The 72089-nt window shown below is 31.2% G+C and overlaps 1 non-coding gene across 1 annotated transcript; it reads left to right on the plus strand.

The window, feature by feature from the left end:
- The first annotated feature begins 10616 nt into the window (after positions 1-10616).
- LOC144257364 (U6 spliceosomal RNA) lies at positions 10617-10721 on the plus strand. The gene has a single exon (XR_013344447.1). It is a non-coding gene; the product is annotated as a U6 spliceosomal RNA (small nuclear RNA).
- Positions 10722-72089: the final 61368 nt, after the last annotated feature.

Here is a 72089-nt window from a genome sequence, read left to right on the forward strand (position 1 = left end):
CATTCAGAATTGAGTATTGCAGTGGAGCTCATTTGATCTACAATTTAAATGAATTACAGTCTGGCTCTTTAAGGAAAAGTTTGCTAACCATGTGTTGAGCAAGTTTATAGCTCTATGATTTTATTATATATTTAAATTATTCCTAAACTGCACACTTGTGCCTCGGTTGTTTTTAACTTTGCAAAATTAACACCTTGTATAAGCACATTTTTGTGTTTCTCACATATAATTATGTTACAAAGATCTATCTATATTAACATGATTTATTTTAATTCATTTCTTATTACTGATTTACAATAATATATCATATGAATATTCCACATTATTAATTCACTATTATTTTAGAGGTGCTCAGACTTATTCTGGCTTTTTGTGTTATGAATAACTTTGCAGTCTAAAATGCTAATGTGATTGAGACTTAAAAATATTGAAGTTTGTTTTCATTATCCAAATCATAATATTTTAAATATCAGGAAAATCTATCACAACTTCAGGAAATCTTTTAACTTTACTATTCAATTCAGTATAGTTTTAATGTATAATGAACTAAAAAAAAATAAAAAAAATTTAAGCAATTTATTTCTATTAAGGTCTTTAATAAGGTCTCTCTTTTCTTGAGAATATTATTATTTTTTTTCAGTTTTCCAACTTGATTATAGTAATTGTGTTAGTCAACTCTTCATTGGTATGACCAAAACACTTGACAAGAACACCTTAGAGAAGGAAAGAACTTGGGAACTCACAGTTTCAGATGTACTAGCTCATAGATGGTTGACTTCATTGCCCTGGGCTACAGGTGAGGAAGAACATCATGGTGCAAAGGAGTGGTGGAGAGTTGTCCATTCATGACAGTCAGAAAGCAGAGAGAGCAAGATAAAGTGGATGATACAACAGGGAAGATAAATATTTTAAGGACACATCCTCTGTGACCCACCTCCTCCATCCATACACCACCTGCCTATAGTTATCATCCAGTCAGTTCATTCAAACTAGGATAGGCTGATTAGATTAGAGCTCTCACAATCCAATCATTTCATCTCCAAACATACCCATATTAATTCTGGAGCTTTGTGGGGACACCTCATAGCCAAACCAGAACAGTAATTTTGAGTTTATTTAATTCCATTTTATTTTTGGTAAAAAAAATCAGCTTGCTGTGGATATTACTATAATAAAATTAGTAAAGTACTTATGAAGAATTTTCTCAATAATCAAACCCACCATACTCACAGTTTACTTTGCATTTATTTTATAAAATATGCAGAACCTTGAGATTGAAATATTTAATTAAAAATCATTTCTTAATGCTGGAGGAGCAGTAGAAATGAAAATATAGCAACTACTTAGGAAATGAAATAAATCCTTATAGAATTTAAATTAAGTTGACACAAGATATAGATTTAGAAGTCTGGTTATTTCAGTAGAAAAATTCCCATTTATTAAAATTATTTGTCATAGTAAAACAAATTCTGAATGCTGTTCTGCACTATAGGCAAGCATTTTCTTATATTTAGTAATTTACACAAACTATTGTAAAACATAAAACTATGTTGCTGTGCAAACAAGATATTGAGTTATAATATATTTAAACAAGTAATAAGCTTATGCAATTTCCATTGTATATTTTATAATAAAATAAAAATTAATTACTCATAAAATATAATAAAAACTCATAGTTTTCTTACTGAGCTTCAGCAGTCTTAATTTGTGTATTAACTTAATGACCAGAGATAATTAGATAAAGCTAGCTAAATCCTAGGCATGTTATGGATTGTGTTATCTTGTTGGATATTCAAAATAAAGATCCCAGAAAATACAAAAAGCATTTAAAGTTTTTTAGAAAATCAAATCTTTTTTGTCCTTATGATTGCATTTTTTCCAAATAAAGAAGAAACTTGTAAAGTCCTACATGACAAATTTTAATAGGTGTGCTTAAGTTAACTTGTGTTTATGAATGGTTATAATAAATTACGTCTTATTGTAGTTTCAATATATGCTTGAACTGGCTGAACTAGACAATTCAGTTCTTAGGTTCATTCATTTCAAGAACATGTGTTTAGGGAGCACACAAGTTATCTATATTATACCTACAGTGTTGTACATTATAGTCACATGTCACTTAGCAAAGATAATGCATTGTAAAACAGACACTAGTAGGCAATATTACTATGTGAATATCAGAGACTGCACTTATACAAACTAAGGTGACTATGAAATCACTAGTTGATACAATCTTAAAATACCAGTGTCATATCTAATTGTCCTTGTTACTTCAAATAATGTGTCATTTAATCAATAATAATTAAGTATACCTTGCTAATTGCTCAGTATGACCTTTTCACATGTATCCAAATTTTTAAAAACCTTAAATGGCAATTTCTTACTGATACTTATAAATTCCTCACTGGTTAACATTATCTGTTAAGTAAATCCCAATATATATTTTTTCCTTTGGAAATGAAGATAATCTCTTTAGTTTTTTCTTCTCCCCACCCCGCTCTGTTATACTTCCTTTGAGTTCCATTTTTCTCTGTTTTATTTATTCCAAACACTTTTCAAACTTGTATCTTTTACTTAGGTACTAACATAACAGTCACAATATGGTTTTTTTTTCTTTTTTTACGTGTGTGTGTTTGTGTGTTTATATTGTGTGTGTGTTCTAGAGATTGAACCTAGAACCTCATGCATCCTAAGCAGGCACTCTAACCCTAAGCTACATTCCAATTCCAAGAGCTAGTCTAATTTTTTACATTTGTCCAGCATTTCACCAGATATTGCTACATCTCTTCTAAGAATTTAAGAAGAATATGCCATTTTTTATATTTATTTTTTAGTTTGAGTTGTCAATACCTTTATTTTATTTATTTATTTTTATGTGGTGCTGAGGATTGAACCCAGGGCCTTGCATGTGCTAGGCAAGTGCTCTACCACTGAGCCACAATCCAGCCCCATGAATATGCTATTTAATAATATACAATTATTATGTATAATTATTACATAAAATCATATATAATGTGTTTTCTTAATATAGAGATTTCCCCCAAAATGAAAATAGTCCCACCAGCAATCTTACAAGGGGATATATATTCAAAGGAAATAAAATCAGGACATCTTTACTCCTATTTTAATCACAACACTAGTCATAAGAGTTAAGAAATGAAAATAACTGAAGTGTTCATCAACTGATTAATGAAGATAGAAAATGTGGTACATGAGTTTAAAAAATCAGGGACAAAAAAACAAGTACTAATTGATATTTCATATTAATCTAAAAGAGCTTATCTCAGAGAAGTTGAGAATAGAATAATGGTTACTAAGGACAGGAGGATAGAGAAATGTTGATCAATGGGTACTAAGTTATAGTTAAATAGAGCAAGAAAATTTCTGGTGCTTTATTGTACAGATTATGGCTAACAATGTTATACCATATATTTTTTAAAGCTAGAAGAAACAAAAGTTTTTTTTATCATAAAGAAATGATGAATATTTGAAGATATATATGATTATACTGACCTAAAATTTACACAATGTATTCATGTATCAAAGCATCAAATGTACCTTATAAATAAGTAAAATTTCTATGTTGTTTATGTTGGTATGTATCAATAAGACATTCTACTTAAATTTAAAATGTTTTCTTCTATTTTTACTTTTGCACTAATTAAGAATTAAAAATAAGTCTATTTTTTATTATTATTTAGACAAACCTAATTTTTAGAAAAATTTTATTCTTTCTAGAAGATTTTAGATTGATTTCTTAGTGTTTGAACTAAAAATACTTTACTCAATTCTTTTTTGACTTTAAAATCCCAAAGTGAAATATTGATTTCTTAATAAAAAATATTAATGCATGCATTCAATGCTTTAAATTATTCACTAAATAATGCTTTCACTGTATTCTACATTTTCTAATATATTCTTATTTATTTACAAATATTTTTAAGTTTTTCTTGAGACTTCTCCTCACACCCTGTCATTTAGTACAATGTTTAATCTCCAAATACTCAAGGATTTTCTAGTTGTCATTGTGCTATTATTTCTGGTTTAATCCTATTGTGATTTGAGGATACACTTAGCATGGTTTCTTTCAATTTTTTAACATGTGCCCTGGTTGTCATCTTTTCTTGGTGAATGCTTCATGCAATCTTAAGAAACATGAATTTTACTGCTGAAGAAATACCATTGAAGTGTTTTATAAATGTTAATTAGATCAAATTGATTGAAGGGTAATTCAGGTCAAGTATATATTCACTGATTTCCTGTCTGCTTGATCTATTCATTTTTAGAAGGGAGTTTTTGAAGACTGATGGATAATTATGGATTCCTTCCTGTAGTTCTGTTTTTGTCTTACTTATTTTGACACTCTTAGTAGGTACATACACATGGAAGATATGGTGTTTTTTTTAAGAATTGGCCAACTTTTATGTCATAGCTGTCTTATATTTCATAATTTTCATTTAGCCAAAGTCAAGTTTCTTTCAAATTAATATAGCTACTGTAGCTTCCTAACATAACTTATTTTTCCTCTTCCCTTTACTTTTTAAAAATACTTATTTTATAGCTACTGTAGCTTCCTAGCATAACTTTTTTTCCTCTTTCCTTTACTTTTTTAATATTTATTTTTTAGTTATAGATGGAAGCAATACCTTTATTTTATTTTTTATGTGGTGCTAAGGATAGAACCCAGTGCCTCATGCATGCTAGGCCAGCACTCTACCAATGAACCACAATCCCAGTCCCTCTTCCCTTTACTTTTAACCTAATTGTGGTTTTATTTTTAAAGTTTGTTCATTAAAAAAAAATATAGCCAAATATGTTTTATTTACTCCTCCAGTTTGTCTTTTAATTGATAGATTTATATTACTAATGTTTAAATTGATTATTTTTGTAGTTCATTTCATATTTACCATACTTAGAATGAGTTTTTAATTCCTAAATTTGCTCTTTTTTCTTCCAGCTTTCTCTATCTTTTCTATTTTTAATTTAATTTTCTAGTTTAATTTTATGATTTTTCTCCTAGTCAATTTTCATTTGTTGCCATAGAGTTTTTAATATACATGTGTCACTAACTGAAGGACAGTCATAAATACTACTTGAGTTTTAAAAATAATGCAGGTACTTTATAAAATAGTCTGTTTTCACTCCTTCTTCCATTCCTATGGCAAATCTGTCATTCATGTAACTTATTTATATTATATAATCACCCAATATATGTTACTGTTTTTTCAAATAGTTATCAGTTAAGAATTTGAAAATTTAATTTTTTAAATGGGCTTAAAAACACTTCTTTTTGTATGTGTATGTGTGGTCCTGGGATTTGAATTCAGGGCCTCATGCATGCTAGGCCAGTACTCTTACTACTGAATTACATCCCTAACCTTATAAAAATTAAACCTTAATTTATCTTCCTTTATTCCTTTTCTGATGCTCTTTCTCTAATAGATCTATATCATTTCTATTCTATCTGAAGACATTTTCCCAACTTTCTTCTGCACAAACATAAATTTGAGACACAATTCTGGCAGTTAATATTTTCAGTTTTTTGACAAAGTCTATTGCTCCTTCTATTTGAAAGATACTTCCAGTGGACATAGAATTATCGGCTAATGATTTTTTTTTCTTTAAATACTTTAAATAGTTACACAACTCTCTTCTTACCTTCAAGACTTGATAAGAGAAATCTGATATTATTATTGCTCTTGTTCCTCTATATTGAAAAGTGCGCTTGCGCTCTCTCTCTCTCTCTCTCTCTCTCTCTGGCTCTCTCTTTGATTTTTGATATTTTTATCTTTGTTTTGCTGAAATTTGAACATGGCATATATAGTTTTAATAATTTGTTTACTATGGGTTTCATCCATGACTTTGTGGATGGCTTTATTTTTTAAAAAATTCAAACCATTATAACATTAAAGTTTATTATTTTTTAGGTTATTTCTCTCTTCTTCTTTTCTGTTGTTTTCAATATGGATATATTATCTTTCATAATTCTTCCACAGTTTTTGGATATTCTGTTCTACTCCTCTATTATTTTTTTGGGGGGGTGCTAAGTAGTTTTTTTAATTAGTTCTTTTTAGTTATGTATAACATTAGGATATAAATTGACATAATCCCAAAAGCATGGAATGTAATTTGCTCTAATTCAGTCACCAGCACTTCCTCCCTCCTCTACTTTTCCCTTCCCTGCTCCTGTCCCTCTAGTGATTTTTCTGCAGTTTTTTTAGGGTTTTTGTTTTTTGTTTGAATTGCTGCTTTGTGAATATACTTGATATTTGGATTCACTGTGGTATAGTCACATACGTAGATACAAAAGTTTGGTCAGATGTATTTTACTGTTCTTCTCTTTTCCTGTCCTGTTTTCTTCCCCCTCCATCCCATCCTCTATTTTGCTGATCTTTTGTTTATCTTGATGAAATTTCTTCTCCCCTTTTTCACATTTCTCTCTTTCTTCTGTTCCTTCTTTATTTTACATTAGCATCCACATATTATAGAAAACATTTCATCTTTGACTTTTGGGGGACTGGCTTATTTCATTTAGCTGATAGTCTCCAGATCTGTCTACTAACTGGCAAATGTAGTAATTTTATTCTTCTTTGTGGTGGAGAAAGACTCCATTGTGTGTGTGTGTGTGTGTGTGTGTGTGTGTGTATGCGCGCGCACGCACACACACACACACACACATATATATGTAATTTATAATTTTCTTTATATATATAATTTTCTTTACCCATTTATTTGTTGAAGTGTACTTAGATTGGTTTCATAGCTTCACTATTGTGAATTGTGCTGCTATAAATATTTATGTGGCTGTATTCCTATACTATACTGATATTAAATCTTTTGGATACATACCAAGGATACATACACATACCATAACATAGATGAATCATATGTTAATTTTATTCGTAGTTATTGTGCAGAAACTCCATACTGCTTTTCAGAGTAGTTTCACTAATTTGCGCTCCCACCATCAATATAAGAGTGTGCCATTTTTTTCCCACATCTTTGCCAACACTTATTATTATTTGTATTCTTGATAATTGGCATTCTGACTGGAGTAAAATAAAATCTTAATATGGTTTCCTTTTTCTTTTTCTTTTTTTTTTTTTAGTGCCAGGTATTAAACACAGGGGTACTTAACCACTGAGCCATATTCCCAATCCCTTTTTGTATTTTATTAGTGACAGGGTGTTGCTGAGTTGCTGAGTTGCTTAAACCTTCACTAAGTTGATGAGACTGGCTTTGAACTCATGATTCTTCTGCCTCAGGCTTCTGAGCCACTGGAATTACAGATGTGCACCACCGTGCCTAGCTCAGTACAGTTTTGATTTGCATTTCCCTTATTGTTGGAGTTGTTGAACATTTTTTTCATGAATTTGTTGAACTTTTGTATTTCTTCTTTTGAGAAATGTCTGTTTCATCCTTTGCAAGAAGAATAAGATGGAAGCATCACAATACTGAATCTCAAATTATACTGCAGAGCTAGAGTAACAAAAAAACAGTATGGTACTGACACCAAAACAGCCATAAAGTCAGAATAGAATAGAATAGAATAGAATAGAATAGAATAGAATAGAATAGAATAGAATAGAATAGAATAGAATAGACAGAGACAAACCTATATAAATATTTGTTCATATTTTCATAGACAAAGTTGCCAAAACATACATTGGGGAAAAGATAACTTTTTAAACAAATGGTGCTGACAAAACTGAAAATTATATATAGAAGAATAACATTTGACCCCTATTTCTCATCCTGCATGAAAGTCAACTAAATGTGGATTAAAGCCTAGAAATTAGTACAAAAGCTCTGAATTTGCTAGAAGAAAATGTAGGTCCAACACTCTAGCATGTTGGCACAGAAACCAACTTCCTTGACAATACCCCTAAAGAGCAATATATAAAATAAAAAATCAAGAAGTGGGATGGCATGAAATTAAAAGGTTCTGTATAGCAAAGAAAACAAAAGTGTGAAGAGCGAGCCTATTTTTTTTTTTAACTCTCTTTGTTTTCTTTTGGGTAATCTCCAATAACAATTCAAGCTTACCAATTAAATGGTTAAAGTAGAAAAAGATTTTCAGGCAGAATAAAAATGATACAGATCCTTTAAAGAAAGAGCATGAGAGAAGAAATAAAGGCAAAATAAGATTTAATTTCCTAATTTTTAACTAATAACTATTTGCTATAAAAGTAGCAATATATTTCTCATATTAATAAGTGAAATTAATAACAGCAATATCACAAGGGATGCAAGGAGGAGTGGGAATAGAGTTTTGTAAGGTATCTGTATTACCATTGAAGCTCAGGTAGTATTTATAAGTGGCCTTCAATCCATGACATAGAGTTGCATTGGTGGAGTTTATGCCAATCTGGCTGGAAGTTGTACTGTTTTTAATTTTTAAAAAAATTATAGGGCCTTTTTAGTTATACATGACAATGATGACAATGGAGTCCATTTTCATATAATTATGCAAAGATGGAATATGTTTTATTCTAATTAGGACCTCAGTCTTGTGGATCTACATGATGGTGAGATTCACTGTGGTGTATTCATATATACGTATAGGAAAGTTTTGTCCGATTCATTCCACTGTCTTTCCATTTTGTATTTAATATTTATTGTAGTATTAGTTTTACAAGGCTTGAATTCCTCTGGAACACTCTTTTCCTCTCTTAGTGTAATGGAAATCTCCTAAAAACTCCTTATTTACACATAACATCTATTTTTTCTGCTCTTTCAGCTCTATCAGCTGTTGCAGCTACTGTACTGCAACTGTTGATGTGGTGGATGCATGTGAGGGAGCATTAGCTTGAATCTATGGGGAAGGTACTTGAAATTGAGTAAGAGTCCTACTATGTCTTTGTCCCTGTTGAATTGGCTTTGCTATGAAAACTGCTGTGAGTATATTAAAAATGGTTACCTTCCTCAGCAGTTTTCTTGGGTCTTCACTTTGAAAAAAACAGGTATAATACTTTATCCTGAAGATAAAGTAAATGACATGATTTTGGGTGGCTCATACTCTGAAAAATCTTGAAAACTTTTAAAATAAGTCCCTTTACTGCTCTGCCCTGAATCAGGGACAGATTTCCACAATTACCTCTTGGATTCAAGGCCTTTCACTTATTTTTTGTTGATCCAATCTCCTTCCTTTGTAATTACATTATGACTTACATTTATTTGCAATGTTTGTGCTGTCTTAGGACCATTTATGATGAATAGGAGCTGACTAATGTGTTTATTATTCTCAATCTAATGTATCTAATATATCAGAAGCATAAATATGCCAAATATTAATGTTCCTTAAAAGAATGCATTTATAGAGTTCACTAATTTTATGACTTAAAGTAAGTTTGATTCAGGAGGTTTAAAATGTTTTGTTTTCTTATGCAGTATATTTGAAATATCTCTGAATTAGAGAATATTTTATAATATTTTAGCTAAAGGAAATAAAATATCACCAAATAAACACAAATAAATAGGAATATATATATAGATATATAGAAATAATAAAATGTTTGCAAAAATTACAATTGTTTAGTTAAACATTTATGCCTTTATAATATCTAACAAATGTAGATTTTTAAAAAATATATCTTAATTCTAGACATAAATTTCCGTGTCCAAAACTAAGATATTTTTATGTGCCTTATTATTATTAAATTATTTCTATTATACTTGAGGTAGAGATTGAATGTAGGGGTACTCTCAACCTTGGAGCCATAACCCCAACCCTTTTTATATTTTTCAGCCAAGATCTCATTATGTTGCTGAGGCTGGCCTTGGACTTGTGATCTTCCTGCCATCAGCCTACTGAGATTAAAGGTATGTGCCACCATGACCTTCTGGTATCTCATTATTATAATATATTTTTGATATGAAATAATATTAGAGAACACTTCTATCAATATAGTTTCATAATTCAGATATCAATAAATTAACAAAAGTAAAATCATAAAATATTTTTGATGAAATCCCCCATGTTTAGATCTTTTAAAAAAGTTATATGATTCTTAGAACACAAATATTTGCTCTTCCTTTACATTTTTTTCTTTAAATGTATCAATATACCCATATACAGTAAGTTTTTATGTAAAATAAATATTTCATTAATTTCATCATTTTTAAATAAAAAGCATTGCATTTTTGTTTATTGCTTCATTAAATATATTTGTAAATTTAGGTTATTTTACTTGTACTAATAACCATAACAATGCTTGACATACTATGTGCTTTATACTATTAAAAAATTTGTCTCTACAACTTTAGGAAACAGTTTTAATTAACACTATTTTATAGATGAGAATGTTATAATTCAGATCAGCTGTATCACTGTCCAAAGTCTCATGTTCACTGAATTTCAGAATCAGGCATATATATATATATATATATATCTCAGTTCTCTGTGACTTCAACATGAAGTTAAGCTATAATGTAAAATTTTTGTTTATAGATATATTGAAATTGATGCTTCTTAATTATTTTTCCTGTCAATACCTTTCTTACATTAAAATAAAATGTGTCAGAATTGTTTTTATATTTTTTACTTGAACAAAAGGTAATAATGTACATATATTTACAGGAAGTCAAAATATTTTCAGCACCGGCAGAGCGTAAGTGCTAGCTTCAGCCATGCATATACTACAACTAGGAAGATACAGAGAAGACTAGCATGACCCCTAAGCAAGGAGGGCCTGAAAATTCATGAAGAATTCCATAAATTTTTGTGATTAGAGAAGTACTCCAAAGAAACTACTGGTTTGGGCCCAATGTTAGAACCACACTGTTCAATTAGTAGCCACATTAAAACTTTTATGATAAATGCATACCCTCAGTTGTATTAGCTACATTGGAAGTGTTCATGTGACTAATAGATTCTTTATTGAACACTGCAGAGATATGGAATATTTACATACCACACAAAGTTCTTCTAGATAGGACTGCATTAGAATATTTTCATACTGATTTTCTTCAGATTGGTTGATTTTTATCATTTGATAATGTCAATGCCTTAGCTTGATAGGTTGTAATGTTTCATTTAAACTCTTTTTTATTTTTTTTTAAAGAGAGAGGGAGAGAGAGGGAGAGAGAGAGAGAATTTTAATACTTATTTTTTAGTATTCGGCAGACACAACATCTTTGTTTGTATGTGGTGCTGAGGATCGAACCCTGGCCGCACGCATGCCAGGCGAGCACGCCACCGCTTGAGCCACATCCCCAGCCCTCATTACACTCTTGAAGATACAATTGTTCAGTTTTTATCTTCTTCATGTCAAATATATATCACTCTGCTCATTTTTTTTTCAGTTTCCAATAGTTTGTCTTCCATATCAGCTTCTTATAAAAAAAAATGAATGAACTGATCAATACTATGGTCTGAACATATCTGTCTCCTCCAAATTCATATACTGAAATCCTGATAATCAAGGTGATGGTAGTAAGAGATGGTGCCTTTCAGAGGTGACAAAGTCATGAGGGAAGAGTCCTAGGAATGAGATGGGATCCTTTATAAATGAGGTTGAGGGAGCTTGTTTGCCCCCTCTGCATTGGGTGCAGTAACAAGGCACTAATGACAATGTAGAGAGCACCTCAGTGGGCACTGAATCTGATGTTGCCTTGGTCTTGGACTTCCCAGACTCCTAAACTGTGAGCAATAAATTCCTAAACTAAAATTTAAATTTATAAACTACTCATCCTTGCTAGCACAGTGGCACACCTATAGTCCCAGCTACTCAGGAGACTGAGATAGGAGGACCTCTTGAGGCCAGGAGTTCCATGCCAACTTTAGGCAGCACAATGAGACCTTGTCAAAATAAAAAAAAAAAAAAAGTTAGTCTAAAGTTTCGGTTATAACAAACTATAATAGATACTACTTAGTATTTTTTTCTTAAAATATTAGATTACTACAATTCTCACATTACAGCAGTCTGGAATTAAGCTAGACAGATGATTCCAAATAACAGTGGTTCTACATAATAATATTTTGAATTGGTGATGATATAAAAGCAATAAGCATTCAATAAAATACCATACTTCAAACTTTGGATTGTTTTCTTTCCCTGGACCAGCCACATATACTTCCGTAGTGTTATGATATTGAACAGGGGTTAAGAAGCCCAGTTCCAGTTCAGCCATGAGGTTTTGAGGGTAAAGAGCACAGTATATTGTGGTGTTAAGTTTTGCTGTTTGCTCTTTCTTTAAAGGATCTGTATTGTTTTTATTCTGCCTGAAAATCTTTTCTACTTTAATCACTTAATTGGTAATTTATAAAAAAAAAGTTTTATCAAGATATAACCTCATTGTTAAGTCAAGATGCTTATTTATAATAAAAAGTCTGGGACTTTTTTGTAGGTAACGATATTCTTTTATATATATTCTGTTTATGTTTTATATATATATATATACACACACACACATATTTTCTGTTATGTTACTCTACAGTTAGATGATTTGGATTTTTTAAAACATTTTACATTTTATATGTGAAATATAATCTTTGTCTTCCATTTTTGTACTAGGAATATCATCTAATATACATGATTATCTTGAACATTAAATGAAGCAATACAATGTTTCATTTAACTAATTGAATGCTTACTTTCTGTTTTTGTTCTGTTTTAGCAATGCAAGGCAATTCAAAGCATTTACAGTTTATATTTATATTTATTTTCTTTTTCTTATTACTGAGAAAGTGAAAATATTTCACATTGGGGAACAAAGAACTATGTATTTTGTCATTTTTGTTCAAAACTTGAAACAACAATCATATTGAAATAAGTGTATGTGAATTGATTTTTAATGTAATAATTTAAGAATATTTATTTTTGTGGAAAAAATTCTCTCATGATTATGTTTTATAGTATCACACACAGAAAAAAAATGTCAATTTATGAAAAATATGTTAGATACTATTTAAATTTATTTCTATTTAAATAGTATACATACACATATATATTTAGTGTTTCTCTGCGTCTGACATATTTGCTAAAATTATGATTCAGTTTGTTCTGCCACATGGAAAACAGTGAGATATTTGAGGGAAGTTATGGTTCAAATAATGGAGCATAATTGAATACAACTGAGCTCTGTATACATGACCCTAGAGAATAGTATTCTTGTAACAACCACTCAAGCAAGATCTAATAAGCTCTGCTTCTACAGGCCAAGTGACTTTTTGAACACACAAAAAGTGAAATGACCATGAATTATATTGCCAGAAATGTTTCATTATCCTCCTGGAATGAAATTTATAATGAATACAAACCCCAGAGCTCCACATGTTCTTCTTCACCATTAATATGAATGAAACAAGATGAACAGCAAATTTATCTTAGAAATACTGGGGTCACTAAAATTATTCTTGAAATATCATGCAGGTAGATGTTTGATAGTTTTGATTTAATAAGTTATGAAATTTGATAGCTACTATATATATGATTTATTTTTTACTTAATAATACATTAATGATCATTCTATTTATCCTGCTTTTAGACACCTGAAAACTCTAACTACCCATTAAAATCCTGAAGTACATTGCAGTCAGCATTTGTTCCTTACTTATATTTTTATTTTCTAATAAAATTTTCCTTATTTTAGAAGAAATATATTTTAGCTAAGCAAATGCTATTGATAAAATCAATGTTATTTTTGGTTCAAATTCCCAATATATGATTTTTACCCTCCACATCTCCCCCCACTCCTCTAATTTTACTTCTTTTACTATATTTGCCAAACCTTGATCTGTTACTTAAAGATAAGTATCTACTTGTATAATAATAATATTTCTCCAATACCAAAAATGCAAAATCAACTTTAAGATTCTACACATTATCTTATGGAAATTGTTTTCAAACCAGTAATCAACATGACTTTATATTCTAATCAAGACCAGTTGTATGAGAGTGCAGATTGAACTTCAGTAACAATAAATCACAAATCTTATATTTTACTTCACATATTTTTTTTAAATTTTTATTGTTGGTTGTTCAAAACATTACATAGTTCTTGACATATCATATTTCACACTTTGATTCAAGTGGGATATGAACTCCCATTTTCACCCCGTATAAAGATTGCAGCATCACATCGGTTACACATCCACTGTTTTACATATTGCTATACTAGTGTCTGTTGTATTCTGCTGCCTTTCCTATCCTCTACTATCCCCCCTCCCCTCCCCTCCCATCTTCTCTCTCTACCCTATCTACTGTAATTCATTTCTCCCCCTTGTTTTTTTCCCCTTTCCCCTCACTTCCTCTTGTATGTAATTTTGTATAACCCTGAGGGTCTCCTTCCATTTCCATGCAATTTCCCTTTTCTTTCCTTTTCCCTCCCACCTCTCATCCCGTTTAATGTTAATCTTCTTCTCATGCTCTTCCTCCCAACTCTGTTCTTAGTTACTCTCCTTATATCAAAGAAGACATTTGGCATTTGTTTTTTAGGGATTGGATAGCTTCACTTAGCATAATCTGCTCTAATGCCATCCATTTCCCTGAAAATTCTATGATTTTGTCATTTTTTAAGGCAGAGTAATACTCCATTGTGTATAAATGCCACATTTTTTTTTTATCCATTCGTCTATTGAAGGGCATCTAGGTTGGTTCCACAGTCTTGCTATTGTAATTGTCCTGCTATGAACATCCATGTAGCAGTGTCCCTGTAGCATGCTCTTTTTAGGTCTTTAGGGAATAGACCAAGAAGGGGAATAGCTGGGTCAAATGGTGGTTCCATTCCCAGCTTTCCAAGAAATCTCCATACTGCTTTCCAAATTGGCTGCACCAATTTGCAGTCCCACCAGCAATGAACAAGAGTGCCCTTTTCCCCACATCCTCGCCAGCACTTATTGTTGTTTGACTTCCTAATGGCTGCCAATCTTACTGGAGTGAGATGGTATCTTAGGGTGGTTTTGATTTGCATTTCTCTGACTGCCTGAGATGTTGAGCATTTTTTCATGTACTTGTTGATTGATTGTATGTCCTCCTCTGAGAAGTGTCTGTTCAGGTCCTTGGCCCATTTGTTGATTGGATTATTCATTTTCTTATTGTCTAATTTTTTGAGTTCTTTGTATACTCTGGATATTAGGGCTCTATCTGAAGTGTGAAGAGTAAAAATTTGTTCCCATGATGTAGGCTCCCTGTTTACCTCTCTTATTGTTTCTTTTGCTGAGAAAAAACTTTTTAGTTTGAGTAAGTCCCATTTGTTGATTCTAGTTATTAACTCTTGTGCTATGGGTGTCCTATTGAGGAATCTGGAGCCCGACCCCACAATATGTAGATCGTAGCCAACTTTTTCTTCTATCAGACGCAGTGTCTCTGATTTGATATCAAGCTCCTGGATCCATTTTGAGTTAACTTTTGTGCATGGTAAGAGAAAGGGATTCAGTTTCATTTTGTTGCATATGGATTTCCAGTTTTCCCAGCACCATTTGTTGAAGATGCTATCCTTTCTCCATTTCATGTTTTTAGCCCCTTTATCAAATATAAGATAGTTGTAGTTTTGTGGATTGGTTTCTGTGTCCTCTATTCTGTACCATTGGTCCACCCACCTGTTTTGATACCAGTACCATGCATATTTTTAATTTAATATTCATTATATTTCTTAAATTCCTAAAATTTTCCACTGTTTGTATAGAAATTGGTGCTTACATTATAATTTTGTAGTCTGCAAAATAATAATGCACTATATTACATAAATCATTTTTCTGAGTAGTTATTTCATCAGTTTTAAACATTATCCTTGGGATTCTGATTTTGTGCCAATTTGATGCTAGTCACCTTAATATATGAATGCTATGGGTATATAATAGCACATATATGTGTAAATTGTTCATATTGCAGAAACTTACTGATTATTCCAACATAGTATTAGTTTAGTGCCTCTAAAATTGTTTTTGTGTATCTTAGCCAGCCTTTACACACACACACACACACACACACACACACACACACACATATTTATTTAAAGAGAGAGAGAGAGAGAGAGAGAGAGAGAGAGAGAGAGAGAGAGAGAGAGAGAGAGAGAGAAGAGAGAAGAGAGAGAATAAAACAAAAATACTGTTAACTCTCCTGGACAACATTCAATTAAAAATAAATAAAACATGCCACCTGGAAAATTGGGACTTTAAAATAGCTTAAAACATGATCACTTATGATTTCACAGGACTCTTGCAAGTTGAACAAGCTTTAGTTTATGAAAAATACTTCATCATAGAAATATGCAAAAAATGGGCTTAAAATATGAATGAAAGCTTAATTTTATCAATGAAATTTGGTCATTTCTTGCAAATACAGTTTAACAATGAATTGAGTTCTTCATATCCACTTGACAGTATATTTTCAAGTAACTTGGAAAAAATAAACAATGAACATGCTTAGGTGATAAATAATTTGTTAATTTAATTGAAAGTTCTCTCAAATTTTTAATTGGACTTTGTTTAATAAAAGGTGCTGATATTTTGCTGAAGTGCTACTTTAACTATAAACACACCTACTTGTAAGGTAGCAATTTTGGAATAAATAGATAGCAGATAGCTATGCTAAAAGTAACAGCTTATACCAGAAAAGGCACCCAGCAGCAGGAAACTGGGTTTTGATCTTGATTAACTTGCTTCTTCTTTTGTCTTAATTTCCTTCAGAGCAAAGTGATTTTACCAAGATTCTGTAATTGTCTTTCCATCAGTAAATTATATATTTCTCATAATTTTTTAATATTAATAAAAGTTACATTATAATAAATATATGTGTAAGAAGAGTTAATATGAATAAATATGAATTTAAAGTAATGTCAAATATTTATATTGAAATCTAATAGTTGTGAAGGAAAATATCCTTGGAGATTAATTTGATGCCTTTCTTCCAAAAACTGGTAATGAAATCAAGTCAATACAATGAATATCTAGTGAGCAGATACCATATGTTTTTAAGACATAGACAAGCCCTTTTATGGACCTACCGTTAGTGATTGAAAACACTACAATACATCCATCAACTATAAAAAAAAATGTTACTTAAATATGTGCAATAATTATAGACCCTATATCTCATTGTGTTCAAGTAATCCCCTCAGATTATTCTCCTCAGAAACAGACACTGGAGAGCTAAAGTAGATGTATATTTGGTCTATAATATTGCAAGAAATAGATAAAAAATTATCTAAGAAAATATTTGAAGAAAATTCCTCCATCAAGAGGGTAACAGACATTGTCTTACCTCCTTCTTCTCTCCATTAGGCACAAAAATTTAAGTCTTGGGAACAGAGAATTGTCTTTGGGTAGAAAGGTCCCAGAAAAACACAAAGGATTTGCATAATTTTTAGACCAGAAGAAGTATTTGCTAAAGGTAGCCTTTGGGAAATCTTTAACCTTCCCCTCTGTAGTTGAGATCAGCAACAAACTCATTCAATCCACTTTCCATAACCTCCTAGATGCTTCTGTATAATATGGAATCCTGAGCAATCATAGATAGAATAATAGATGTTACTGGTTTAGTTTCCCTTAGGAGGTTGTCAAAAGGACAGTTTTAGTATCCTTAAGTTGCAGCTGATCCTTTGTAAGCTTGCTTTACAAATGGATACACTGGATAGCACAGGGTTGTTAGGGGTACTGATCTTAGTAGCTGTAACTGTAAGATCTGGTATAGATTCATTATGTTTCAACCAACTAGTAACAGTAGGATTTCATCACATCAACTTATTCTGCTCATATAGTACAGAGGATTAACTTCTTTTCCTTACAGAATAGGCATAAAGAAGAAGTGTGTGTGTGTGTGTGTGTTTCTGTGTTTTAGAGTGTTATATAGAGTAAGGAAGCCCTAAAGGAAGTAAAGGAAAATCATCAGAACACTATTTAGATAAAAACAGCAATGTGTAACTATATATCATCAGTAAGATTGCAAAGTACATTAAAGTATCAGATTAATATAAGCAAAAATTTAGGTCTGTTTAATTTGACCTATAAAAATCATTTGTGGATGTTATAATTCTTAATTTGAATGTCTAAGTAATATTAATAATAAAAATCATTATCTCTAAATTCTTGAAATTTTTTATGACATTTAGAAAACTGATGCCAATAAAATTCCATGCTTCATAAAGATTTTTACTCAAATAAAATACAAACACTTGGATTAATATACAAATATTTAATTTTTTGCTGTTTTACTTGTATGATATATTGCAAGATACAAAGAAAATTAATAAAATATGACAAGTAGGAGATTTTAAGCTGGGATATAAAGAAAACATGGGTTTATATTGTGGAGACATGGAAAAGCAGTATTAGAAATGAATAGTAGTTTGGCAGATAGAGCTATAATGAATGGCTAGAGGATGGAACCATGAAAATGTAGCAGAAGTTATTGCTACAATTTTTTGGATTTCTCCAAGAGCCCTTACCCATTCAAAAGGAAGAAGGAAGAAGGAGAAGGAGGATGTGAGGTTTAACTTGGTTCTTAATCAAAAAAAAAAAAAAAATAGAAAAGATACAGAAACAAAAGGAAAAATAAGATAGATATTTGCTTTCCCAATAAAGCTGAAACCAAGATTTCTCAGCTATTCACCTTCTAAGAAGAAACATTTACTACATAAATTGACTTCTGTTCAGAAATCTCATCTAATTAAATATGAAAGTAGCTTGGGTCAACAAAATTTTCCTAATATAACTTTCTATAAAAGCTGTACATTTGTTTTTTATTTTACAAAATTTGTAGGAATAGGGGTTCTGAAAAATTGGGAAGATTTCTTTTTTTTTTACTTTTTTTTGAAAGGAATATAGAAGACTTACTATTAAAATAATTCATCTTTGTCTTGAAATAAAACCATAAATATTCTAAAAAGAGACAGCCTACATGGTAGGTCCATATGAGGGGCTGGAGGTAAGATTAAAGGAAATTAGATATGCAGATGATGGGGATTGATGTTGTACTTCAATTTGTTTGAGCTTTAGTTAAAAAAAAAAGGCAATTTTTGTTTTGCTTATCATTACTTTGGTTCCAAATAAAACATTAAAAAATGCTTCAACTTAATAAACTGAAATTTTATTTCATTGAATAATAAGCTATAAAAATTATATCCATGAGTTTTAGAAAAAGCTTCAGAGAGGTTCATATTCAATTTATTTAATCATGTGCACATGTGTATAAACACATATGAATATAAATTGACACTTCTTGGGCATGTTGATTTTTACTCATGTGTTTCATAATATTATAATAACATGAGCAATTTCATCCAACTTTGTTGTTGTTGTTGTTTCTTTGTTTTGTTTTTGTTTTTTGCATTGCTCAGGATCAAACCTAAGGCTTCACATGTGGTAGGCATGTTCTCTGCTTCTGAATTATATCCCTAGCCAACATGAGCACATTTAAATGAATTAATGTATGGATCATATACAATCCTGGTGAAGAACATTTCTCTGAAGAGTGGTTATGTATTCATTTTTCCAGGAATTCAGGCAGTATCAATAATCAGAGACTGACATTTATGAAAATTTTAAGTTAAACACTGTTATTTAGCTTTTCATGTCTATAACAAAATGTCTAAGGCAAGAAAATAGGTTTATGCAGGACATAGTTCTAGAGGTTCAAGAACATGGCACCTACGTAGGCTTATACCAATTCAGGGTCCTCTTGGCTGTGTTAAATCATGGTGGATGGTAATGACAGGAATGCATGCAACAGCAAGTGATCACATCCCAGAAAAGAAAGAAGAGAGAACTGATGGTGCCAGGATCAGCTTTTTACAATAACTTTCCTGCAAGACCTACTAAGGAGTTGTATGTGAAGTTCATTAATCTCTTTTGAGGGAAGAGTCCCAGTGATCTAAGGACCTTCCACTAGATCCCATTGTTTTTTAAATATTTTTTATTTGTTTATTTTTATGTGGTGCTGGGGATAGAACCCAGGGCTTCAGGCATGCTAGGCAAGTACTCAACCACTGAGCCAAAACCCCAGCCCTAAAGAGTCACATCACCTCCCTATACTGCCACCCTGGGGACCAAACTCCCAACACATGAATGTTTAGGGGGACACAGTTAGATCATATACAAATCACAGCATGCATTTTGTACCATATAATTCCAAATTCAAAGCCATGTGTTTTACAGGTTATGGTTCCAAATTATTTAGAGATTATTTCTTCCCAACCAATAATACAGGTAGTTAAAGAGGTGCTTCTTTATCTTCCTTCACTTGCAGTTAGTTTTTTTTCTTTGTTTCTTCTTTCTCTACCTTTTTACTAATTATGATGTCATTTGATGATTCCTGATTTATGTGAAATTTACTTTCAACTTCCATCTCCCATGGTGCAGAGATCTCATGTCCTTCTCCTGTGTCATAGGCATTTAAGACCCTTTTCCTGCTAGAAAATCATTTGTTTCATCTCAGAGCAGCCAATACATTCTTTCAGTCATGTGCTGAGTGACCTTGTTTGTGGTCTACTGTATTAGTGGCATTAAGAGTTTTAATCCAAAAACAATAAAAAAAGAGTTTTTAATTTAATTTATTTTAAACGATGCATTTATAGAAATGTTAAAATTTCAAGCCTTTGCAGCAGGAAGAGTTTCTGGGTGTCTATTTAACAGGCTGCTAGAACTAGTAACTTTTATTCTTGGTTTTGATTTTTGAGGTGCTGGGAATTGAATTCAAAGCCTTGCATATAACTAGGCATGTGCTGTATCACTGAGGTACATTTCTAGCCCTCCAAAGTTTTCTTTTGGATCATTAAATATTTAAACTTTTAAAATAATTTATTCTGTATGAACTATTCTCTTAAAATTAATTACTTCCTACAATATAATGTAATTGACATTTTATATGAAATATTTTAATTATTTTAGATTGACGAATTTCTCGTTTTAGAGTTATATTATTAAATACTAAGCAATCTAAATTTTATTGAGTATCTACCATATCCTGGGCACTCTTCTCTGTACCAAAGATATATCAATAAACCAAATACTCTTTTTCCTTATTTAGTTTGCATTCTAGTGGAGACTTCATATTACAAACAAAAAAACAAGTGTGTAATGTGTTTTCTAAAAAAAATATGCTTAATTAAGAATATATTTTCCTCCTCTCTTGAAGTTGGGAATAGCTTCTATAACTCTCAATGGCACAGAATTGGCAAGTGAGGCAGATGTCATCTTGTATTCTTACCTTGCATATTTGAAACAATGGTATCCTAATTCTACTAAATAATACCAAACTTTTTCCTCTTTTGTTCTTTATCCCTTGCTTTCTTTTACTTTGCACTTTCCTGGTCTATCTGTGCTCTCTTTATATCAATCATAGTTTAACACATAAAACTCCTATAGCTATTTCAAGGGAATCAGATGATCAATTGTGTTTGGAAAGGCTGGGTACAGGAAAGTCAGGGGATCACCACCCCACTAACTCCTAGGTAATATGACCCTCGTGGTAATCCAGAAATGAGAAAACTTCTCCTGTATTGACTTTCACCACTGCAACTGCACAATCATGGTCCAGGTGTATGGATACTGGAAGTGGAACTCAGTAATCACAAATACATCTAATAAAATTTGCCTGCCAGATCCCACAACTGCAGGAAGATAGCAACTGCTGTACCTCTAAATTTTCTACAATTGTACTTCATTCATAGAATCTAGTACTTCAGGAGCCTAATTGCAAGAGATGATATGAAGTGTGTTTTTACACTCCAGTCACTGCTATGCTGTGAAGGAATGGACTAGATGGAGTGAGGAATGAACAAAATAAACAAAACTTAATGTCTATGTTCCTCATATTCAAGCTTTCTTTACTATAAGATTTTGAGGTATTTCTTTGAAATGTCATAGATGATATTATTTCTTAGCCTCAATTTGATAGTTTTTATCTTTATTTGTAAAATTCACTCTTCTCATTTCTGCAACAATAGGATCAACATGTGTCTTTTGGATTACATTATGCATGAAACATGTGTGAATGCATATGTTCTTTTCATCTTCCCTTTACCTTATTGTTGGTGATGGAACTAATTTGTTATACTTTTCTGTCTGTAACTCTTATGCTTTAATATGAAGATGAAATACCAAATATTTTCTTCATTGATATTCTGCACACCTCTCCTCACAATGAGTTGTATCTTTGAACACTTGATTCTTGTCTCTTACTTTTCATCTCCACATGGACATTTAGAAAGGTTAAATTCTCTTCTTTCTTCTTTTCATCTTGTACCTTCTTCTCACCTTGCTTATCTTTCAGCATGGTGTACTTTTCTAAATAGTGAAGTACTTTTATCTTCAGAACCAGTGTTTATTACTTACGTTATGCATTCTTAAGTTTTGTGTGATATGAGGGTTTAATGCATGGCTCTGCCAGGGGCTGCTAAGGCAGATTGGTTATTACATAATTCTGTCTTAAGAATTTATTAAGAAAATTATTTTCCAAGTGTTTTCTAAATGTTAATTTAAAATTATATTGTAACTCACATCCTTCCTCATCTTTGTTTTTTAATCTTTTCCATTTTCTGACACTATTACTATCATTTAATTATACTTCCAGAGGAAAATAGCAATGGCAATATTTTATTATCAGTTTTAATTATACTTCCAGATTAAAACAACAATGGAAACATTAAATTATCAATTTTAATATCATGTGTAATTTGAATATGTCAACACTTACTAAATATAAAGTGTGTTTTTAAAATAACATATCACATTATATAACACATATGAAATATAAAGTCAAATTGCATACTAACTCTCATGTAAATTATTAGTAGCAAAATACAAAAAGTACAAATCCAATGGAAGTAACAAATATTTAGTCAATTATAAAATTTAAAGTGAAACAATAGGAAATTTTATTGTAATTTTTGGAAATATATTTGTCATTTATGTCCAGATCAGATCTGGATCATATTTTTACTAATTTTCCAACAGCTGAAAAATTATTTTTAATGGTAATGAAGAATTATTATAACCTAATTCTAAATACTCTCTCCTAAATTCTCATTTTCAAACAATCCTATCTTTTTCTTAACACTTTTGAGAGCTTTTGATTCATTATGTACAGATACATATTTCAAAATAGAATTAATTACTATATCTTAATATTACCATGTTTATTTTTCACTTAAAAAAGTTTTTACATTGGAAGAATGATTATTCTTGCAAAACACATTATTTATTATCTTTTCTTCTTTATACAGGAAAAAGAATTAATCTTGCAACACACATTGTATATTATCTGTTCTTTATAGATTCTGATATTATTAGGCACAGTTTCTTGACAAACAATTTTGATGTATACTTGTCAAAGGTGAAATTTTTAGATTTCATATATTTTGAATATATATAATCAATATGATCCTATACTGAAAATACAGGTACTTTATAAATTCAATACATGCTGGAACATAGAATTTTTAAAATTTGGCATTATAATAATTACAGTCACTATTATCATCATTGCTATTATTTTTATATTTATTTTATATATTTTTATATTGACAGATGTTACCCAAGAAAGGGTGAAGATTATGTGTGAGCTCTGTTGTCTTAAAAAAAGAAGAAAAGGTAGCCTAAATTTTATTTAGAAAGAGGATGGTAGAAGTGACAGAATTAATGCTTACAGAAATACACATTGACAATATGCCTGACCCTATCTATCTATCTATCTATCTATCACTTTCTTTCAACACTTTTTTTTCTCAGTCTTTGATGTGAAACATGGGAGCCCAGATTTTTTATTTCTATAATTTGGTTTGAATATATATGGCTAGATTGACACTTAATCATGAGAAGTAGACCTCCAAAATTTTATGCTCATTTATTCACCATCCTATGGTATGCAAAGCCACACACACACAAACACAAATTGACAGAGAAACTCTTATATCCTAATATATCCACATTACTTCCTCCTTGTCCTTAATTATCCTTCAGCTAAGGATGGGCATGTGACACATTTATGGAAGTGAAATGTAGGTGGATATCATATCATTATTTCTCCCTCGGATTATTTTAATAGAAACTTACATATAATAGTAGACTTCCACAGTGTGCTTTCCATGTAACAGCTATTTTTAGGTTTCTAATCAGATTGTGTTACCCTAAACTAGAAAAGTGGCATTGCAAATAAAATGAACACAAGGATAATGGTAGATATAGTGGAGGCATAGAGAAAAGCATGTGGTTAATAACAATGGATGGAAGATAATGGATATTATCCAGACAAAGAGTGAAAAGTCAAAATTATATGTTTTAGAAGCAATTGTTAAATTGTGATTAGAAAGCAAAATTAATAACAGAGAAAGATAAAAACTTTAGGGAAAAAGATAAAAAGTTATGAACAGATTGTTAAAACTTAATTGACTACAGAGAATTCGGAAAAAGAAAAGTAATAGTTTAGTTGATATATGGGCTGGATTTGCAGGATAAGATTTGGATTAGGAAAACAGATTTAGAATTTATGGTAAGTGAAGGCATACCACTGAATATAATCCTGATAAAGACTCTGAGATGACATGAGGAGAGAAGATAGTTTGAGAGAAAGGCTGAAGTGCAGAAATCTATTTGGGGATATAAGGAAGAACATGAGCCAGCAATGACAGGTGAGTAGCAATGGTCAAGTAAGTAATTCGTAGAATGAAGAGGAAGGGAACAAATGGTTTCAGGACAGAAAGAGACAATGAAAATAATGAATGGTCTTCATGGAGAATGAGGAAGGAACATAAGTAATCTGTGACCTGAGCAAGAACATTTTATAAGGAATAAGAGGGCAGAAAAGAGTTTGCCAAGCATTGTGTGGTAAATGAGAAATGAAAAATGTAGATGGAAATTATTTTTAAATGTACTTGTTAAGATTGTTGGATGTAGGAAAGAGTGCAAAACCAAAGCAAGAATTTGGTATTATTATTCATTTGTTTTTAACCTAACATGTTTAAAGATAGGTGGAGATAAGATAGAAAAGGTTAAAAAATGCATTGCTACAGAGAGGAGATTGAGTACAAATTACACAACTGTTAGAAGATAATTCTGGAATAGGTTAGAGGTTAAGCTTACTAGAACAGCAAAGTTGAGGAGTTGGGATTTCAGCGGAAAAGGGCATACACATATTTTCACCAATAAATGTGAAGAAAAATAAAATAGGTGTGTGGGTTTCAGGTGTGTTCGTACACTTGTGTGAAGTACCATGGCTTCTATTTTATCATGAAAGAGGAAGAGATGTTCTTTGAAAAGGGTGAATAGATGAGTTGGAGTTCAAGAATTTGAAGGTTTGAAAGAGTGTGGAGAGAGTGTTTTCTGATTGATTTTTTTATATCGTTGAGATTCTATTTGAAATTGTTGACTCTGACTTTAAATTGGTACTGTATTCTGTGTCACGTGACTTTCTTCAGGTAGCCTCTGTAAATCGGGGTTGGATGCGAACAGAGAGTTAGGTCAAAGCTATTCAAATTTTAAACCTTGGAAATCTTTTGAAATAAGAATTCTTCATAAGAAATTATCTGCTCCAAGTCTGCACCCCTAACTAAACTTGTACTTTTCCTCTTTTGGGCTTAGTTTATATTCCCTATCTAACAGTATTATACTTTTATTGTGTACTAGGTATATTACTGTGTGTCCTATCTCATCTGATACATAATAAGAACTTCTATTCGTACTTGTGGTCCCAATGCCTAAACGATTGTTTTGTATTACCTGTTTACTGCATGATAGAAATTTATAACCTGAAAGAAAATAGTTCTGAGATTTTTATCAAGAGCACTCATGTCAACGAATATTCTCCCAGATCTGTGCTTAGTTATAAAGGGAAAATGTGGAGTGAATTTGTATGTTCGACCACAACAGAAACATTTATATATTAAAGGATAGGAATTAAACTCATTGAAATATGGAAAATTTAAATCTCTGCTGTCAAATACAATCAATCACTAGCAAAAAGATGCTATTAAGTGTTTCATATACAGCTAGTTCAAACTGATATATGCTTTAAAAGCAAAATGCAAGCTAGATTTTAAAGAATTAGTATAGAAAAAGAATACCATATATCTATTTAATGTATTATATTGATTTCACATTAAAATATTTAGATATGTTGAATTAAATAAATAAAATATATTACTAAAATTAATCTCACCCATTTATTTCAACTCTGTTTATAAATATAGCTACCTTAAAATTTAAAATTACATATCTGGTTCTCATTTATGAATCATTATATTCCTATTAATTCAGACAGTATTGATATAGAAAAATGTATTGAACTAAACAAAGTTGTCTTTTATAAATATTATTTTCTCAGTAATGGTTTTAATGGTCTAAAATCTTGAATAATCCAATTTGAAGGGTTACTGAAACAATTTATATATTTTTTAATTTTTTTTTAGTTGTACATGGACACATACTTTTATTTTATTTGTTTATTTTATGTGGTGCCAGAAATCAAACCCAGTGTCTCATGCATGCTAGACAACTGCTCTACCACTGAGCCACAACCCTGGCCCCAACATTTCTATATTCTTCATATGACACATCAAATAACACTTTCAAACTTTAGTTAAAATTTATTAAAATAATTGCTAGAAATGTAAGGAGTATCAGAGGCCAATTATTTGAAAATATGGTAAATCAATGTTATTTTAAAATTAATTCTGTGTTAGCACTTTGTTCTTCAAAGCCATTGAGTTTCTAACTGCAATCTATAGGCATGTTGAAACCATTTAGCAAACTGTTTATTTCTAATCACAATGCTAAGTAAGTAAAATATTATTTGCCTTTGCCAAAGTTTTAAGATTAGCATATTAAAATCTGCAGTGATAGTTTCTGTAATAAAATAGATATTTGTAAATTTTGTGCATGAATAGCAACAAGGGTAACAAGTTTGAAAAGAAAAGTAGCTGAGTAACCAAAAGCAACAAAAATTTCAGGAGACTACTTTTCATAGTATGTGGTGATTCTCACAGATAATTGAAATGTTAAAAATGTATCCTATAGCTTGATGTCATGTTAATAGAAAACTGTCAGCTGTTTTATGAAAGAACAGACAGATTTTGGTTATATGTATGTTTACAAGATGTGAGCTATATGTTTTCCACTGCTACTACTTCTATGAAATCCTCAATACATATTGACAGCAATAATCTAAAATTCACTGTTAATTTGCATAGTATTTCTTAAACCTGACTTCCATTTTCTTTCTACTTAATGTTTTCCATAATTCTATTAAGGTTGTTAAAATTACTATACTGCCATATTAGAATAATAAATACACAAGAGAAACAGTTCACAAAATCCCTCTTAGATAAGTAATTCATACATACTTTCAAAAGATTTCTTACTTTATTTTGTACTTTCCCTATAGTTTTTATTTAAAATATTAAAAATACAATCTAACTTTCTATCCTAAAATTATTTTATGTGTTATGCGTAAGATATGCACTATATGCTTTTATTTTACTTATAACTCATTTTATTTTCATGTTAAGGAATAGAGTTTGAGCATAAAGACTAAGAGTCATACAGATACTGTTTTTCTACAAATCAATGAAACCAGAATGAAGAACCCGTTATAGCCAGAAATATAAACTTTATGCTGAGAGAAATATTAACTATGAAAAATATGGCAAAACAGACATTTACAAATACCCATCTTGGTGATCATTTTTCTCATTTGTGGTGGTAAAACATTTTGACTACTTATCATTGCTATCAGTATTTTCCACCTTAAGTACATCTTCCCAAGGTTAAAGCTGGAAAACTATTTTATCATGATTCCCTTGCAACTTAGGTAGGTTTCACCTAACACAGGAATTTCGGCAAAAAATGGAACTTACTGAATATCAGAAATAGTTTTATAAAAAGAGAATTCTTACAATATTTTGCCTGTTTGATTTAATATGTCCAAATATAACATTTGAACAGAGCGATTCAATATAAAATGAAAATACCCTTAGCAAAATATATTTCACTTTACATCACAAATTAACAGCAAATACTTAAAGAAAACTGATCTCTATTACCAATAGATTGTCATTAGGAATTCAATGACATGTTTGATGAGGAATAAATCACTGATATTTGACTACATTATATAAAAGGAGATTATTTAGCTGATAATTTTATTCTGAAAACTATTGAATACTTGGCTTAAGTATTCTCATGTTACAATAAATATTAAATGAAAAATTTGTTGGACTTAATTTATATGAAAAAAATATAAAATGTTTTCATCATGGTTTTACTCTGAAGCATTCTTAAATTAATTTTTTAACTGACACATTGAAAACAAAAATATGCATATTTAATAAGATAACATGAACACAATGCATATATTATACAAGGCATGTATCATTGTGTAATACTTAAATCAGGTTAAGCATATCTATCTGTTCAAATGTTTCTCATTTTTTAAAGATGAAAACATATACTCTCCTGTCTTCTAGTTTTTTTGAAATGTGCAGTATATTATCATTTTCTATAGTAACTGTACTGTACAATAGCACACCAGAACTACTTACTTACTCCTTATCTAACAGCAGCTTAGTACCTGCTCACCAAACTTCCCCTATTCTTCCCTTAGATAATTAATACTATCATTGAAAATAAACGTGACTATTAACAGAATGCAATATACCCATGAATTTTATTTCAGTATTATTTTCCAATTAGCTTTGTCCAAGAGAAATAAAATGTGAGTCACAGATTTCAGCCACATATGGATTTCTAAATTTCTATTAGTTAAACTTTGGGAAAGTAAAATGAATTAGACTATCGATATTAATATATTTTACTTAACAAAATAGATCTAAACTATATTTCTTTAAAGTATAATCGAGATAAAAATTAGAAGTTTCAAAAGTTTTATGTAAGACTTCTCAATCCATGGTCTACTTTACATAGCCTATCAGAATTCAGACTAGGCTTGTGCTCAATTCCATGGCATCCTGTTTTAGAAGTGTTTAGATAGTGTTTTAGATACTGCATCTTTTGCTAAAAATAGGCCACACCCTCATAATCACAACACATGTTCCAACTTATATGTATGGATTATTTAGTTATGAAATTCCTAGAAAAAATGAGAAAAGGATTTAGGTATAAACCAAACTAACTCAAACAAAACAATTTTAAAAAAAAGAAAAATTAGGAAGGATTCTATAGGAGAGAAAGAACGGAGTGGCCTGTTTCCCACAAGATCATTTGATTTTGATGAGAGTCAAAGTAATAAAGAGAAAGTAAAAAAGTAATGAAAAGTTTTGGTGAAAATCTGCATTTAATAATAAGATCTAACACAAAACTCTGAGGGATTTCTTCCTCCTTCTCCAAGTCTGCATAGACATGCTACTCTCTAGGACCCCAGGAAAATGAAGCTATGGGTGTATCACAAAATTGAACCATTATTATAGACAAAGAATTCTCTTCATGAAGGGAAGAGAGACTTAACCAATAGTTTTATAAAGTGGTATAAAAAAAAGCTAGAAGAGAATGAAAGAAGCAGGATAGACACATAGTCAAGATTATAACTGACATATTGGTTGAAGTGATACTGGACAGTAAAGCTTTGTGACTTCCAGTGGGAAAAAAAGAGAAACATTTTGTCATAGGAGTGTTAACAATAGAAATTCTGCTACTAAGATTGTGAACATTTGTTCCTATATATATATTTATGTCATATTTTTTAAAATCAAATAGCATTTTATATTATACATGAAATAATAATTATTGGGATATTTGATTGGATTCCATTTTAGATAACCAAACAAATATATCTATATTTCGTCAATGAATGTTATTTAAAATACACTAAATAGATCTCCTAGAAGATAGTTTCCATTTGATAAACAATAGTTATTAATGTATATATAGAAATATATTATAGACTCATATTATAAATGGCCAACTGATTATGAAAAAAGGTCCAATATCACTAATCATCAGAGAAAGGCAAATCAAAACCACAATGAGATATCACCTTACTCCAGTAAGAATAATTGTTATAAAAGAAAAAAAAAATCTAAGAAAAAAAGTGCTGGTCAGAGTGTGGAGAAAAGGGAACACATGCACACTGTTGGTAGGAGTGTAAATTAATACAGCCTTTAAGGAAAAACATAAGAAGTTAAAACTTCAAATACCATATTATCTGTCAATACTACTCTTGAGAATATACACAAAGGAAATGAAATCAGTATATCAAATAAACACCTGTACTCCCATGTTTAGCAACACTATTCACAATAGCCAAAAAATGTAAACAACCAAATTACTCATCAATTGATAAACAGATAAAGAAAATTCATACCATGGAAAGTTGTTTAACCATTAAAAAACAATTAAAAACAATGAAAACCTGTTATTTTCAGAATTTTAGATTATTTATGGTAAGTGAAATAAGGCAGGCACAGAAAGACAAGTACCATGTGATCTCAGTCATATGCAATATCTAACAAAAGTCATCATTTTCTATAGTAACAGTAGGGAATGGGGAGGGAGAATGTGGACAAGTAGATAAACGGGTACTAAATTAGATTTAGTAGGAGTAAGATGTTTTGGTTTATTATTCTACAGTAGAATGACTATGAATAATGGTAATATATATATTTCAAACAGCTGTAAGGAAGAATTTTGAATGAATTCATCATAAATAAATAATACGTTTGAAGATATAGATATATTTATTCTGTAGATTAATCAGATTTGCCTCATTGTGACAAAGTAGAAGATCAGCTTTATAAAGGAAAATGTTTATTTGCCTCACGGCATCAAAGGTTTCAGCTTATGATCCCTTGAGCCTGTGGCAGCATGGTAGGCCATGGCAGGAATGCATGGTGAAGGACGCTGCTCACCTTGTGGTGGTTAGGAAGCAAAGAGAAGAAGGGATTGAGGTACCAATATCCCCTTCAGGGCTACACACCCACTGACTAACTTTTTTTCCACAAGGTCCTACCTCCTAAAGGTTCCACTACCTTGAAATAGCACCACAGGATGGGAGAAAGCCTTAAACACATGAGGTCTTTGGGGGACACTAAAAATTGTAGAACCATGATTTAAACATTACATGATGTATTCATATGTCAGCACATCACATAGTACTAGGTAAATAAACAAAATTAATATCTATGCTTTCAAGTATTAGTTAAAAATAAACAAAAATAAAATGTTAAAAAGTACACATAAATAAAGAACCCTAATACTAAAAAAGCACAGTGATCACAAAAGTAGAGAAGTGATAACACTGGCATATTCAAGAACTATCTATTTAGAAAGATGCATTTGTATAAACAGAGAAAGAAGGAGACATTAAGTCAAATGAATGAAAGAACTTTGGTTGTTTTATGTCTTTTGCCATAACAAAACCGAACTTTGACTTATTTACAAAAATTGGTGGTAGAATTTGAATCCTGAGAGTTTATTCAATGATGAGAATTTTTTAAGCAAGATATTGAGAAGGCATGAGTCTTAGAAAACATGAGAGATACCACTGATTAATAGAATATAAAGTTTAAGATTTAGATTTGATATTAACAAGTGGACAACACTCTATAGAAGAAAACAGCCAGCACAAATCCTTTAGATATAAGATTTGGCACAAAAATATTCAAAACATGATTTATAATGTTAATTTCTTACAGTGATGAGGAACTGCCTATTAGAAGTGAATATAGATACTCCTTGAATTTGCAATGTATTTCCTTGTGATTAGTTATTTACAAGTTAAAATTATATAGTTTAATATTATTTCCCATGGAAAATGTGACAAATATTATTCCTTTCTCAATCCAAGATTTGTGATTACCTGAACACATAATATTTAATAAATAAGTGGTTTTGCAATGTATATTATGAATATTTGTAGTAGTAAGTAAATAATTAGATAGGAAGTTCAAGTATCAGTGTGGCTTCTTGAACCCAATGTCAATACAGTAAGCCCTTCCAGAATATATGGTTCTAAGTGTTGTGAAGTAAATAAGAAAGAATCCACACATGACTCTAGGTTTAAAGGCCAAACAGAAAAGAAATAAATATTGTTGGACCAATATTTTCATAAAATAAAATCTACAGAAACAAGATAATAGAAAATGAAACTTTACATAAATCATTATAGAGCAAGTTGAGCTTTATTGCTTTGATTTTTTACTATAAATGTACACAGTTAAAGTGATGGCTGAAGGAACCCCAAAAGGGTGTTGCTTTCCCCTTAATGGTTTGGAGCTGTGAGGAAAGAGAAAGGCAACCAATGTTGGGATGGAAAATACTGATTTTTTTTTTCTTTTTCCTCTTTTGCACTAACACCAGCCTGTTAGTCCTAGCTTTTTGCAATTTTTATTACAGAGTTCACAACAGGCATAGACCACACCAATAATCACTTGAGTCTGTCTTCAGATTAGGACCAGAAACAATGTGCTATTCTGAATCTGCTAAAGTCCAGGGTTACAACTTCGGCATGTTATAGAAGGAGGAGAATGTAAGTAGAAAACAAGTTGATAATTTCAGAAAAACAACCAAGACAGGACTGTGATACGGGAGCTGAGGTGTATTTTATTCACATTAATACAATTCTAGAATGCACTATAAATCTTCAAGCTTACATTTTGTGAAATTTGCCCTTATTTTTATCTGAATATTATAAAATAAAAGGCTACTTTCAACAAATTCATGGAATTTAGAATAGCTTCCTTAGGGTTATTTTTCCATGCATCTTTGGGAATGGATACTTTTTGGAAAAAGTAACTTTATTGTTGTTTTGAGAAAGTAAAACAGAGAACATATTTTGTTCTCCATCTTACCTCCCTTTAACTGAGAGTATTGTTGATTTAATAGCTAGTCTTTTTTCTAAATTCAGTGCTGTGTTATATTTTTCTATATATTTTGGGCAACCCATGTTAATTTAAATTCCTGCTTACATAAGTGGTTTCAACAAGTCCATAGGTATATTTGGATGAGCACTGTGTGGATCTTTTTAATTAGAATTTTCGCTAAGTTGAGCAGGAAGTGCATTTCCTCTGATATGCATGTGTAATTTCCACTAAAGTGAGCAAGCATAACTAAGGGCAATGATTTCCCCTCTGAACACTTTAAATTCTATGCACTCCAGATGCTATAGAGACTCCAATGACTATTCTCTTATTCAAACTGTTGACTTGTCATGGCAATATAATTCCTTATGAAATCACTTTTGTTTGTTTAAATGAAGTTTTAGACCCCTCCAAAGTCATATAAGTTCTGGTTATGGAGGTGTTAACTTTTCAGTGATGGAAGAAATATTTGCTAAGTGAAATGAAAATATTTGTCAAGGCCATCATGCTTCTAGTTTGATGATTCTGGACAGGATGCTGATACTAGCTGGCAGAAAGATATGAACATCCCTGCAGATTAAAATGCAAATTTTATTGCTGAAAACAGCAATACACAGAAAGGCCATAGAGCCTTTCAGCTTTCTGACAGCAGCTTGCAGAACCAGTACACTGAATCACTCAATATCTTTAAGTGTGTATCCGATTCGGGAGCTCTAATAAACATCTGCTCACACTGTACCTCTGCCAAGCTCTAGTTTTAAGAATATACAGGCTTCAACATTAAATAACTGTTGTGCTAAACACTTTCTCTGGAGTAGATTGTGATTGAATATGGTCTTAATTAAAATAAAATTAAAGAGTGTGGGTCAAAGTAAAGGTGATAAAAAGAATCGAACAGAGACGTTAGGCTTTTACACCTATATATCGGCTCTATAAAAAGTCACAATTTGAATTCCACTTTTGTGAAATGAGAATAATCCATGCAAAAATTGAATAATTAAATTCTGCAATGGAAACAAGAGATTAATGGGTTTATTCAACAATCACTTATTAAATGATACTTAGGCATCAGGCAACTGCTAGTTGAGGGGATATGAAGAAAAAGTTAAAAATATGGTCTTTCAAACATGGATAGGGATGGAGAAAACCCCTCAAATGATAATTCCAGTTAAACATTATTTTAAGAAATCCTTTGTTGTTTTAGCACATTCTATGCACATGATTGACTCCCCCAACCTCCTTCTTAGCAAAGAAAATCCACTTTTCCCACAAAGGAAGAAAATTAATTTTAGTTTGGCCTTCAATGACATGCTTACAAAGAAAGGGGACTGTAGTACATGACCACAAAATCTACCGCTGTCATCATTTTATAATGACCATCTGTGTTTTGGAAAACAAACATCAAGAATACGAAGCAATAAGATAACAAATAACCCAATCAACAAATGGGCCAAGGACCTGAACAGACACTTCTCAGAGGAGGATATACAATCAATCAACAAGTACATGAAAAAATGCTCACCATCTCTAGCAGTCAGAGAAATGCAAATCAAAACCACCCTAAGATACCATCTCACTCCAGAAAGATTGGCAGCCATTATGAAGTCAAACAACAACAAGTGCTGGCGAGGATGTGGAGAAAAGGGTACTCTTGTACATTGCTGCTGGGACTGCAAATTGGTGTGGCCAATTTGGAAAGCAGTTTGGAGATTCCTGGGAAAGCTGGGAAGGGAACCACCATTTGACCCTGCTATTGCCCTTCTCGTACTATTCCCTGAAGACCTTAAAAGAGCATGCTACAGCGATGCGGCTACATCGATGTTCATAGCAGCACAATTCACAATAGCTAGACTGTGGAACCAACCTAGATGCCCTTCAATAGATGAATGGATAAAAAAAAATGTGGCATCTATACACAATGGAGTACTATGCAGCAATAAAAAAATGACAAAATCATAGAATTTGCAGGGAAATGGATGGCACTAGAGCAGATTATGCTTAGTGAAGCTAGTCAATCCCTAAAAAACAAATACCAAATGTCTTCTTTGATATAATGAGAGCAACTATGAACAGAGAGGGAGGAAGAGCAGGAAGAAAAGATTAACATTAAACAGAGACATGAGATGGGAGGGAAAGGGAGAGAAAAGGGAAATTGCATGGAAATGAAGGGAGACCCTCATTGCTATACAAAATTACATATAAGAGGTTGAGAGGGGAATGGGAATATAAACAAGGAGAGAAATGAATTACAGTAGATGGGGTAGAGAGAGAAGATGGAGGGGAGGGGAGGGGGGATAGTAGGGGATAGGAAAGGTAGCAGAATACAACAATCACTAATATGGCATTATGTAAAAATGTGGATGTGTATCCGATGTGATTCTGCAATCTGCATTTGGGGTAAAATTGGGAGTTCATAACCCACTTCAATCTAATGTATGAAATATGATATGTCAAGAGCTTTGTAATGTTGTGAACAACCAATAAAAATTAAAAAAAGGAAAAAAAAAGAATACGAAGCCTGATCTTGGTCAAGATGAAAATTTGGTCAAGATGAAAATTTGGTCAAGTATGTCTTTCTACGTTTAGTGCTGACTCCCCGAAGAATAGACACTGGTCACTCAGAGGGGTATTTAAGTTTAGTTAGATAACCATTAAATAATTTAGTGAAAAATATTGCTAGAAGAGATACTAAGTCTCATTCTTCTCAATTCCTCCAATTAAATATTTACACAGTGACTTTAGTTTCAACTATATAAAATACCTTGTTGCTTGCCCCCATGTACTTCAAATGTGATATTTTATATTTTCCCATGTATTTTAATACATTTGCTTATTCTTGAATCTTGCACAGTACATTCAAAATTGAGGCATATGCTAATAGTTTAATACATAAAATATTTTACATTGACATTGCTCATATTAGCCAAAATAAATCTAGGATATGATAAAATTCATAATATAATTTAATATGGCTAGCAAACTACAATTATGAATCCATGCGTGAAGAAAATCTATTATATATTTTAAATTCAGTGAAATGTTTAGGAAGTTTTATTGTTATTTAATTTTAAGAGTTATTGGAGACTCTGTTTCACTTCATCATGAATAACCTAAAAGTAATCGCATTTGCCTTATCTTTAATTTAATCATGTATGCTTTCATCTTGTTCCTTTCTCTTCTATTATCTCTGATTTTCATAGCAGATATTAACAATATTTTACACAGAGTAAGTAAGTGTTCTTAGTGCACGTCTTACATTTCCTTACAATGTTCTTGTTACTAATATTTTCCTACTTAAATGAATACTGATTATAAATAAATGTGAAATGTGTTATATTTTATAAACCTGTTTACAGTTTACGTGTAACTTAAATTACTCTCTGTGGTGAATAATCTTAAAAAAGGCTGAAAAACAAACATTAATGCTATGATAGTTTTGTATCTAAGAACATATTCTTCCCCTTGGAGGTGGCTTGAAGTACTATAAATGATGCAAGAGTTAGTTATTTACCTTCAATCTGAATGGAGAAAACAAAATGATAGAATTATCACAAAATGATGTTGATTTAATATTTTCTCTGTGAGTGAGCTCAAATATGAAAAGTTTAAAAATGCCATCCTTATGCATTAAAATCAATAGTAAAACAAACTATGCATGGATATATTACTTGGTGGCAATGTAGCTCTACTCTCTTAATGACTTTTATAATTAAACCATGGAATAAAGGGAGTGACTTGCCAGCAAGTGGCCATGCATGTCAATGAGAGCTGGGCTCACTGCCCACTGGCCAAAATTTTGGGAGAAAAAGACCTCAGAAATAGGCACTCTTCTGCAGATCCCTCTGTGAAGAAAAACTTTCTAAACATCAAAGATTAAAAAAATAAGGTCGGAAAATTTTAACAACTTGATAATTCACATATGTTTGGTATTTTAAAATGGTTATGCGAGGACTAAGTGTCTTCTTCTTTCAGCTAATGACATGTTCTTATGAAGCCAAAACTTTTAGGTCTACTTAAATCCAGAAGTTGGAGAGCACACTAACACACGTGGCCTTGTACACATACACTTCAATTCAGGTTGCATGGCTTCGTTTAATATTTTTCTTCTTTTTATGTTTTATTGATGATTTTTAACAGCTTTGGTGTTCTCTTTCATCCAATTGATCTGATTGGAAAAAGAACTAAAGCCAAGTGTATGATTACTCAGTGATTTGTTGGTTCCAAGGCCATCAAAATAAGCCTGATCACATGCCAGCAACTGTAACTATAATCACACAGTTGTTATAAGTCATCGACAGGGAATAGTGAACACATGGCTGATATGCTGTGAATGCTAATTCTGCCACTTTGTCTTAGGGATCTAGAGCTGTTCATTTTGTCTGGCAAAGATTCTCTTTAGATCTAGTTATTAAATTATGGGCACATTATAGTATTTACCTAATGAAAATAGTCTACATCTGAATTGGGAAAACAAGATAAACATAAGTGTAAAAGACATATTCATGTCTTTTTAAAAACATAGTACAGACAAATAATCTGTTCAAAAGATACTAAATAGTTAACTAGGTGATGGTATATGTAATTAAAAGGATAATTACACATATATATGTAAAACAAGTATTATATATTTATATATATGATATTTGACATTTATCAAATCCTTGCTCTGTATAGGCACTGAAGAAACTACCTTGTATCATTTTTGTCATCAAAATGGTCTTATAACTTATGTAATAAACCCTAAGATTTCAGAGTTTGTAGAGATTTCCTTATAATGAAAAGCTTAAAAGTCTCTTCAAAAAGGTGAAATTATGAACTCTGTTGTTAAGTATAATCTGGTTATAGTACCCGAAATATTGGCCATCAAAAAGTATGAAAGACGACATCAGAAATGAAGAACATGATTTTAGGAAAAGATATGTCAACAGATTTGTGAAGCTGTCATTTAGAAAATACAGACAAGATAGATATGGCAGTTCGGTAAATGAATTCAATGTCTAGAAATTGGTGAAATTAAAGAAATAAAAATTTCAGAGGGTTTTGTGCCAATTTTTTGTATTATTTAACATATGCCAGACGATGTCTGAATAACGATGTAAGAAATAATAGCATATTTAGTACTTGCAAGAGACATGTGGGATGAGCACTTTTATTTTCCTTGTTCTATAATTGGTGAAATCAAAGCCCAGAGCTTGACTTACCCAAGGTCAGACAAAGAGTAAGTGTTTGAATTTTCTCAGGTAGGTTATGGGGAGTTATGCCATCTTTTAAATTTGTATAGGGAAGGAAGATTCTAAATACTATTAAGTTTCTGAGATAGTAAAATAGAGAATTATATTGCCACTGACAACATTCCCCCTGAAAAAAGTAGAAAATTAAAAAGGAAATCCAGTAGGGGGAGGTCACTGAAATAGCATGCTTTCTTTTGCATTTTTAAGAAATGAAGGATTTAGAATAATTTTCTCAAAGACATTACTAGGAAAATTGAATGGATACATAATATTCTTGTTAATTTTTAAATTTTTGACTGTAAGGATGGAGTCATTATAAGAATATTAAAAAGTCCTCAGAAGGATGGTTTTGTATTCAATATAATATTATAGTTTGGACATACAAATTCTCCCAAAATCTCATGTTCTCAGAGGTGGGGCTTATGATGGTGATTAGGTCATAAGAGCTCTCACCTCATCAGGAAATTAATCCATTTGTAGCTATATGAACTGGAAGGTGGGACTTTTGTTGGAGGAATTTGGTCTTTTGGGGGATGTCCAGGAAGGGTTTATCTTCTCTCCCACCCCTTTCTTCTCCTTTCTTTCTGCTTTTCTGCTGCAACAAGTTGAGTAACTTTTCTTCCAGAACACCTTTCTCCCTTGACATTTTATCTCATCTCGGGTCCAGAGCAATATAGTTGGACAGCCATGGACTGAGACCTCTGAAATTGTGAGTCCCACTGAACTTTTATCCTCTAGATTTTTCTTGTCAGGTATTTTGTCACAGCAACATAAAGTTAACTAACACATACTATTAGAAAATTGCCTCCAGTTTATATGGAATTGTTATACTTTGGTATATTACTGATGTATACATATGTCCTCTAGTTGTAAAGTGAAACTGTTATTCTGCGAGTGGTAGAAGATGAAGAAAACCCTGACAGTAAATTTTTATTAGGAAATTTTGTCATTTTATATTATTTTTCAATTGTTGAAAGTATCATGTACTAGAGTATTAACTAAACACCTGTGCTGCTCCCAGAGCAGGGCAAGGTTCTCATCTGTTGATAGATAAACCCCAAGTTCAAGTCTGTATCTAAGATGCACTAATATGACTCCAGGTACTTCTCTTTAGAGTCTCAAAGTCTTCATTTTGAACATATGAATAATTTTAGAGATACTCAGATTCTTAGGTAAATGAGATAGTATATGCAAATATACTTTATACATAACTGTGTAAACATAGTTTTTTCATAGGCCTGTATTTATTGAATGGCACATACCTTTAGTCAACAGAAAGACACTGTAACAACAAGAGAGTGCTGGTGGCAGACAGACACCTTTAACAACAGGAGAAGAGAGTGTAGCATTAACAACTCATTGTGGAATGAAAAAAAAAAAACTGATCTCACTATGGCAAAAGCTCAATTATACCTGAGCTTTGCATTATTTAATACAGTATAGAGGCAGCAAAAACTGAAACAATGGTCAAATTTAACTTTTATTTTTAAAAAGTGTCCGAATTATTTTCATATTTTATTGAGCAGAAAAGTATTTAGAAATAATTTATTTTGTATATTGCCCTAGCTAGCGGAAGGGTGAGGGGTTGAAAAGAAAAAGGTTTGTGTATATATATATATATATATATATATATATATATATATATATATATACATATATATATATGCCTACAGAGTTTGTAGGTTAATCAAAATACATAATTCTCTCAGTAATCTCATTCTTTCAATCTAGCCATTTATTTTATTAGTTTTTAATTTCATGCCACTTATTATTTTCTTGCAGCACATTTACAATCAATTGGTCTTCGAAATCAACATTTGTCTTTTTTACTAACTTTTATCTGATTGGAAATATTTTATTATCCATCTAATCTTATATCCTATTCTGATTCTTCAAACTGAGAATGTATATAATTTAAAATTCATTATAAAATATTTTAATGTCAGTATTTACAGACTTAAAACACAGTGCCTACCAGGAAAGAATGATGTTAGAGAAATATTCTTGACAACTACATTATCACACATCATCAAATGGCTTGGCAAAGGTTAAGACTAACAATTACCTCTGGTTGGTGCTAAAATGGCCACTGTGCATCCTGGCATTTTATTTGTCTTATTTCAACTGAATGAGAGTTTAAGTATACAAAGCAATTACCTGAACAGATTGGGTTGGACATTGCCTCCTCATCAGAATTCAGCAGCAGTGTGGAAGAATGAAAATAAGCATAAAATGGAGAGGAAATAAAAGATTGGCACAAAAAAAGAAAAGCCATGTTTATTCTTAATTGATATGAGAAAGTAAGGGGTTGGTTCAACCTTAAATGTTGTTTTCTCACCGCTTTTTAGGATGGCATATGATTACAACTTAATTTCTTTGAAGATTTCTAGTTATCATTTATGTAGTCTTAAAGAATCTAGTGTGGTCAAAACTGCAGCAAATGGAGGGGGCATTGCCGCACACATTTCTATGGACTTTGGTTTCTGAAAAGCATGGTTTCTGTGCTAAAATACAAAAATAGAAAGGATGCACTTCATTTCATGATAGAATTGAATTGTACCTACCACCAAACAGCTATATTTTTAATAAAGATCTTTGTCATACTCTGTCAGGTTATTTCCAGATCTCTAGAATAAATCCATCTGAAATTAAAACAAAACATATGTTTGTTTTCTTTTGCATTTTCTAAAACTTAGAATGATAATTATTTTACCTGTGAATTTTTGAAGAAATATGTACTGCAGTTAACTTTGCAGAATAAAAACAAACAAACAACATAGCAGACAAGTGGAGAAAGTCAGTACAGAATAAATAATCCCTAAGGGAAATTTTTTGTAGTTGTCATAAATTTCACTTATGAATGAAGAGGATATGTCACTAATTCAGAAACCTAGAAATAGTTTGTAGACAGAACATTAAATGTAGCAGAGTTAGGGGGATAACTTCAAAACTGAGTTGAATTGGGTACAGTTTTAGAATCTGAAAATGCCATTTGACTATATATACAAATCGGGGGGGGGGGAGAATCAACTTGAGATATGAGGTGAGGCAGGTTACTTTTTCAGGATACATATTAAAGGTATATAGCAAATAGTCATTAGATGTACACATACAAATTCTTTGTAATATTCTCAACAATTATGTTAGTCAAGCTTTCCATTATTAAAACAAATATCTGAGAAAATCAACTTAATAGGAGAAAAAGTTCATTCTGGCTCACAATTCGGGAGCTTTTAGTCCATAATTTGTGGGCTCCATTGCTTTTGGACCTGCGTCAAGGCAGCATATCATGACAAGAAGTGAATGGTAGAGGAATCTGCTTACTTCATGATATCCAGAAAGCAGAGAGAGGGAGAAAAAGAAGAAACAAGGGAAAGAGGAAGGGACTAGGAACCAAAATCCCCTTAAAGGACAACTCCCCAGTGATCTAACTTTCTCCCACTTGATAGATCCCACCTTTTAATGATTCTACCAATTACCATTAGTGTCACAGTCTAGAGGCTAAGCCTTTAACTATTGGGGGGACACTTACCCAAATTATAGCTTTAGTGGAATAAAATGCAACTGGAAATGAAGCAAACGACCATTCATATGATTGTTAAGTAAATCATGGCACCCTCTATGATGAAGCAATATGTAACTCAAAAAATAATAATACAATTCATGTGCATTTATCATAAGATGTTCTGTATAATTTATGTATATTATATAATAGGGTATCCAGTATGATCTGGAATATATTAAAGAATTAAAATAACTTAATTTAATAATTTAAAATTTAAATTTAATTTTAAAACCAAAAATTGGATTACTTATGGGAACTAATAAATGAAAATAGATATAGAAATAAGCCTTCTAATATTTTATTGTGCTCTTTTATAAAGTTTAAAAATTTTAACATGATAAAATATTGTGTTTCTAATAATAAAATATGTATGCTAATTATGTCTATATTTCATAAAATCTAGTTTCATATATGTTGCTCACTCAAAGAATTCAAAAGACCTTCAAGGATATATTACAGGGAATTTCTATTTTTTTTGTTGTTTATGATATTATTTTGACAACAAGCACATTATTTTTTTAAGAAAATTTGTTATGTATAATTTACTTATTTGAAAATTTGATTTCTGGAGAAAATATTCAACTTCTGTTTTAAATCAACTAGATTTAACAATGCACATGATGATGTACATTCAATTCACATCTGTCCTAGAAAACATTTATAATTTATAATGATTTTAATTACCACCCTAAAATCATTTTCAATAGTATAAATTATTTAGACTAATATTGTTTTAAATTTAATAGCTATTTATGAGACACATATTGGAGAATGCTACAGGTATAATGATATTAAGAAAACATTTTACATTAAATATTTAACCAAATGGAAATGTAATTAAAATGACCATTGTACAACATGACTAGATTTCCCCTTATGTATTGAACTTTGCTCTTATACAATGTTCCTATGATTATAGTGATGAAACAATATCATTTATCAAATAGGTTCTAAATCTAAATTTATATTACATAGAAAAAGGAATGTTTAGTTTTCAAGCATTGAAAATAGCTTTAGAAAAACATTAAATTTCTAAATGACATACTAATCTTGCTTATCTCAATTATTATTCTCATCATTACTGGAAAAATTAAGCAAACAGCTATTGACACTGCTTCAAATTTCAGTCCAAGTTTTAGAGATATTGAATATATATAATTAAAACATTTGTCAACTAATTTAGGAGACTTCTACCCAAAGTTTGCAGTGATTAGTAGTGCAAATTGGAGAATTTTGAGAGAAATTAATTTTGAAGTTTCATTTTGTTTACTTTTTACTTTTTAGCTTTTGATGACTATAGACAAGTGAACATATTTAATAAGCAAATAAAAATCTGTAATTGAACCTAAAAAAAGGAAACTAGAGGCTTTGTTGACTTCAGCATGTTTGGACCACTCAAGGCAAAGTATGTTAAAAGAAAAAAATGTAAAGGGATATGTAAACAAGATTTGAAATGGAGCTCAAGAAAAGGACTAAGAAAGATCAGAGAAGCTGAGTTGAGGGAATCTCAGAGGGTTTTATCATGTTAATCAAAAGAGAAGTCATAAGAAAAGTAGTATAAAACAATGCTAAATACAGTAGTGAAATATGGATACTAAGTAAAAAATGTTTATAACTGATTGCTTTTATTCATCTTGTCTGTATTATCTTTGTGAGTAATATTTGTGAAGCTCTTTCAACAGTAACTTTTACATGTTTAATACCATAGGAATGTTTAATGAACAAAGTTACAGTGATCTAACAATTGAGAATTCACATGTGATCTCCAGTCTGAGCAGACTCAATAGACATTAGATTCTAGTGGGTGTACAAAGGGAAAAAAAAAAAAAACAGTTAATTTCATGGGCTAAGAATTTTAGATACAGAAAGGAGAATTAATGTTTAACAAAGTTTTGTTTATGGAATGTTGAAAAGTCCTATGTGACAATTTTATTAGTTAAATAGGTAAAAATGTTATTTGTGATAAGGACCAAGGACATGAATTCAGTACTGAAATGAGAAAACATTATTGGGTGGAATTAGATTTTGACAAAGAATAGTAACATCTGTTCCTATTGTTCAAAGGGTCTTAAGATCATTGCTTTAATCATTTGATTCTATCTTGAAATCTCTGCTTCTTCTGTATGAGTTCCAGTTGTAGGTATCAATAATCATATTAGCTTATTTATAAAAAAGTTCACATTTACATTAATGTGAAGCTTTACACTATAAAAGACCCATAAACATTAATGAAATCAAAGAGTTTCTTAAAGTTTACATCTTTATATGTGCCTCAAACAATTACAAGAATCAATCTTATTTTCATGGTCAAAAAAGAGGTACACAAAGTTCATTTTCTGTTACTATAATAAAACATTCAATGAAGGCTAGTTTTTATTTTAAAAAAAGAAAATTAGTTCATAATTTTGGAGGTTGAAATTTTCAAACAGCATAGCATTAGCTCTGGTGAAGGTCCATTGGCTGATGGTGGAAATGTATGCAGGAGGAATAAATCACATTGCAAAACAGTAACCAGAGAGCAATTCAGGGATAATACTTGCTCTTATAACAACTCCCCCTTGAGAAATCTGAGAGTTTTCATAAAAGTTACTTTGATCCTTTCTGAGGTGAAACTTTTCAAATGATCCCCAGGGCTTTCTCCTAGCTGCCACTTCTTGAAGTTTCTATCATCTACCCCATCTACATTGGGAACCAATCTCCCAAAACATGAACCTGTGGGGTTCATACTGAGACCAAACCATAACACTAGATAAAAGAGGTTTAACCTAAGATCAAAATTCCTGACAATACTTATAAAAACAGAGCCCTCCAGAGTCTCCGAACAGAACATGTTACCTGAGACAGCTTGCATGAATAAGCTATTAGCTGTGAGAATGTATCACTTATACTTTGGTTAAATGTTTTGGTTTTGGTTTGGTTATTCAACTGCTGTATTAAAGAGGGAATACAAAAATATTTTCAACAAGTCTCAAGTGAAACTTAAGGACATTTTGGTAGCTGTGAATCTTACTAATCCATCATCTAGGTCTACACATCTTTTTTTTTTTTTTTTTTTTTTTTTGGTGCTATGGTTTGAACCCAGGGCCTCATGCATGCTAGGCAAATGTTCTACTTCTGAGATACACTCTAGCTTCTACACATCTTCATAATAAATTTTTAAAAAACAGATGGACAATATCTTCCAGCTCATGAATTGCTAAGGAGAAGAAACATCACAATTCAAATGAAAGTGCCAGAATGGAATATCATCTACATTTGAGATGACAACTTTTGCTTGAAATGAAACAGCATCACATAAATAAGACCTTGCAATTATGTTAGAATTAGTGAATAAAAGTTGCATATCACTTCACAGGAGGCTTGAATAAAATTCTTTGGGTGATTCCATGACAAAAACACAGCATGCAACATGGTATTAAATATAGAAAAAGCGGTTTAAAATCTTGGCCTTCCTTCTGTATATTAATTATGTCACAGAAAAAAAAAAGACATCAACCTCTTCATAACCCTGAACATGAAATGAGGAATCTTGCTAAAAAGGGCTGCAGCTGCTTTTGCAGTAGAAGAAGAGGTGATGATGTGGTAACAGATGCTCAGCTTCTCCCTCAGTGACAAAGCATATTGGTGATTTCAAGTAGGGCTGGCATCTCACAGAAAGCAATTAAGTTCTTCTTGAGTGATGGTGGTAAAGAAACCAAAGTAATTAGGTCAGATTAAAGCAAAGAAAGATAAATATCTTGCCCAAACAGAGGTCAAAGTTACATGACCACAATTACATGGGCAGTAAAAAAGTGAGCTGCATATGGTCATGGAAAGCAATGCTTTAATACCCCAACTGTTTATGTCATATAAAATAATTATGAAAAGTATTTAATTTAAGATGGCATGTGTAGTCATATCAAGAAAGTATATATATATTTTTTTTTCAAAATATTTACTGATGGCTTGTTTAGATAGTTAAATAGGCAGTGAGTCTGTTTTAAAGCTATTGTTTTGAGAGAATTTTAAAATATTTTATATTATGAAAACACAACAGACTCTGGGATAATTTCTGAAATTGAAATCTGTTCTCTGATTTTGCAGAGATGTTATCTAGTTGGAAACTAATTTTTTTAAGTACACTTGTCTCATTTTTCATTCCTGGTAGTTTGCCAGCATACATAGTGGGATAACTTCCTGAATATTATTTGATAGTGACATTTGTACATACAAACAATAACATGTAAAATTACGTAGTTTTAGGAGATGCCACCAAAAAAACAGACCTACAAAATGACCGACAGGTTCTCACTAAGTTTTTTAGGGTCTCACTAAGTTGCTGAGGCTGGCTTTGAACTTGTAATCTTCCTGCCTCAGCCTCCTGAGCCAGGCATGTACCACCATGCCTGCTCATTTTCAATCTTTGTAATAATCTAACACAGGAGTAAAAATGATTCTGTGAGTCTAAGAGGAAAATAATAGAGATGTTTAATAAATATGTGGGCTAGTCAAATGTATAGATTAAGTAGCTATCATATTTACTTCAACACAGATTAAAAAGTCACTGCACATGGCCAGGCTTAGACTGACATGAACAATTTGAACTGTCAGAGAAGAGAATGGCTCTCCCTCTTGGCCATTTGCATAGGTAACTCTTCTAGACGGGCTTGAAGATTCTCAAAGAAATTTATGAAATCTATGTATTTTGGAGTTAATCCTGAAACTGTTTAGGAGAAATAGAATAATCATACAGGGACATGAACTTCTCCCACACCCCTCCACTGCACACATTTTGTATATGTTTGGTCCCTCTGGATGCTAAGGAAATAAACTTGAAAGTTATATCTTTATTATAAGTGAAATTCAGATACTGCACATATCCAGAGCTGATTTCACACAATTACATTAAATTTATATACATTTCAAAATTTTAATAAATCCTCCTTCTCTTCCTGGTTTCATCTCTTGACAATATCATGGCAAACTCAACTGCAGAAGCTGAAGATGAGAATTACGATGCTATCATTTGAATGGCTTTTGAGTGTTTCCTTTGATGATTCACTACTCACAGCCCTTTAGAATAATTTTTCCATTGAATATTCTGGATGTATCTTTGTTCCTTTTATTTATTTTTTTTCCTCCAAGAGCACTGAACTGAAGCCAAGGCATTGAAATAAAATACAACAGAGAACAACTACAGGAAATGAAAATGTATGGCTATTAAAAGGCATCTTGAGAATGACTGCGTAACAGAGAAGGAGCATACATAAGAAAGTGTGCTTTCTTGGACTCCATTTAAATTTTTTTGTGTGTTCCTCAACAAATGTAATCCCTGATATACTGATTTTACATTAATATCATCAACATGATACAGAAAGTGGAAAAAATATATAGACAGATTACTAACTTTCAAAACTTTTAGATTTTAGATTATTATTCTTTTTTAAAATATCTGAAATTAGATGTGATTTAATCTGGAATGTCCCCAATGCAGCAGTGTACAGAGGTGAGGTCTATATCGTGAGCGCTCTGACCTCAACAGTGGACTAATGAATTGATAGCTGAATGGACTACTGAAAGGTGGTGGAAAGTTGGAAAGTGTAGGTGATGAGCCATTTCTTATCCCAGGCTCCTATCTCCCTACCCATCACCCCTCTTTCTCTCTCCCTCCTTCCTGGTCTCCATGAGATGACCAATTCTGGTCCACAATACCCTCTCATGATTCTCTATCTCATTACCTCCCATAGCAATGGTCCCAGTTTACTGAAACCTCTAAGTCGCAGCCAAAATAAATTTTTCCTCCTCTAAGTTATTTTATGCAGATTATTTATCACGACAATAAAAAGCTAATACAAAAAAAATAAAAATAAACATATCTAAAATATGTTTTTGAAACCTTTATTTTTTAAATCTAGAAACCAAATATAAATAAATATGAAGTTCAGTATGTAATAAAGATAAAAACATTTCAAATTTAGGAAAACAAATACCTTGAGTGCAGTAGTTTCTCTGGAATTTTAGGAAGCATATAGGCATGTATATTAGTTTATGAAAAAGATTACCTTAGGGGCCAAGAGATACAAAAATATTAATTTCAAATAACAAGAGTTAACTGAAATCTATATGATACCCTCAAGATTGTGCACATTAGAAATTTTGCTTATGGATTTATTCCTTTTTTTAGTTTGAATAAAATATTTCTTCAAAGTTTATATTTTTGGATTTCAGATATGATAACATAATACTAAGTAGTACGTACACCCTGAGACTAATGAACTAATTATATTACTCAAAGTCATTGAGAAATATTAAATACTCATTTTAATGTAAAGATATGACATTTATAACCTAAGAATTTCACATAAAGCTATTTAAATAAAATAATATTAAATGTACACTCTAAGTAAATATGTAGCTAGAATTTACTTGATAAAGGTTATAGTCAGCCATCTAAGTCATTAGAAAATTGGTTTAAAAAGAAAAAAACAAGAAAATTAGAATGAGCACTCAATATTCATGAACACAGGAAGATAATCAAGTTGTTCCCTCTTTTCATACTTTGAAATAAGTGGATTACACATGTTATGGGGATAGTTGATAATTTAGAAGATGATATTAAGATAAAGACAAAGCACTGGTTTTGATAAACCGTTTACTTTCTATTTATTGATATAGAGTGTGATGAGAGAAAATCGGTATTTAAATATATGCCTTCACTGTAGTGAATCAGTCCTCAGAGGATTGGAGTTCCACTGGATTGGTTAAAGTTAGTATACAGATGGGGTGGCATACACGAGAATTTCAATAAAACAAGAAGCAATTTATAAATGAACAAACTGCATCTGTGACTCTATGAAGTTTGGGAGACAAAAGTAATTTGGATCATCTTAATAGCAAAACTGATTTTTAAGTCAAACTGGCAAGTATTATCTGATATAGTTTATGAAAATACCATTATGGATAAACACATTGGAAAACACATGTGACCATCAGCTCTGCCTCAGTTGTAGTTTGGGATCTTGGCAGTCTGCACTGCATACAAGGTTACATCCCTTATCATGAATTGTGATTTTTATTCCTGACTGCAAGGGTGTCAATATTTTCCTCTTAGAGACTAAGGAAATTGAGATGCACTTCACACCTCCCTTTGATCCTCTGCTTCCACCTGGAGTGTGAATTGCTAATTATGATATCCTAATGAATGTAAAGGCAAGGAAGATGATGGCCTTGGCATTATGGATGGTATATAACTTTAGTTCAGGCAAGCTCAGCAAATAAGAATCAGGCACTGGCCTCTAGTTTGTTGAAATTATTGTCTGCTCTTTGTAACCACTGTGTCCTTGACCTTGAGTGAGAAAAATAAAATGAAGTTAGAAAAAGTCCTTATATTTGGGGAGAATATGAATCCACTTTTAGTTCAGGTTCTTTTTTCTTATGATTACCATAGACATTCATTAAAGTAATGCATCTGCAGAATAAATAATTCTTACATTCTCAGGTTTCAGGTTTAACCAACTCTTCATGAGCACACTTTGAAAACAAATGTATCACCCCGGCCCCGCCCTGCTCCCCCCCCCCCCCCCCCCCCCCCCCCCCCCCCGCCACCAACTCTCTCTCTCTCCCTTAATAACCTCTTTTTTTTTTTTTTCCTGAGGCTGGGGAGGTACTGGGGATTGAACTTGGACACTAGACCACTGAGCTACATCCCTAACCTTATTTTGTATTTTATTTAGAGACAGGGTCTCACTGAGTTACTTAGCACCTTGCTTTTGCCAAGGCTGGCTTTGACCTCTTACTGCCTAGAACTCTTACTTCCTTAGCCTTCCTAGTTGCTGATTATAGGCATGTGCCACTGTGCTCAGTTTGAATAACCTCTCTGAAATACGGTTCAAGGTAGAACTTATTCCCTCATTTTGTTCATCGCTCTTCCGACAAGATCTGATGTCTCATAGTCTGTGTTCTATCATTGAAAAAATGTCCTGTCATTATAAAAGTTATCTGGAAGTCTTTTTATGATTTCTTTTACATCTGAATAATCATATATTATATTATCTTGAATTACCCAAGTTTATTGAATCCTGCAGCATTTTAATGCCATTTTAAAATACCATACAGTCATCAGCCTGATTCATCAGCAGGCCTTGCTTCCCATTTTGACCTGGGAACAAATTTTTTTTTTTTTGTAATACATCTGAACATTTACAAATGTTTCAAGGGAAAACTCCTCTCAAATTTGGTTCAGTGTCTTCTATTAATTAAGATAAGAAAATTTACAACAAATTTTCTATATCATTCTAAGGTCAACCCAGAAATCACTAAATGCTAAGCAACACAAATTAAGGGAAATTGTTCTACATTAATCTAATCCAGTGATTTTCAACACTAACAGACATGGATTACGTATTTTATTATCATAAACTGCTATCCACAGAGAATATAAACGACACCAATTTTTTTTAAAAAGATACTGTAACCATAATATAAAGATGAAAAAGTAAATTGCATAAAATAAACTGTGCTAAATATGCAAGCTTAGATAAATTCTACCAGAACAATAGTTTTTAAACTGAGATAGACTCCTGAGATGCACAAAAAATTTCTAAAGATTACAGTGTTTATTTTAGGAAAAGTTAATCAATCATGAGGTAAGATAAAATTAATAAAGCTATGTCTCAATGTTTAATCAGGATCTCAAATGATGGTCTCAAAAGCTAAGCTCCTAATCAATTTGTATACATAAAATTACTGAAAAATAATAAACATTTCATTTCAATCATTATAGAAGCCCTGCTGCTTTAACTCCATTTCATTATTAAAAATTAATTAATAAAAATATCATGGTGATTTAATTGTTCCTATTACATAAAAAAATAAATTAGCAATTTATGGTATATCTATATCATTTTCATTTTTACTTGAATGTCCATCTTAATCCATTTCATGTATTTACTTATTCAATAAAGAAGTTCCCTTCAAGATTATTTTCACAAAAACATTGTATTAAATGACCAAATTTTTATTAAAAAAAGAAGTTCTCTCCTTTATTCTAGTGACTTTCATTGTATACTTAAAAATATATCAATATATTTATTTCTGCAGAATAAAATAGAGGGATTTGATCTAGTTTATATAAGCTTTCCCTGGAGTAAAGATGAAGCTGAAAGCTAAAAGCTTAATGAAGCAAAAATGGAAAAGGACACACAGCTAGAAGCAACAGCACATTCAAAAGCCCTGCTGCGGTAATTACATGGCATGTACCCATCAGAAGGTAATACAAACATATTAAAGTAAAGCAATGGAAAAATTAGAACTGTTAACAGGTGAACGTGGATTCATCTATTCTCTTATATAGATATGTGTATATATTTGTACAAATATATGAGTATATGCACATATATATGTAGAACTCACACATGGATATAATATTGAATATTATAATTCTAGAAATCCAGCCTAACTTTGAATTTTCAAATCTTTGCATTTTATGATCAGGTGGCATATTACATGCACACTTCATTGTTAGCCTGGAACATATAACCTTCTCCTTTCTTTTTAAATTAGAAAACTGTAGTCATAGTAATCATTTAAACATTCAATTCTAGGCACATTTTCTGATCCAGAAGTGTGTAATTATTATATTTTTTATATTTTACTTTCCATTTTATTATTACTTTTGTTGATGTTGTTTTTGAGTTACCTTCTTTCCTATTTTAATTTTGAATGATCTCAAGTCTATATAATTCACAAACCCAATTACTGCTTTTTTTCTTTTGTATGTCTACAATATAGGTTTTGATATTAGAAAAAATATTGACCAGAATATTAATAGATCCGAATTCTTCCAAATATATCATGAAATTGTTACTTTATATGACTCAAAGTCAGTACTATATAATGCTTATCATACTTTTAAAAAGTGCTAAATAAAATGCAGAATAACAAAGAAGTTTTGTGAAGAAAGCTGAGCTGTTTCCGAATCTTACTAAAAGTTGAGATAAATTTTTATGTTTGTGAATTATATTTAACACCATGCCAGTAATGAAAATTATTTTTAAAATGTTTTAATATGTTTAAAAGTGGTTTGAAAAACTTATTTTTTTTTACTCCTTTATGCTACTATGGAAAAGTAAACTTGAAAGTAAACATAACTAATAGCTAAATTAAAAGAACATGATTTCTAATATGCCTGACATCTAAGAGAAAATTTATTATTAAATAAATGTCTAACATATGAGGATATATCTCTACGTTGAATAAAATTCCATTAATTTTATTTTTGCTGAATTAATGAAGCCATAGAGTAGAAACTTAGGGAATCAAATATAAAGGATGTTAGAAGTGGAAGACATTCCTTAGTTCCTCCTTGTTTCCCCAGAGATGTCTCTGAAATACAATGGCCTCAGAAGCTGACATGGAGCCAGAGGCCTGGTTCAGACATCCCAGAACTATGTGCCACCTGCTGTCTGATACCCACTTTGGAGTGGGAGATGGGTCTTCCCAATAGACTAGGGACACATCTGAGGTTTGTAGATTTTGCTGTTCTTGTACCATAACCCATCTGGGATGTTTACAAAGTATTGTATAGAGGCCAGCCACTTTTGTGCTACATCTCTTCCTGCTTTATATACCTATTTCCTGACTCACTATAGCAGAATTTACTAACATTTACCATAGATTGGCATCAGTTTTATTTTCTTCAACAGAGACTACTAAGATTAAGAAATAGTACAGAATTGATCTAGGGTCAACAAGACTTTTAGGTAACATCTATCCTAGACCAAACACACCATACCATAGATCTTTTTTATAATTCCTATTCTCACGTGTTTTTAATATTTGTGTAATACCAATTATTTCAATGGAATTTAATATTTAAAACTTTTAAGACAACATTTTAAGAGGAGTGAATCATATTCTAATAGTACTAATGATTACTTCATAACTTTATGACTGTTATGAGATTTTTGTATGCTGTGTCAGATTTAGCAAAATGTAAGAATTATTTATAAAATCTCAAAGGAAATCCTTATATAGTTAAAGGATACAGGCTCTTATCATATTATTATTATTTTATTATTATTAACATTATTTATTATTATTAACTGAAAGTATAAACATGTACTAACACATTAGGGGAAACTGATAAGTTAAAATAATTTCACTTATTTGAATAATCTAGCTTTACATGGAACATCTGATGTGTCCTGAATTTATTAAATCTATCATCTCTTCTTAAAATAATTTGAAGAAAAATTTTTTTGTTTCAAATCAGCTAGAGTTTGTAATTCCATAAAAAATTCACATCTAGAATTATATTGAGAAAATAATGTTTTTCAGTTCTTTTTAGTTTAGATCTCCATGTGTTACACCGACAATTTTTGTGGGAGTATCAGTTTATAGAACAGCTTTACCAATTTCAAAAGATCTCTATTGCTGGAATCAGCATGCATGAAATGAAACATAGTTGACAGAAAGAATAGCATATTTGAAGCATAGATCACCAACTCAGAAAAAACAGCATGTGGGAGAGATTTAGCAAGGGAAATAAAAATGAATATCTATATGAAGTGCCCAGTGCTGCATAATGAATTCCTACAAGCTGTTGTTGAGCATGTTAAAGGTATCACAAATTTTCAACTTGCTGGAAGAGAAAATTCCAATGCAGCTGTCCAGGAAGGTAGGAGTAGGCTTAACTCCCCTTTGGCTTTCTTTAGACACTGTTGAAGAGAACTTGTCATAGCTTTCATTTTATAATTCCTTAAGTGATAAATTTCCTATTTTTAAAAAAAGAACAAACAAAGAAACATTGAAACACTTTTCCAAGTGAAATGACACTATGGAGCTGAAGAACAGTTGAAGCCTTTTCATAGCCATTGACTTTGTGGTTTGAATACTTTCTGCTTCTTCCCATCTCCATTTCTCTGTGCTTGACCTTCATTATTATGTAGTAGAACCCTCAATATAACAAGAGAAAAATCACATAGGAAATGTGATTTTTTTTCTTAGCACTGAATATTCTTCTTTCTGAATTACATGACTTTACATGATTTTGTATTAATCCAGAAAGAGTTCCAGGTAGTTGTTTAATAATTTCTATATTATAGTCAAAATTGATCCATCTATTAAAGTGCTTTCTTATATCTTATATACACTGGTACTGTGTCTTTTTCCCAATTTCATATGTCTAGAATTCCATTCATCTAGATTCCTCAGTACACATACCTCAATATATTCTCTTTTCTTTGGGTTTTAATTTTTTTCCATGGATAAATCTATTAGAAATTTACAGGAGAACTCAAAGCTTTTCTAATCTATCTAATAAAACCCCCTTATTCACTCCTTCTGTCATCCCTCTTCTTTAAGGTGTTTGCATAAATCTTTATTTCATATATTATTTTGTGCCTATATTTTATTTGCATAATATTCTATTCTCTATGAATAGAAAGTAACCTAAAGAGTAATAGTGTCTGCTATTTTAATCACTTAAATTAAAACTATTTCAATGTTCAATTCCACAAGTACACATATGAATATATATATATGAGCTGACTTATATCAAAATATTCACCATGATATCCTTATACAATAAATGATTATTTAAATAATTGCCTGAAGTACTGACAGGATGTTAGTAGTTTCTTAAAGTTAAACTCAATTTTTTCTATATTTATTTAATTTTTTCTGCTTCCACTATTTTACTTTGCCATAAATAAGAGGTATGATCTATGGAAAACAAATACAAAGATTAAAATAGGGTGTAGGAAAGCAGTACATATTTTTACCTGCTTTCATTTATTTATTTTTTTCTTTTCAACAAAATGGTTTTTAAGGAATGTAGTGCCACTAATTTTCAAAAAAAAAAAAAGAAAGAAAGAAAGAAAAAGAAAGATAGATAGAAAGAAAGAAAGAAACTGCAGCAAGTTGAATTTGCAAAAACTTATTTTTCCTTTAGATACATGCATATAATATCTTTTCTTTGTAGATATTATATGCATGTATCTAATTTTCTTTGTAGTATAGCATAATTTCAGAAATTACTGAGTATTATTAAGACATCCTTTTATTTCTTAGTAGCTTATCCACTAATGGTGGATAACTGAGTATCTAAATTGTCCTCTTCTTTCTGGGGTCATAAAGTGCTTTTAAAATCTTATAGGTATTAATTATGAAATTCCATAGGAAAATTTATACTCAAGTTCCTCTATCATAAAAAAAGAACAAAGTGAACCTTGGTGACTCTAAGAATTATTTATTTCATCTTAACAATAATGAAATCAATTAGTATCTGAAAATTATTATTCCCAAAAATGTTTACTAAGATTCTTCAATGTACCAAGTCTTATTCTGGAAAGTGGGAATTCAGCAAACAGAAGCTATGTACTATTGTGGAAGTACAGACCATAATTGAATAGGCACATAAGTACCTAATAAGAAATTACAATACTTGTTCAAGTGCCACATAATATATATATTGGAATGACATAGTACAATGCTGCTGTGACATTGTTAGGCTGGTTGTTTAAAGATACACTCTTGGATATTGCAAATTAGAAGTCTTCATGGGAAGATCAAGTGGAATGATATTAGAAGCAAGGACTCTGAAATAGGAATGTCCCCAATGTCTTTTAGAAACCAAAGAACATTATGACCAGACTATATAACTAAAAGAAAAAAAAGGTGAGGGTAAAATCATGCTTTAGATCTTATGGAGGATGATGTAGATGCTGCTTTATTGATAAAAGTTTAGAGTTTAATTCAAATGCCAAGGGAATCCACTTTGAAGAGTTTTATGAAACTCTGAGGAAAACAATTTTTAGAAGTTTAATGTGAGGGAATAGTGATATATAAGAGGCTATTTAAATAAATCAAAAAGAAGTTATAATTATTAGTATGGTGATAGTAGAGCTACTACAAATTAGAGACATTAAACATTATATTATATCAGAAGTGATCAAGAGTTACTGATGCATTTGGATATTGGGAGTTTCAAAGGAAACCAGGATTCAAAGTCAATTTCTCAGTTTTTATCTTGAGCAACTGACTGGAAGTGGCAATATTTACTGAGCTAAGAAAGATTAAAGAGAAATAGATGAAAGTGTCAGGAATGGGCATTGACTTTTTGGCATGTTAAATTTGAGATCACTATCAGAAATCTACATGAGCATGCTGAGAAAGAAGTCTGAAGTTCACAGAAGTCAGACATAAATTTAGCATAGTCAACTCATAACATTGGCTATGTCTATGTCCATGAGACAGTTGAAAAGTAGACACCTATCAAGCTAAATGAAATAAGCCAATCCCCCAAAACCAAAGGCTGAATGTTCTCTCTGATGTGTAGATGCAAACTCAAAATTAGCCGGGGGACTGGAGGGAGTGGAGAATAGAAGTTCACTGGATTAGACAAAAGGGAATGAAGGGAAGGGAGTGGGGATGGGAATGAGAAAGGCAGTAGAATAAATTGGATATAATTTTCCTATGTTCATATATGAATGCATGACCACTGTAACTTCATGTCATGTGCAACCTCAAAACTTTGCAGTTATATTCCATGTATTATGATATTTCAAAATATATTCTACTGTCATATATAACTAAAAAGAAAAAAATTAAAATAAAAGTAGACATCCCATTTCACTTTAGAAAAGGGCAAAGTTAACTTCTTGAGAAAAGGAGAAGGGAGTCATCCAGAGCACAAGCAGAGAGACAACTCCCTTTGTTTATTCATGCTAGGAAAAGAGAACCTCATAGTAGTAAAATGAAAGCTAGAATACAGAAGCAAATGCACCTGCATTTATTCCTGTTAGGATGAAATGAGTCCTCTCAGATTGTTTCTTTTTTCTCAATGAAGCATGAGCTAAAGCCATTAGCTAGGACTGAGGAAAGAAGATCGAAAAAATAAAATTGAGAAGAGTATTGAAAAAGCAATAAAGATTTTAGGTAGAAGGAAATTAAAGAAAACAAATAAAATGATATTTCTATGTGGAAAGAAGTGGACTTTTTATATTTGTTTTCTTGGATTTAAAGTAAGGCAAGTCAGATCTGATGTGAGCAGTGATGGTGAAGGTAGAAAATTAAGTTTAATTAGATACCACACTTTCTAGGTAAAACAGATGGAAAAGGAAAATAAGAGTTAAAAGTGTTTGCAAGAGTTTTGTCACAAGTATGGAACACTGACTATAAGTCCAGTAGGAATGAAATGAAGATGTGAGTTGGAAAAAGCAGTTTGTAGAAAAAAATAAATAAACAAATAAATAATGGGAGTTTTCAGTGAAGTCAAAATGTTGGTGAAAAAGACACTGAATTGGAATGACATGAAAGTATGTTCAGAGAGTAATTTTTACATTTGCTTGTTTTTACCGATCTTTGAACTGGAATTTATATAATGATTAGACAAAACCGAAAACATTTTCATTTGAAAAGGCTTCAGGGATAGTACTGTCAGGACACACAAAAAAAGTTTCCATTATAAAGAGATAGAATACACATGCAGAAATAGTTTGAAAGTTTGTATACGTGTTTCTATACTGTATGGGTTTCTCTGGTTATGAAGAGGCTTTGAGATGTAAGTACTAAGATGTAATGTGTATACATACCATACCTTTGCACATATAACTGAAAGCTCAGTCCTTGTTCCCAATGCCAATTAATGCCAATTTATAATGAGGACACAGTTTTGAGAAAAAGGAAAAAGAAGCTTTATTGCTTTGCTAGCAAAGGAGAAACACAGAGGACTTCTGTCCCAAGGGCTGTGACTTTCCCCATCAGGAGTGGTAGATAGTGTTTAAAGGAACCCTTCAAGGTTCAAAAAAAGATAACACTGTCTCCCTGATCTTATTTGGGAGTGGGAGTAGGGAGAAAAGAGAATGAAACACTAAAAAAAAAACCTAAGCCTTTGAGCAATGAAAGCTATATACAGAAGGTAGAGGGACTACTGTTACACATAGACATAAAAATAAGTATATTAATAAATAAATATATTTACATGTGGTATATATACATATGTGAGTGTGTGTGTATGTGTATAATGCACATTTGGTTTAGTATGTGCAATTTAAACTACAGAACATTGAATCTATGAATGAGAATTTAATACTGATTTTAATTGAATTTTAATGGTTTCTTTTTCATAAAGAGAATGACTATATGAAAGGAGAACATACTAACTTTGGAAGAAGGGCTGTCTTATTTTGGAGATTATACAGACTAAACACAATTTAAGAAGTCTAATATCAAAGTTTATATAAAATTCACTTAGAATTAGCTATAGCAGCATGTACAAAAAATACAAAGTAGATCTATTTAACTTTTAATGAAAAGTCAAAGTGAAAGACCTATCTATGAAATGATAAAAATGATATTTATTCTTTACCATAAAATTTTTCAAGAGAAGTTCATATTGAGCCATGAAAAACTTGATTTCTAGATTGAATATTTAGTACAATATGTTTCTGTTTCTTTGTATCTGTTTTTATGTAAATTATATTATTTTATTGCCATTTTATATGCTTATATTATTTTATATGCATTTCTATATAAATGTGTGTATACACACACATGCCCATCAGAGGAATACACACACATGCAGACACTTTGCTAAAAATTATATATAGTTTCAGTAATTTGGAAAATTCCACCACATCACTCTGGGTTTATTAAAACTTTTTTGAAATTTTTTATTTGTTTTTAAAAGTCAATATACATGCAGCTTAAATGTGTATTTTAGTATTTTTAATTTAATTCTTAAGCAGAAATGTAACGTATCTTTGTAGAGCAAGCAATTCCGTTATTCTAGGTATTTCAGATTGGCTACTCCTCTTTATTTCCTTTGCTTGTACTTGATTTAATCCAGTCACCCCAAATTTTATTTCTTCAACTGCCATTTCTATCTATATAGTCATATTCTCCTTCACGTTTAACCCATTCTGTCACCCATCACTATATTACTACTTTTTATATATTGTGCTTATGTTGTAACTGTCATGGTGTCTAAGAAATTTGTTGATATTTACTACATTAGATTCTGTTTCTTTAGCAAAACATTTCTAATACTCATATTTTAAAAAATGGCTATTATCAATTTATATTTATGATCCTCTAAAACTTACGTATAATGCCTTTATTTAAAAACTTCTTCTTACGTTGTGCTTGGCAACACATTTTTTAAATTTCTAAATATTTTGGAAAAAATGTATCTTTCCAAATTTATCTTTAAGAGAGCCATATGATTAATAAAAAATAGCTTGATAAGAGTGGAACCATGATGTGTTCAAAGACATGGATAGACTCAAAGACTGAAAGTGAAGGATGCATCTTATAAAATGGGGTTCTTTTGTTTGATGTTCCTTGTTGAAGCCACAAGGATGAAAATAACTGCATGGCTTCACAAACCAGAATATGAGAGTTTAACTGGAGTCCCAGTCACAAATGTCACAAATGTCCTCTGAAGTACACATTGGGTACTATCCATTTAATATATTCTTTCCTTCACATTTCTTCTATCTTACAATGCTTCCTTCTTGACTTAATTTATCTATATAAATGAGTTTTAGAAAATACTATAGCATGTGTGAACACTGTCATCTGGAATAAACTAGTACTTCTATTTTATGGATTTCATATTCTCCATTACACTAAGAGAAATTTGGAGGTAAGAATAATGAAATCTCATTTTTTTATTTATTTAGAGAGTAACATCTTGACATTATCAATTTTTATAATGGTAGCATTTTAATTATTGAATGTACATGCATGGTATTTTATCATGAATATTTGATTATTTACAATTTTAAATTTCTTTAAATATTTAATTATAATACTCACAAGATATTGATCACTTATTCTTTTATGCTTTATTATTTCTAAGTAAAAGTAGTAGAAAAGAGTGTTTACTATACATGCAAGAAATAGTGCCAGAAAATTAGAATCTTGTGTTATTTTCCTTCATGTGGTATTTTAAGCCATGAAAAGCAGTAAGATCCCCAAAAATCAGTGCTGAAAAGAATTTGATATGGACAGATGGATAAAAGCATACATTAATATAACTGTTTAAGACATCCAAAGGGGCTTTGGGTAGTTTTTTTTTTTTTTTTTCTCATCCACAAAGTTTCCTGTCAGAAAATGTCATTGCAGGAAAAAATAAATAGATCATTATCTAAATTCTAAAAAACAATAGTATCGGTGCCAGTACATCATTCTACTTAACTCTTGGGGTATTGTTTGAATTATTTAGCTTTATTTATTCTGCAGCTCGACCAGCATGCTAACTTCATACTAGAGGTTCCAAACATAGAAGAGATCAAATTAAAGACACATAAAACTAATTAACATAGTGAGATCAAATTAAAGACACATAAAACTCAATTTACCTTTTTTCTTGCCCAGCTAAGAGAGGGCTTCTTCTGGCTCCTGCCTCTAGCCACCTGGCGGTAGGGAGGTTTACACAAGAGAAAGAAGCACGCCAGAGAGTGGGCTTTTATTGGGGAACAAAAAATTCAGGGGAAAATTCCATCCAATGAAGGTAGAGGTGGACAGCATTCCAAGGTCAGGGTCAGTGATTGGTTTCCAGGTCAATGGTCAGTCACACCCCCACACAGATAAGCCCTCGCACCTGGAAAGGGTGGAGAAAGCTCTGACTCAGCTGGTCTGAGAGCCTCTCACCCAGTCAAGGAGGTAGCCCAATCATGTGCAAGAATGGCTTCCCACAATTTATTACTTGTTTTCTCTTCATTTCATTATTTTTTAAAGTGAAGGTTAAGCTCAACCAAATTATTAGTTAGCTAGTTAAAAAGGACGAAGGAGAAGATATACCAATCAGTGGCATAAATTATACTTGATTAAGCAAAAATTGCTTAAAATTTCTTCTTTTTTACATAATAATTTTTTGACTATCAACTTATCAAATTGTCAGAGTCAAATAACAAATGCTACTATTATGAGGAGGATTTAACCTTGAGGAGTGAAATGTTATGAAATCATTAATAATATCTCAGTATTTGGACTCATCTTGACAATGTAGTCTAATATTTTATTTGGATTCATTTCTATATTTTTATTTCACAAAGGGTCATACAGGGTCTTTTGTCTAAAAATCAGTGAATATTTTGCTGAGATTTAATTTTGTTGTACTGAGAAACCTAATTATATCTAAGTTTTGGCATTAGGAACAGGAAACCTAGATTTACCAAAAATATTAAGGATTTTATTTTTTCTATTGATTAATTTTTATAAAATGGCAAGGTAAAATTAAATAGGAGATTAAATAATTTATCAAATGTATACCATAAAAGGTCATGATACCACCAGTGAACAATTGACAAGAATGTGTGATACAGTGTGATAATTTCCTATTTGTTAATTATGAAAATCTGTGATCAATGTAAGCAAGGTCCAAAATCTTTGAAACTAAAATAAAATCGAAATTAAATCTTTTAAATTTTTTAAATTAAAATTGAAATCAAATCATTAAAATTAAATCTTTGAAAGTAGAATTAAATTTGTCAAGAAAAATATATTAATATTAATGAGTAATGCTGTTTCCAATCACCTTATCCCAACATTTGAACTCTTTTCTGCAGTTAAGTGGCTCTGGTATTGCACAGATCACTTTCAAATCCATTTTTCTACCAGAGGACCCCAACATTGTTTTTGTTTAATATTTGGGTCATATTCATTCCCTAAATGCATAACTTTGATAATTAGAATCATATAGACTCTTGCAGATATAGTACAATGCTTATTACAAACAGATATTTCCTCTAGTCACCACAAAAGTATAAATACATCAACAGTCATGGTCATTTTTTTTTCTTGTTTTTGAATTCATTAAACAATAATAAAGAATTCGAGTGGTAGCATCCAGGTTCTAAAAGTACTACAAGAAATACGTTTACTCCTGACTCTTTATATGCTAGAGAAATCAATACACTTATCATTTGACTTCACTGACTTCCTTTCTCTGGAGTGGCTTATCATGATAGTTCCTAGGTTTGGGTTTTGAATGATTTAACATTCTACTTAAATAATTTGACAGTATAAACTGGTATTTTGTATTTTATTACTTTTTCTTTTTTTAGCAGACTTCCTTTGAAAGGTGTTATTAATAATCTTATGCTTAAACTAACCTATATAATAGTATTTGTGAGTCACAATTTGGTTTGGAAGAGAAATAGATCACTTTCCTGAAGACTTATAGCCTATGCAACTAATAATTTAACAAGAAATTAATAATGTATAATATGATGATATAACCATCTGTGAGGCACATTCACCAATACATCTTAATATAATAATCATAAAGGGATATATATTGTTCTTGTTTTTCCCCATATTTAATTAGAAAACATTATCAATATAAAGCTCCTGAATTACTACTAATAATCTCTGTGTGTGTGGGTGTGTGCGTGTGTATGAGAGAGAGAGAGATCCTGGGATTTGAACCTAGAGGTGCTCTATCAGAGAGCTATATTTTATTTCTTTATATTCTGAGTTTGCTAATTTGCCAAGGCTGGACTTGAACTTGTGATCACCCTCCCTCAGCCTCCCAAGTTGCTGCGGTTAGAGATGTGTGCCACTTCACTGGGCCCAATAATTTTTTGATCACATTTTAAAACTTTTCGTTTAAAAAATTATCTCTTTTGTCAAACGTGTGCTATACATTGTATACACCTGTGTAAAACACATGAATATGTGTGTATATACAATAAGCAATGAATTTTATAAAAATGGAAGTTAAATAAGCAATGATTATTATAAATATGGAAGTAAACATTACTAGCTTAATTGTTTTACCAGTATAGAAAACAATGAGGATTTTGTGAGTCTTTCAGGGAAGAAAACCCAATATTTTTAAATGCTTATTATTTAATGATACTGAAACAAACTGAAAAAAATGTGAAATTGCTATATATATCAATATAGAATACATTTTCTCAGTGTGACTGATACAAACACTGCTGATTTGGATTGTACTATTTTTATTAGCAGAGTAGAAACAACCTCCTATACCCAGATTGATCTGGATGAATTAACCTTGACAGCAGATAGCAGCAATGCCACAGATCATACACAGCATACAACATTTTATAATGGAAACACTGCCTGAGGCAACATATTAAAAGTACTACAGGGCTACTTAATACTCTGAAATATGAGTGGTTCCACAGACTTGCCACAATTGTTTATTTCTTTCTAATCAATGCTTTTAATGTTGGATGATTAGGCTGTTTCAGCACCACACACTTTATGGCCGTGAGCTGCTGTATTGTGTACTAAAACCATTAACATTTGGAAATATTAATGCTAGCTGTAAGTTAAGTTTATGGTTAAGAAATTACCTCAGATCGGGTTTATTTTCATTATTTTGTGACCTAGTTAAATATACAGGAAAATATACTTTTTCCTCAATAAACAACCTGTTCCTTGTATCTTCATTAGTTCAATTCCATGCATTCAAAACTCCTTAAAGAAAGCTTCTGCCTATGATACAAATGCTCTGTGATTTAGATTTTAAAATATTGTCTTATATTCAAGAATGTGGAGGGTTTTTTTGTACAAAAAATAAAGTGATTCCCAATGAGCTGAATTTCCTGGAGATTTTCCTACAAACTCTGTTGGAGTGAGACTATAAGAACTTGCTTAGTTGTTATAGTTTACTGAACAAGTAGGGGTGCTAAAGGTTTCTTTTCTAAATGCCATTGAATAGAAGGACATTTCTCATGGTAGCTGGTTAGAACACTTACCTTACCCTGGCACACACATGTTCATGAGAATGCTCACCAACAGTGTTATCATCCCTGACAGGTGGCTTTTGCTGGGCCTTTGAGAGTGTGCACTGATTTGAATTCAACCAAAGCATAACCTTACCTCTTTGATTTTGCTTTTCATATCTAGCTACTTAGTCTTTGAAGTTCCAATTTCTCTTTTTGTTGAGACTATAAAGCATGTGTCTTTATCTCCTATTTCAAACCAAAAATTGCCTCCAGGGAAGAAAATGGGGGTGTTGTAATAGTCACCTTGCTTGTTTTCCTTCTCTCAGGAATTAGAGTTCTATAATGAATGATTGCCATTGTTGTGAAAATATTTATCTAGTTTCTATTGACTTACAGAGGAAGAACTTGAGCTAGAACTTTCACTATTTGTTTATACATTCTCCATACTGACTAGAAGAGAAAGCTGCTGCATCAAATTTAATTGCTCTAATTCATAAACTTTTTGTTGTTTTCTGAGATCTATACTTATTCAGTATTGGGATGAGTATCTAATTTTTTCAACTTACCTTTTGAAAAACCACCTTAGATTTCTTCCTCAGAATTCACAAAGGTAAAATCACATTCCACTATTTGTATTTACCTTTGGGTGATTCTCCAACTGGATTTCCTGTACTTGATGCTTGTACTTCCTATATAACACACTGAAGATATTTTAAAACATAATATTGAAACATTGGCTTTATTTGGGTAATTGCATTGGAAAGAAGAGAAAATACAGATAATAGGAAAATTATAGGGTAAGTGAATTACGGAAAGATTAGAAAATAAACAGAGTGTAATGGCTGGAAATAAGATTTTCAGATGAGGGCAGGCTCTTAACTTTCTACATAGTTATTTGGTGTTTCATCAAACAGATAGAAAACAAAAATTTTTTTCTTTTAAAATTCTCATCTTCAGTCAGACAGAAGTAATCTACCTATGGAATGAGACAAAATGTGGACCAAATGATGAAATTATTCTCCACAAAAGCATTATTATGAGTCATTATCAAAATTAAGGCATTTAATTTTATATTCATGATGATCAATTTAAATTTACAATAAAAAATTTAGTATTATTTACCTTAATAATGATTATATGTATATGCAATTATTGCTACTATATTTACATTACAATACTAATTGCAAGAGGGGACTTCTCAGTTTGGGTCTATCTGTTATTCTTGGAAAAGAATGAAAAAGGTCTATGCTTGAATTAAAATTTTAATGCAAAATTATCACAATAGACTAATCCATTAATTTGATCCTTCAGTGATATGATCACTAAATTAAACATAAACTTATACATATTTTATACTTTTATGATGTTGATAACCTTAATATCTTCATGCAGATATCAAGACATTACTTAAATTCATTCTCATTACTTTCAATTTTCATCTGTTCTTTGCTTGATGCACTATTTCTTAAATATTAATAGATTCATTCAATTTCATCCCTGGGAGGTAAACTAATGCATACCTTTTAACAGGAAAGGGAATGAAGGCTTTTGGAAGTTCAATGACATCAGTGAATTTACACAGCTGGTAGTAATGGAGTTACAGTTCATTTTTGACATTGATCTGAACTTATAGTTTATCACCATTCTTAGTATATCATTTATAATCCATACAATAATTTTGTTCAACACAGCAATGTAGTTTCTTTCTTTTATATAACTGCCAATCATCTATCCAATTTCTGACACGTAAGTAAGACTCTTTATGAATCATCTATCACCATCTTTGTCCTATCTCTATGAATATCACTTTATGTTCTGGGTCTGCTTACATGTATCTATTGATCTAAAATCATGTGCTTTTAATTTCTTATGCTAAACTGTAGGAACATCAATTTGTCCTAATTCTTTATATTTTAATTTACCTTTTTTTGTGTCATTTTATGAAATTTGCATAATTGATGACTGGAAATTAATCTCACATTTCTCTCAATACAATAAGCAATAAATAATAATATACTAATATAATAATAATATAAGTGTGTTAATCTTATAAATTTGTTAATGTTTTCCTATTGAGCCTTGAGGAGCAATACTGTAGAGTACATTTAAGTAACAGATTTGAAGTTTTGGAAGAGAAACTGTAGAGTAAAAGAAAAAATGTTGGCAATAAAATTCAAAAAAGTAGATGTGTATTCTTTAAAGATTATCAAAAAACTTCTAATACCAGTCAATTATAATGCTATAAGTAAGATTAAGTTTCATGTTGCTTAAATCACAATTTTCTCTTCTGGAGATTTTATTGATTTTCTCAGTATAAAATGGCATCCACAAGATTATTATAATAATAAAAATGCTTCTTTCTTTTGTTTAATCCTCTTTGTGCTGCTTTGATTTTAAATTTGTGTTCTCTGAAATCATTAAATTTACTATAAGAAATGCAACAGTGGAAGCTATTTAGATTGACATTTTAGCACTTATATTTAAGTATATCCTAAAGCACTTTATTTCGAATTTACTCTTCAAAATATTAGACACTTATTATAAATTAAATATTTGGAGATTTCATGTAATATTTTGCAAACCAATTTGATCTTTTCTTCTGTGATTAATTTTTTGGTTTTGGTTATGATTTTTTTTAAAAAAATTGTTTGTTCTTTTTACTTATACATGAAAATAGAATATATTTTGACATATCAAACATACATGGAGTATAACTTCTAATTTTTTTGGTTGTACATGACGTGGAATTAAACTGGTCATGTATTCATACGTGAACTTAGGAAAGTTATATCTGATTCTTATTTTACATGAGCAAAATTGATATCAAAATACATATATTTTCATTTATAATTCAATATATTCAACAAATCTGCCATTTACATCATATTTTCTTTGCTAATATTCAGTACCTTTACTTTTCCAATATTACAGCCTCATTTTTTTTTTTCTATTTTGGACCTCTAGCACTTGAAATAAAGAGAATGAGTAGTTTGTGGATTCTGCGGATGCCCCAAATCCAGAATAACAATGAAATGTTCCAAGAGGTTTCTTCTGTGATTAATTTTTGTCAATTAATTATTGGTGATTTTGAAATAAAATCACCAGTCTGTTAGGAAGGTACAAAGTGTCATTCTCAGTTATAGAACATTATATATCACCCCTGTCCCCTCCCCTGAATTGTCAGCATAATTAAAGGTAAAATGTTCACTCAAAATTAGTAGCTAGTGTTTTGGATTTTAAAGATTAAATATTACACATAGGGTAATAGTACTTGGTATCTACCTGGCCACAGTGATGATTTCTATGTATTTTTGGATTGACATCAAAGATGTGTGAAACTTTTCTTCTGGGAAAATAAAAATAGAACTATTAAGACTACAGAAGAATAAAAAGAAGAAGGAATTTATATATATATATATATATATATATATACACACACACACACACACACACACACATATATGTGTGTATATGTGTGTGTATATGCATGTGTATGTACACATTATATATATATATATGTGTACACACATTATATATATATAGATATATACATATCTATATCTATCTACCTATATCTATATCTATATCTATATATAGAGAGAAACCATAGCAGAAAGACCTCTTGGTTGGAAAGTATGGAATTTGAACTCCTGTCATAACACTGATTTGTAATTTATTAGAAAATAAGTTATTAGTCACAAAACAAAAAAAAGATATTTTTAATATATTTTTTTAGTTGTAGATAGACACAATACCTTTATTTTGTTTATTTTTATGTGGTTCCAGGGATCAAGCCCAATGCCTCACCCATGCTAGGAAAGTGCTCTGCCACTGAGCCACAACCCCCAGCCCCACAAAACAAAATTTTATTATATGAAACAAACCAGTCTTTTTCAAAATTTAATACACATGTAGATTACCTGGAATTATTGAAAGGCAAATTCTGTTTTTATAGGATTGGGATAGAGGATGGTTCCTAATTTTCAGTAAGTGTTCAGATGCTTTTAATGTTGCTGATTTACATATAATAATTTCAAAACTCAACATATAAACATTTTCTCTGAGCAATAAAATTCTGATTTCCCACTACCTTTTAATGCCTTAGATTTAGTCTGTGGTGAGATAGCATTAAAACTGTCCATTTATAGAATCATTGTTTTTAAAAAAGAGAATTTCTTGTAGTTTAAAGATAATGAATAAAGAGAGCAATGATAGTTAAGGCTAAGGGAGAAAAATATTTCTGGCTTTGAAAATACTTGTTTGCATACAAATACAAAAGCAATTAAATAATTAGAATTTTATTTTATTCTAGAAATCAGTATCATATAAGGGAGCTATATAAAATAGATGTGCATGAATTTAAATCATACACTATAATTCAACTTCATATGTAAGATGAAGCTTTATATATAATAGAACTTTTTTAGAATGTGGTAAATGAAATTTATTACCCCCAAATCCCTTCAGATAGTTAATAAAATCCATGAATTTAAAACCTCTATCTTCACCCCTCACTCAGCATAGTAATTTCCTACTGATGATTTGACAAATTATAACAAAACTTGGTAACTTCAAATGTCTATTCTTTTGTAGTTCTGAAAGTCAAAAATCTAGAACAGATCCTTAGGAAAGAATGTCTTCAGGACACATTGGGGAGAACCTATTTCTTAAGTTTTTAAGTTTCTAGAAGGTTCCTACAGCTCTTGACTTGCGGTCTCTCCTTTCACCTTCAAAGTCAGCAATATAGCATCTTCATATTTCAATATGAGCTGGGTGCAGTGGAGAACGCCTGTAATCTCAGCAGTTTGGGAGACTAGGGCATGAGAATCGCAAGTTCAGAGCCAGCCTCAGTAAAAGCGAGGCACTAAGCAACTCAGTGAGACTCTGTCTCTAAATAAAATACAAAATAGGGCTGGCAATGGCTCAGTGGTCCAGTGCCCCAGAATTTAATCCCCCATATAAAAAAATAAAAATAAAAATTCAATATGATTACTTCCCACAATCTCTGTTCTCAAATCCTTTTAAATTATGATCCTTCATTTAATCACATGGGCAAAGTTCCTTTTACCACATGGGGTAACCTAGTCATAAGTTCTGAAGTATAGGACTCATCATCTCTTAGAGTCATATTTAGCCTACCACATTTACCATATCTTTCCAGTAATTCATTTTCTCATTCTCTTGATCAGCATCATCACTGGCAGTTGTTGAAAAAGTTATTCTACCTGGTCATTGCAGTGAGTTATTCAACATTCACTGATTAACAAATTCAGGATTATCTACATAGAACCTGTGTCAGGCTCTGTGCTACATGCTAGGAACACAATGATGGAACCCACACATCAAGTGTGATTTAACATGTTTTCCCTAAGTGCTTCCCTGTGCCAGTCAGTGCTCTAATTTGGGGTAACACAGAAGTGACTAAGAAAGGAGTCTCTTTATCATTTCAAGCTGACACTGTAGTGCAGTGAAGTGGGTAAAATATAAATAATTTAGAAAATATCATGCAAATAGTTAACTTTGCAAGTAGTTAAATAAGATGTGATGTGATAGATAGTAGCTAGATAGCCACATTTTATTGCTTGGCAGGAAGGTTTCTCTGAGCTGGTGACATTTAAGCTCAGAGATGGATAATGCTAATGGCCCAGCCATGCAAATATCATGTTTCAAACAAAGAAGAAAGCTTTTGCAAAACCCTTTGGGGAAAATGATTTGGCCTTTTTCTCCTAAACACCAAAAGACATAAAGTGTAATGTCATGTTAAGTAAAAATGTTGAGGGCAATGAGTGGGAAATATCTGGGCCTGAGCCGTCCTGGTAAGCTTGTAATCACTGCCATACCATTCTCTCTGACTTGTATTGTTTCACTCAGTGTATTTACTGTGCCACTTTTCACAATTATCCTATTCTGCATTCTGTCTTCACATAAAACCAATTTGACTTTTCCTCAACAATTTATTATTTTCTCTTCCACACATCCAATCCTCAGTTGCAATGGCTCCTTTCAAAGCCATATTTAGACCATCATACCTCAACCCTATCCCTCTAATGCATGTCATATAACTGCATCACCCCTTTCTCATTATTCTCAGTATCCATCACTACCATCTCAATTCCTTTAATACATGGCTTCCCATAGCTGTGTTATATGTTGAGTTATGTCCTCCAAAAATCCATATGTTGAAATTTTAACCTCTAGTAACTTAGAATGTGGCCTCATTTGGCAAACAGTGTTGCACCAGATATAATTAGTTAAGATTAGATCACCAATTTGCATAGGAGTCAATATGAATGTATCTGTGTAAAAACAGGAAATCTGCACACAGAGACACACATATAGGGAGGATGCCATATGAAGAGACAGAAATACAGAGGGAAGACAATGTGAAAACATCGGAAGAGCACAACCTTCCAGCTAACTGGCTTGCCTGAGGTTACCTGCAGCTGGGAGATCAGCCCTAATAGATATTGCCTGGGTGTCTTTCAAGATACAAAGCCCCAGCTGACGTTTGGATTTTGAACTCTAGATGCCAATACCATGAAACTATTAATTTCTGTTGTTTTAAGCTAACAACTTTGAGACATTTTGTTATATTAGCCCTAGGAAATAACATTATCAGAGTAAGTTAGATCATCACCCACCTTGACAAAACCTGGAGCTTCTCAAACTTATAATAGCTAAAACCACAAAAATATTAAACGTGAATTTTGAACCCTATGACTACAGTATCCTATGGTTCCCCCATAAGACCTTGACTATCACTCTAAACCTTTTTTGTTTTTTTGACCAAACTTGATCCCTCAAGATACCCATTAGGTTCCTTCCAGTATTCAGTTCTTACCCTCTACAGTCAACTCTCTTTGGCTTTTTATTTCTTTTTCTAATTTAAATTTTAACTGATACATTAAAAACATAAATTTTAAAAATTTATTTTTACTGCTACAAAAAATATAAAAATTATATATATTTATGTGATACCCATGTGATGTTTTAGTACATGTAACCTTTAATTCAGTTTAATCTACATTGTTTAAATCAGGGTAAACATATCGATCCATTGGAGTCCTGATCATTTCCTTATTGTGAAAACATTTAAAATCTTTTCTTCTAGCTCATTTTATTACTACATTTATTTATTTATTTATTTATTTACTTACTTACTTATTTATTTGCTGGTTTTGTGTGGTGCAAAGACTCAAATCTAGTTCCTTATGCATGCTCCCAAGTGCTATACCACTGAGTTCCACAGCCAAACCCCTAGCTTTTTGAAATATATGGTGCTTTATCATTATCTATAGTCTCTTAACACTGTATTAGCACACTAGAACTTCTTACACCAACATAACCTTTCATTTTATTTATTTATTTTTATACCTTTATTCAATTTATTTATTTGTTTGTTTGTTTTTGGTGGTGCTGAGGATCGAACCAATCACCTCACACATGCTTGGTGAGCACTTTACTGTGGAGCCTCAACCCCAACCCCAATATTTCATTTTAAATGGGAATTTTTCCAATAATTTCAAATTATTTTTCTTTTCCCTCTTGAAGTTTGACAAACCCTATTTATTAATTAATTCCAATTTCTGTTTTTGCTGTTCCTTTAAGTACTGTGTAGAATGGGGAGTAAAACTGCTAACACCTGGATAATTTTTACTTACACTTCTTTATTTTAGGTAAAGTGTATATTCAGTCATATTTATAAATCCTCTGCATAAAATTTGGTAAGTTTTGACCAGCACATCCACCCATGTAGCCTGTACCTATATTATAAAAGCATAATACATTTAAACACTCAAAAGATTTCCCTCACGGCATTTCTCATTCAATGGCATACTTTTCAGCTGAGGCAATCATATTGTTTAGTGTGCAGATTTTTTATTTTTCCACAAAGAAAGAGAAATTAAGTCAACCATGCTGTGGCTACCACTGGCTGAATCCTTTTTATGCTGAATAACATTATTATTATATTTGATAATTTGATTCATATTTATGTTGGATTCAAGTTTGGTTTGTGATAAACAATGTTTTCATGAACATTCCTAGTGATAAGTTCTTGTTTTTCTTGTAGACTAAACAACTAGAGTGCTGATTTTTTTGGTATAGAGATAAGTATATTTTTAATCTTACAAACAATATACCTACCTTTTCAAATGGGGTTGTGTCATTATTACATCACTACTAGCAATAGATAAGAAGTAGAGTTGTTGTGCATTTTTTTAAAATACTTGCTGTCTTCTTTATTTACCTTGTGAATACTTTTATGCTGTATAGTAGTATTTTATTTTCACTCTTAATTCATAAACCTGAATATTGATTGTCTTCAGTGACAGCTAAATTCTCAACCTTTCGTGGAAAATACTGTATATCAAAGTAACGTGTGATGTGCCACTGGGCTCTGCCATGAAGTTCATGCTATAGAAACTATATAAAAAGAATTGAAAGGGATGGGGCAGAAGGTAACTAATAATTACAAAAAAAAAAACTATAAGAAATTCCCCTTGAAGTGTCCTATCATTCTGACCAAAAGCATAATTCATTTGCCCACATTTTTCCTTCATCTATAATATTACAACCAAAGACATGTTCTTCCTGTTTGAGAAAACTTTTGACCATGTAGTACATATGGCTCCTCCAAAACTAAGCTCAATTAAAATAAGTGCATAGTATATATATCAAATATGTGGTAAGATGTCTAGGTTTATATGTATCATTTATTCTTTAACATAAAAATGTTGCTTTTATCAGAAACAAATATGTATTACTGCTATGGAAAAATTGAATAGGAATAACAAACAAAAATCAATCATTTATGTAAAGTGTGAGCATGTGTATGCACATGTGTACGCATGTAAATAATTG

The sequence above is a fragment of the Urocitellus parryii genome, chromosome 10 (assembly GCF_045843805.1).
Source record: "Urocitellus parryii isolate mUroPar1 chromosome 10, mUroPar1.hap1, whole genome shotgun sequence".
NCBI lineage: Eukaryota > Metazoa > Chordata > Mammalia > Rodentia > Sciuridae > Urocitellus > Urocitellus parryii.